The sequence below is a fragment of the Macaca nemestrina genome, chromosome 6, assembly GCF_043159975.1.
Source record: "Macaca nemestrina isolate mMacNem1 chromosome 6, mMacNem.hap1, whole genome shotgun sequence".
NCBI lineage: Eukaryota > Metazoa > Chordata > Mammalia > Primates > Cercopithecidae > Macaca > Macaca nemestrina.
In genome coordinates this window covers 106,810,292-106,882,380 of record NC_092130.1, presented here as the reverse complement: position 1 = coordinate 106,882,380, position 72,089 = coordinate 106,810,292, and the positions used below count along the sequence as shown (strand labels likewise).

Below are 72,089 nucleotides of genomic sequence, written 5' to 3'. Positions count from 1 at the left end.
AATGTATATACTTGCACTAAGATTTTCTCTTCCTCATTGGCCTTTTATTTTGGAGGGTTTCCTCAATAACATCTTATCTCAAAATAACCTCCCTCCCTAGAATCTTCTCTAAAAAAAAAAGCAGCCCTGGTGTTCGATGTCATTTTAAAAATCACATTATACCCTTAGGATCTTGTCATCACATTTTTTACTGGAATTGAGACATGTTCATCTTCATTATCCATTTCTCACCAGAACATAGAATAACATACAGTTCTCTGAATTAAGTAGAAAATTATTATATGTGATGTAAGCAAGTGCCTTTTTCAAAAACGATGCTTATCGGTGTAAATCAAATTATATAATTCCCCTGCTTAAAACCCTCCAATTAAAAACATTACCAAGAAGTTTTCCAGATTCTTACTAAGTCTATAAGGGCTACATGGACCCACATGATCTGACTTCTGCCCAGCTCTGGCTTCCTTCCTCCCTTTCAGCCCTGCCCTCTGCATCTTCAATCATGCCATCTTTGCAGTTTTTTAAATACACCAAGCTTATCCTTGCTAACCCTATGCTTGGAAAGAGCTACATGGTTAGCTCCTTCTGTATGTTTACATCTCAGTTCCAATCTCCTCTTTACCAGTGAGGTCTTCCATGCTACCCAGTTGAAATAGTGCCCACCTCTCCTGCCAGCACCACTTGCTCTCTATCACAACACCCTGCTTTAAGAAAAATCCCATTTATCATTATCTGAATTCAACTTATGCATTTATTTTTATCTACTTTCCCCTTGGTTTCCATGGATAGACATTATAATCCAGAAGATACAAATAATGTATGGTTTTCGTAAGAGCAGGAATTTTGTCTCTCTCGTTCACATTCCCAGAGCCTAGAACATACATAGTAGACACGTAGGAAATATAAATGAATGGTTGACTCAGTCGAGGCCCAAAGTCCTTCCTGCATCATGGCCCACTATCTTTTCACAGAGACAGATGCAAATGATGCAGCCTCACCAAGCCACAGACTTGCTTTAGTAAAAAGCAACCCCCACCCATACACTTCCAAGAGAACCACTGTGTTACAAAATACTCCTAATGTCCCACAGTCCCAGAAACACTTGGAGACCTGAGATGATAAAAGGCTTAAAGGTACAAAAATCTTCTTCCTTCCATGTCCTGGACAGCGTCATTGCTTTGGGTTTGGAAACTATTCTTGGGAATCTCATTTGGGGTCAAGATTCAGAATGTTCATGGACTTCATGAATATGCTGTGCTTTGGGCTGTACCTGTGGATGACACCAAGAAGTAGAACTGAGATGCAATCCTTCTCTGAAAGGAAGTTACTCACATTTTTTGGGAAACAAGATAAATTGAGGTAAACAATCAGCAGGAAGGTGTCATTACTAACATCTAAAACACTTTTTTCACATGACTTACATTCTGCCTGAAAGCATCATCAGCCTCAACTTGAGAATATTGAGAAGAAAAGCCACACAGAACAAGGTTCAAATCCCAGTTTCTCAACTGGAATGTTCTTCAAGACTCTCTGGCTCCAGAGCCCTTTCTTCTGCATCACAAAAGCCTCATACGAGTTGCTTGAATAGCAGCCATAAAGGGTTCAAGAGAGGGACCCAGGCAATCACACCACTGATCCCTTAACTCTTGACCCAGTCCCAACATATGCTCTATGCAGGTCGTGTTTCAAAGACTCCGTTTCTCTCACTTTATGTCATCGTCTTATCTGATAGGCTTTTGGGCTAAGCCTGGCATCTCGAGGTTTGAAAGATTCAATGAAGACTCCACTGTTTGCAGTAGCATGTTCTTCATTTTAAGAACTGTGACTTTGACCCCCTGCTCTAATTTATATTACTCCTAGTTTAATTTCAAAATTAGGTACATGTTACCGTATCATTGTACTTGTGTTTGCTATGAGCTAACAAAGTCATTGTGAAATAAAGTATAAAGAAATACAATTACATGACACAATATACGCTTATTGTGGTACATGACAAAAATTGCCACAAATTTTTCATGCCTCCCTATATCCATGTCCTTTGCCGTGTGACGTCTCAGCTCCTTCCAGTAAGAGGTGAATCTCTTGATCACCTTTTGAATCTAGGCTAACTTTATGACTCACTTTGGCCAATAAAATACAGCAGAAATGATAATGTGCCAGTTCTGAGTCTAGGCTCCCGTTCTTGCATGTCTTTCTTTCTTTTGGACCCTTGAAATCCCCAGGTGAATAAGCCCAGATTGGCTTGGAGGTTGAGAGACATGTGGGCCATTGGTCCCACTGTCCCAGGCAACAGCCAGCCATATCCCAGAAGCCGAGATACCTAGTTGATCTGCCACTGACTTGTGATTCCTGAGGTAGCCCAGCTAAAACAAGAAGAACCACTATGCTGATTGCAGCCTAAATAAGCTGAATAAATGGCTGTTTTCTCAAACAACTAAGTAAGGGCTTCCCGATACATCTATATTCACGAAAGCTATTTCATATATGCAACACTGTAGTAAGTGACTTACTTATATAATCTCAGCCTTCAAGTTTAATACCATCTTCATTTTATACCTGACCCTTACAGTGGTTTAGTGACTTACATTTTCTCTTCTCCTATATAAAGTAAACATATCTATTGTACTGTCACTATAGGAAATGTTAGTTAGAGCTCCTTAGCCGTGAGATTTATATTTTTGTTGTTATACTAACATATAAACCCCTTCCCATTTGGCCTCCAACTAAGCAGACTAAAAAATGTAAAGCTTGAAAACAATTTTTACAAAATCTTCTTCATATTTTTTGCTTAAAAGGCAACCTTAGAACACTGAAAGGAAGAAAGAAGCTCAAGTTACACAGAAGAGCCAGCTTATCAGGGGAGGTTTGCCCATATCCTGACAGACTTTGATAAAGTGCTGAGGAAACCATGTGCCCTCTGAAAAATCCAACCTGGCCCCGTTTGCCTTAACATCCCCAAAGGTTGCTCTGTAGATCACTCGTCAGAGAGCCTTTGATAATACAAATTACTCGCTTGCAAATTTAAGGGATAGCGTGTCTTGAGAATGTCTTTGAAGGTACACAAATGAATGCTCTGTTTTTCTCACTACAAAACTCAGACAGAACCAAGTCATGGGCCAAATTCTGTTTACTCTACTTGTCTTTGTCAACGAAGCATCCTTCCCCAGGGGACTGATATAAATCAGCCTTCCTAGTGTCAGTGTGTTACAACTTCCTGCAAGGGTGGGAAAAAGGAGTATCCTCTCATGTTGGCTCTGCAATTCACAACCTGTAAGACTCAAGATCTCCAGCAAAAAAGACAGTTCAGGCAGTCCAGCGGTTGGCTGAAGGTTGTATTACTTCAGGATGTTAATAAGGTGAGACAGAAGAGAAAGTTGCTCAACAAGCACATCTGTGTTCCAGAAGGAGAAATGTAAAGTCATGAATTAAAATATGTAATTACAACATTTCTACTTGATATCCAAAGAAAATAAAATGCATTTAATTTTTCTCTCACCTTGACTCCAGTTTTTGTTCTGCTTCTTGTTACTCCCAAGTATTTTATACAGTTTATCAACACCTTCTGTCCCCAAGGGGGGTGTGTGCCTGTGTGTGTGTATGAGTTTAAGTGCACACTTACAGAGGTAATGGGCTTTGGGGACAATAAAGGCAGGAATGGGTGTAGCCAAAGAACGAGAGGAGAATGGACCCATTAAAGTCAAGGAAAATGAAAAGCTGTTTGACAGTAAAATATATTCATAAATGGATAACAAATTAAATTTGTGAGCCTTAGGAAAGATTCAAAATTATAATAGGCCACATTAAATTTGATTATTGGAAACTTTCAAAAGAACCCTTCTTATATGCCCCAGTTCCTACAATGACAGTTCCAATTCAATTTATTAAATGATCACTCTATAGGATTGGCCCTCAGCCCAACTGACACCTGCTTCATCTCTGCTTTCTGGTGTTGAATATGAATTAATGTTCTTCATTTATTGTACCTTGTTTATTAAACTAACCTTCTGACATTTCACCAGTGCTCATTAGGGTAAAAGTCTGTCTCCTACTCAGAAAGGGTAGCTTTGTGTTAGATGAGACTCAGGCTGGTTGGGTTCAGCTGTGGGGCTCCTTAACAATTGTGGGAGGGAAGCAGTGGGTCTGAAAGTTCTGGTGGGAGACAATACTGAAATGTGGGCAAAGGAGACACTAAAAATTACCCTTCTGGTCTGTTTTGCAAACTATTTGTATGGTCTCTTTTAAAAGGAAAAATTTTACATTTTAGGATTTTCAGTGTTTTATCATTTTACTTAATTATAAAAATTCTTATAGGTACTGAACACATGTACACACCTGTAGTACAACTCTAAATCCCAAAGAAATAAGCTATACTAACTATAAATTCAAATTAGCAAAAGTAATCTAATAAGGATGGCTTTGTTTTCCTGAAACAGAGTCATCTAGATTGATTTAATAAGACAAATACATTTGCATGCTTTATGTCTCATTTTTTGGACTTGATTCTTTTGCTTTTGATAAGGTATTATTTAAGACATTATTGTAATTTTTCTTTAAAAAATTAACTCATTTTAAACCAATTAGGTTCATGGGCCATTTAAAACTGTGTTTCAAAATGCAATACTAGCAGGAAAAAACCCATTGAATTCCATTGAATAAGAAGTTTTCTACTGTCTTTTTATAACTACCTGTACTGTCCCCTTATGAACTGCTCCATGTGCTTGAGTGCAAAGATGGGTGCGAACTAACATGTTTGCTAGCCACAGGGTCTTGACGCTGACCACTATGACTGAGTCTTTTTGAACAAGGCATGACTAGGCTGCCAATTGCTGAGGGTATTCAATTTCTTCACTATTCAGTTTCCTCATTTAAATTGTGAATTCTGCTTCTACTCATCATGCTATGATGCCTTTTGGTCTTCAGTAGTGCTAAAGGGATAGAAACACAAATGCAAATTCAGACATAGAAACTGAGTAGCGGAGCTCAATTGCAAGGTAATTGTTTTATGTCCAGAATTGCTTGTAGTAATGTATAAAGTTACAAAGCCAAAACTGCCACAGAAATTCTGCATGTCAGAGAACACATCCATGTTTGCACAACATCTTCCTAGTTTATTGTTTTGCCTGGGACTATTTGACCTTGTTAATAGATTCGTCTAAGCACAGTTAATAAAATAACTTTTTGGCACTCAGAAATGCACTGTAGAGGGCTCTTATAATGGGACTATGGGACTGTGGAGAGATAAGCCTTATAAAAGCATCTGAGCATCAAAGGTAAAAAGATTTTCTTTTTGCTAAGGTGTGCTCCTAATTGAATTTTACTTTTCTGCTTTAGCTAACAAAGTTTTTTTTTTTTTTTAATGTAATGACTTAAAAATATATCATTACTTTTAACTTAACATATGTGCAAACCAACATTCATAGTTTCAAGTTTATGTGTTTCTGGTCAAGCCAGAGGCTGCTCCCTTGCAGCATTTTAATACCTCTGGTGGAAAAAAAAAATATATATATATATCTTTTCTTGTTTGATACAGAAAAGAGAAAAGAACAAGATTAAATAAAAATGTTTTATGCCCCTTTAAAAAAGTTAACCTGAAAACTCAAAAGTTTATTTTGATTTCTGTTGGATAGAGACTATCACCCAAGGGATAGTTTTGCCAACAAGGGCACCAGAAATTTCTATTAAGTACCTTATTTCATGAGGTACTTCATTTAATTCCTGAAGACAGATTTCCAGTCTGTACAAGTACCAACACACATGTATTCATACTTTCCGCACAGCTTGCTGAAACTTAGGTGTCAAAGTCTCCCCCAATAGATTACTCTTCTGTGAGGGAATATGCGGACTTGCTAGTCCATGGGCCATTGTTTCCTAGCACTAAGCTGAAATGATTCTGCCAACCGGGACCCCAAGGATATCAGAGATTTCATCATCTGTTGCCTGGCTGAGCTGCTCAAGGTCATTGACTAACTTAATGGCTCAGAAGATTATTGCAATCCTGAAGGAAACATTCCAGGACAAGTCATTCCTATTTATAGAAATAGTTTAAAAATGTTCCCAATAGAATGGCAATCATTAAAAAGTCAGGAAACAACAGGTGCTAGAGAGGATGTGGAGAAATAGGAACACTTTTACATTGTTGGTGGGATTGTAAACTAGTTCAACCATTGTGGAAAACAGTATGGCGATTCCTCAAGGATCTAGAACTAGATGTACCATATGACCCAGCCATCCCATTACTGGGTATATACCCAAAGGATTATAAATCATGCTGCTATAAAGACACACGCACACGTATGTTTATTGCAGCACTATTCACAATAGCAAAGACTTGAAATCAACCCAAATGTCCATCAGTGACAGACTGGATTAAGAAAATGTGGCACATATACACCATGGAATACTATACAGCTGTAAAAAAGGATGAGTTCGTGTCCTTTGTAGGGACATGGATGCAGCTGGAAACCATCATTCTCAGCGAACTATCACAAGGACAGAAAACCAAACACTGCATGTTCTCACTCATAGGTGGGAATTGAACAATGAGATCACTTGGACACAGGAAGGGGAACATCACACACTGGGGCCTATTGTGGGGAGGGGGGAGGGGGGAGGGATGGCATTGGGAGTTATAACTGATGCAAACGACGAGTTGATGGGTGCTGACAAGTTGCCGGGTACAGCACACCAACATGGCACATGTATACACATGTACGAAACCTGCACGTTGTGCACATGTACCCTAGAACTTAAAGTATAATAAAAATAAATAAAAAAATAAAAATAACAAAATAACAAAAAAAAGAAAATATGCTTCAAAACCAAAAAAAAAAAAAAAAAATAAGTTCCCAATAAACTCTTTACTCTGTCTACTTGACTTAAAATGTAATACTATTGCTCAAGTATTTACATATATATAAATTTGTGTGTTTGTATCTGGATAGGTAATGATTTGCACTTTACGAACAAATCTTTGGTTTGCTTCTTAGAAATACATACTCATCATTCTACCAAAAGCCCCCTAAAATTTATTTTTTAAAAAAATTGTGGCAGAGCCAGCTAGTTGTCCTCTACTACTCATTTTCACCTTTTCTGGTAATATAATTTTTAGCAGACACAAGACTGTCCTAAATAAAGAACATGTTGCCATGTTACCCTGCCTCCCTTGCAGCTAAGTGTAGTCATGTTACTAAGTCCTGGTCAATGAGAAGTAAGCAAAAATGTTAGAGCAATTTCTGGGACCCTCATATGAGAGTTGGCTGACACATGCTCTTTGCCTTTTCAATGCTTCACCCTTCCTGCTGCCTGGAAACAGACGCCACCTTGGACTATGATAATGAGACCACACTATACAGGTAACAACATGGTGAACTATTTTCTGAGGATTTCCAGGAGCAGATCCCCCTTACCCACCCGGTGCTGCTTTTTTCCACTCTTTTACACGAGAGAAACCCACTCATTTTTCTTGAGCTATTTTGTTTAAGATTGTTAATTTTGGATTTTTCTGTTCCTTACATACAAACCTAAAATTACAGAATGCAATTTGGTATGAAGCAAATTACTTAACTCCCCTCTTCCCCCACCCACCGCCCTCACTCTGTCACCCAGGCTGGAGTGCAGCGGCACAATCACAGCTCACTGCAGCCTCGTCCTTCTGGGCTCAAGTGATCCTCCCACCTCAGTCTCCTAAGTACAGGCACGTACCACCACATCTGACTATTTTTTTAAAAAATTTTTATAGAGACAGGATCTCACTATGTTGCCATAGCACTGATATGGATGATCACACAAAGATATACTAACATATAAAAAGAGAGATTACATCTATGCATGAACAATAAAGAATTTATAGCGCATGCATATTAAAGCTAGGTAGATCATTAGATAGAGAACAGAGAAAGAAACTGTGTTCCAAATCTGCACAGGATAGGGTGAGGGAAGGTCAAATGTTAAGAGCTGTTTGAACAGCTTGGTGGACTAAAATGAGATAATCCAGACCCATAGTCTCTTGGGAATAAGCTTAGAGGTTGAAAGGAAAGAGCAGACGGAGGGGGCTTTGAGAAAGTATGTGGATCAGGCTGACAGCAGCCCAGCTCACTTTCCACGGAGCTGACTCAGCCTGCCCTGCTCCACCCTAACCTCTGACCTCCTGTGCAGTCGCACAGGGAGGAAAGCCCTGGGCAACTGTACTTCTTGTTCCTTTAATGCCCTTACTGCAAAAATAACCTCCAGCTGCTCCAGTAGTGCTAGAGGCCGTGGGGAAGAACCCGACTCCACTCTCAGAGCCCTTAGAGGGAAAGGCAGCCCACTCAAGCAAGCATCTGATGCCTGAAGATTCCTCTTCTTTCTCTGAGTGTGGCAGCTGCAGCAAGAAAGGAGACCAACATGAGACTTGGTAAACACATAGGAATGGCAGCAGAGGAGGTAGCCATTCCTGGGGGCCCAGGCTTCCCCCGGGAGGGTGTGAAATTGATATGGGCATCGAGCTAAAAAAGTCCCTGGAAAGCCCCCACCTATGGGGAGGTTGGGATGAAGCTGGAGCAGGCTTCTATCTCTCCCAGAGTCAACACCAGGAAGGGACAGCTGGTGTGACCTGGGCATGATAACAGGAAACAAAGCTGAAACTAAAGAAGGAGGAACTGGAGCCTAGAAATGTCAAATAAGTGTAGAGAAGTCACAGGGTCCACTGGAGACTTCGGTGGGATACAGGAAGGGCTAAGCAATTGTCCAGATAATCCAGACGAAATACAGGTGTTTACAATTCTGAGCTATTTCAAGGTCAAAGAAGTTTATAGAAGTTGATTCAAGTCTCTGTCTCATGATTTTCTTAATGGGGCTCGGATATATTCCTCTCTGCAGGAGTGACACGTGTGTGCTCCAGCATGTCTTTTTAATATGGGAGACTCCTCCAGTTTTGGTTCTCTAGTCTCTCATGCTAAGGACATACATTCTGGCAACTCTTTACGTTTCTCCAGCCGATAGTCCCCTACCCACTAATTTGTGCACTGCTTCTGTGGAAGTGGCCAGTGCGTTTCTGCCTGGTAGGCAGAGGAGTACTCAAAAAGCAGAGGGTGATGCAAGGCCACCCAGCAAGGTGTTGGCAGAGTGCCTGATTCGGGGTTCCTGCGTCAGCCTGATAAGCCCTCCGAAGCACCACGCTGTCACTGGAGGGTAGGGCTGGGGTTGTTGAGGTCAGGGATGATGCTGATGCAAATGCTGTTAACCAGACTCAGCCGGTTTTTACACGAATTCATCTAAGTATCTAGAGACTTGATTGTCTTTTCTCTCCTCTCTCCTCCTCTGTTTGGTCAGCTTGTAGCTTTGAGGCACCAGGCCACCTGAGCACATTCTTTTAGATTCTCTCCAACAAAGATATTGAAGAGATCCCTCATCCAATGCTATACAATATCAGATCATTTATCTGTCCACTCCTTATCCCAAACTAAACTCTCTCAAGTTTTCTGAAATAAATAAAATACATTTACCAAACACATGCATCGTAGGTATCATGAGTGCAATGGGACGAAGAAGATGCAATGGCTATCTTCAAGGAGCTCACATTCTATTCGGAGAGAACACACATGTATGCACATCCACACATGCACAAAGTAACTGTTCAAAGACAACAACCAAAGCGACGCAATCAAGGCTTCGTGTGTCATTTTTCCAAGTGGATGGACAGGGATGGCTGTATTATTTAAACAAGGCAGAGAACTTCAGCCTGTGGCGTAGAGGAGGAAAGACAGCAGTAATCAAAAAGGACTGTGATAGGCTAATGTCGAATTGTATCCCCCCAAATTCATGTTGACGTCCTGACCCCCTGTATCTCAGAACATGCCCTTATTGGGAGACGGGGTCTTTACAGAGGTAATCAAGTTAAAATTGAGTTCATTAAAATGGGCCTAATCCAATATGACTGGTTGGGGAAATCTGCAAAGAGACACATCCAGAAAGAAGATGGCCTTCTACAAGCCAAGAAGAAAGGCCTTGGATGGATCCTTCCCTCACAGCCCTCCATAGAAACCAAACTTGCCGACACCTTCATTTCAGACTTCTAGCTTCCAGACTCCTGAGATGATACCTCATCATTCAAGTTACCCAGTCTGTGATAGATCACAGCAGCCTGAGGAAGCTAATATGGCTTGACACCAGGGTTAGCTCTGAGAAAGCAGAGGAGGATGGGGAAAGGCTTAATGTTGGAGAAACAGGACAAACAAAATAAACCCATCCAAATGCCAAGTATATTCTGAGAAAACCAGTTTACCTGAAGCGAAGCGTTTATGTGGGAAAGTGGTCGAGCATAACGTGTCTGTAAGGAGTCCTCAGGTCTGTGCGAGCTAGGCTGTGTTCCAGGCTGAGGAGTTTACGATGCGTTCTAAAGGCAGAGGGGAACTGTGGTGGCACTCAGAAGCATGTCATAAGACACAGGGTGTGTGAAGATGATGGTGAGCAAGAGGATTGAGAGACGAGCATGCAGAAAGGACGCTCAGTCACAAAACTAGTTCTCAAGCTTGGCTGCCAACTAGAGCCACCTGAGGTGACAGGCTGATACCAGCCCCCATGATTATCCAGGCCTTAATCCTGGGAACCTGTGAATGTTTGTTTATGTGGCCAGAGATTTGCTGATGTCGTTTAGGATCTTGAGAGGAGGAGAGTACCCCAGGTTATCCAGGTGGACCCTAAATGTAATCACAAGTGTCCCTCTAGAGGGAGTCAAAAGGAGATGTGACTTACCCCAGAGGAAGAAGGCCGAGTGACAAGGGAAGTAGGGGGAGAAAAGGCAACAAGATGGGGCTATGAACAAGAATGGGGAAAGAAAGCAAACACATTCTCCACTAGAGCTTCCGGAGGACAACACCTTAATTTCAGCCCAGTGAAACCCATTTTGGACTTCTGGTCTACAGAACTACAACCATAGGAAAATAAATTTGTGTTCTTTTAAGCCAGTGAGTTGGTGGTAAACTGCTACAACAGCCATAGAAAGCTAACACACCTGGGGAGACTTACAAACATCTGTGGCCTCGACCCAATCTTGGAGGGGCTGAATCTGTTCTGAGAGTGAAGTCCAGGCTGTAATGTCTCCCAGGTGTGTGGCAAGGTCAAGGACCTTAGGAGGCTGCAGTCCAAGTGTGAGGCCACAGGAGCCCGACCAGTGGGAACTGCCAGAGAGAGGAAGAAAGGAATGCAAAAGGTATCACGAACAACACACTGGGACCAGGAACTACTCGGTTACTTCATTTAGGGAAAAAAGCAAGAGTCAAAAATGAAATGGACTCAGACTCTGTATCTGGAGAGCACCAGACCTTTCATACCGGGGAGGAAGGGCAGGTAAGCTGAGGTGGAGGTGGGCCTGATTTTAATTGTCTGTCTGGGATTGTCCAGCAGGCAGTTGTAGAAACATGAGGTGAGAGCTGCAGAGAGAGAAAGCAGGCCTGAAGGTAACATTGGAGCATCATCAGCAGAGATGGAAGTTGAAGCTTGACCATGAGTGAGATTTCCAAGGGAGTTTTAAAATGAGAAAATGAGAGTGAGGAAGAACAGAACCAGGCTTCGCATACCATTGTAAAGAATGAGATGAGTAAGCAGACGGAAGCAATAATCAGAGAGGCAGAGAAGTACGACAGAAAAGCTCGGTGGATGTGTGGAGAGGGAGACGACAAAGCCACATGCTACAGAGAAGGTCAAGAGAAGGATGACTAAGAAATGATGGCAGATTAGAGGCCATCGGTGACCTTTGAGAAAGCAGTTTCCCTGTTGTAAAGAGGTGGGGACGGATATCAGATGACTGGTCTATAGGAGAGAGTGGGTGGCGAGAATGTGGAAGCAACAGTAGAGGCTACCTTTTGGGTCCCCGGGAATGAAAGCAAACTGAGGAATGAAGTGACAGCCTAGCAAACTAGACACAGAGCTTAGCGGCATGGGCTTTACAGTCAGACAGACCTGAGCTACCCCCAACTCCTCCACTGTGGTACCTTGAACAACTCTTTAACCTTGCATAGACTCAGTTACCTTGTTCATAAGATGGCACAATAATTAATGCCTACACCAAAGTGTTGTGAGAGTTAGATGAAATACAATAGGTAAATTGCCTATTTTTACTGCCTGGCACATAGTAAGTTCCCCAAACTGATATAGAAATGAATGGATAGATAGAGGCAGGGATGTATAAGAGCTCCGGAATCCCAGTTTCCTATAAAATGGGTTGCCAGGTAAAATACAGTATTCAGTCAAATTTTAACTTCAAAACAGAAATAATTTTTAGGATAAGTGTGTTCCAAATATTGCATGGACCAAACATATTAAAAAATTCTCTGTTACTTGTATCCATTTTCTAATGCTACTGTAGCAAATTATCACAAACTTAGTGGCTTTAACACAACACAGTTATTGCCTTACAGTTCTGTGGTCCAGAAGTCTACTATGCATCTCACTGCATAAAATCAAGGTGTCAACAGGGCAGGCCCCCATTCTTTCCTGGAGGTCCTAGCAGACAATGTGTATTCTTGCCTTTTCCCACTTCTGGGGCCACCCACACTCTTCGGTTCATGCCCTCTTCCTCATCATCAAAGCCAGCAATGTTACATCTCTCTGCTCCTTCTTCCTCAGTCAGATCTCTCTGTGATTGCAGTTGGCAAAGATTGTCCACTTTTAAGACCTTATTTGATTAGATTGGGCCTACCTGGATTATCCAGGCAATTCTCCCCATTTCAAGGTTCATATATTTAATCACATCTGAAAGTCTCTTTTGCCAAGTAACATAATACAGTCACAGGTTCCAAGGATTAGAACGTAAACATCTTTTGTGGAATATTATTCTGCCTACAATATTGTTTATACAAAATTCAAATTTAGCTAGGTAACCAGTTGTCTCTTTGCTAAATCTGGTAACCCTACCTATAAAACTTTGATTATGTGAAAGGAAAAATACTAATTTTCCCTTTCGACAGAGTCTCAACTATACCTTTTATTAATTATTTCCATTCTATGATTCCTCCATATGCATCTTCCTCTATGCTGTGTTATGTGTGTTTGTGTTTCAAATTTTTTTTTTTTAAATAAAATTTGAACCTTGAACTCCCAGGCTCATGTGATCCCCCCACCTCAGCATCTCAAGCCTCAACTATACCTTTTATTAATTCTTATTTCCATTCTCTGATTCCTCCATATGCATCTCCCTTTATGCTGTATTATGTGTATTTGTGTTTCAAATTTCATTTTAAAAAAATAAAATTTGAACCTTGAACGCCCAGGCTCATGTGATCCCCCCACCTCAGCCTCTCAAGCAGCTGGCACTACAGGCATGCACCACTGTGCCTCATTAATTCTTTCTTTTTTTTTGTAGAAATGGGGTTTAGCTATGTTGCCCAGGCTGGTCTCAAATTCCTGGCCTCAAGCAATCCTCCCACTTCAATCTCCCAAAGCACTGGGATTACAAGCATGAGTCACCACACCTGGCCTAACGTTGCACATTTTATGGAGGTCTGTAGCTGTTTGTAAAATGCATATGTGTGTGTAAAGAGAAATTCTGTATCTTGACTTTCGTTAAGTCTAAACGAGATTTAGACATATAATCAGAATTAGGAAGGGAAAACAGAAACCACTCTAGGTATTTCAGGCAGGAAAAGAATTTAATACAAGGAACTGGATGCATACAAAACTCCTGTAAGGACTATGAAAGGTCAAGGGTGAAAGGTCAGGGAAAGAAGTTCAGCGAAAGCCACAAACTTTCAAATTTGCTGCTAGCTTTCAGAGACAGAAGGTCTCAGGGACTACAGGAAACTGCCAGTGATGGTATCATCTGCTTCTAACACTGATGTTGATGATTCACAGGGAGATGTCAGGGAGCCAATACAAAATCTGGTATTTGCTGAAACCCACACGTTTGCTCTCTTCTGCAGAGTAGCATTATGTGGCTTCTACCTCTCTTGTACCTTCTTAATCTCATGTCAATATATGACCTGGAAATCTGTTGGCAAGGATGCTGGAAAATGTGGTTTCCAGGCATCCAGCCCCCAACAATAAAAGGGAAGAAGGTAACAGAGAAGCTGGCAGATACAGCTAAAGAAAGAAATAACTCCAAAGGCTGGAAGGGAGAAAACTTTTGCCAAAGGAAAAGGTAAAAAAATTACCCATGCATAGATTCTTGATTATTGTAAAATATCTCCCACTCTAAGTCTTCTGTACCATATGCAACTTCTCTTTTAAGGTGACACTTTCAGCCGGGCAATCCCAGCACTTTGGGAGGCTGAGGCAGGAGGATAACTTCAGTTCAAGAGTTCAAGATGAGCCTGGGAAATCTGGTGAACCCCCATCTCTATAAAAAATACAAAACTTAACAGGACATGGTAGTGAGTGCCTGCAGTCCCAGCTACTTGGGACACTGAGGCGGGATGATTGCTTGAACCCAGGAGGTTGAGACTGTGGTGAGCTGAGATTCCACCACTGTACTCCAGCCTGGGTGACACAGTGAGATCCTGTCTCAAAAATAAATTTTTTAACATAATACTTTGTTAATTTGTTGTGGCTGCCTCATTGTTTTCTGGGCTTAGCCTAGCCATAAGATTTCATTGACTATATACTCTTGACCATCAGAATTTTGTTTTTCACATTTAAGGTACCATCATGTAAAGACAGAAATCTTGATAAATATGTTTGTCTCCCGGGCTAATTACCAAACTGTAAGAATATGACCGTTTTATTATCTATTGTTGTGAAACAAACCACACTTTAAAACTTAGTGGCTTAAATCAATAATTTACTATTTCTCATAATCAGTGGCATAGCAATTCAGGCAGGGTTCAGCTGGCTCTTCTGTTCCAGTGATAATGGCTGGGTCCCTCACTCAGCTATATTCAGGGGGTAGCTAGCTGGGCTACAAGATCTAAGGAGGATTCCCACACCCATGTGGTGCCTTGGTGCTCCTCCATGTGGCTTCTGTCCATCCGTGTGGCTAACTTAGGCTCTGCACAATACAATCTCAGACAGTCAGGCTTCTTACACTGTGTTTATACACACACACACATTATACACATGTGCTACTGACAATCTGTTAAATGGTAGTAAAGCCCAATATCTTTTATTTTTTAATGAGCATAAACAGAAAGAGAAGATCTTATATTGCTTTTACTACACTCCACTGTGGCGATCATTAATCTACTTTTCCATTCAGTCTCATCATTCCTTTCTTAGTTTTCTTGTTAACTCCCTACGCTGATCCCTTCTACCTCCCACAAGGTGACACAGGGATCTTATTCCATCTTTGTATCCTCTTCCTGTTGGCTGGATTTTTCAAATATATCATAGAACTTGGCTTTGTTCCACACTTCACAGTAGGTATCTAGGAAATATGTATATCATGTACTTAGACCTGAGCATTGTGAGAGCTTGCAGCTTGTAGTTGGGTAAAGTGGATTTGTTCTTTTATTTTGTTTTGTTTTTGTTTGTTTGTTTCGAGACAGGATCTCACTCTGTCACCCAGGCTAGAGCACAGGGGCACAATCAAAGCCCACTGTAACCTTGTTATACTCAACATCCCAGGCCCTCCTATGGCCTCAGCCTCCTGAGTAGCTGGGACCACAGGCGTGCACCACCACACCCAGCTAACTTTTTAATTTTTTGTCTAGAGAGGGTCTTGCTATGTTGCCCAGGCTGGTCTCAAACTCCCAGGCTCAAGCAATCTGCTCACCTTGGCCTCCCAAAGTGCTAAGAGTACAGGCAAGAGCCACTGCACCTAGCCTGTTCTTTTCTAAATGCTGTCAGCTACACATTCAGATCCCTGACACTTGTATAGATGTACACAGATACTCACACATCCTCATTCCTCTAAAAAAATCATTTGGGAATTAAACAATGTTAAGAATCATTTGTGTTCTCACATCAAGTGGAAGTTTGAGGATAATTTTAAACTTTTAGGAGGCGAGTATGTCGTTTTCATCTTTGTGTCTCCACATCTTTGTGTTCTACCACAAGGACTGGCAAATAGTAGGTGCTTAATAAGTGTTTGTTATACTGAAGGCTGGCCATTTCCATTTAACTAACCCAGCACATATTGCCCCCCCTCTTTTTTTTTAGTTTGCAAGCTGAAATGTACAATTTGTTTTGCAAATACTTATTAAGAAATTCAGAGACACACAGTAGATGCTTTTTTTTTTTTTTGAGACAGAGTCTCACTGTGATGCCCAGGCTGGAGTACAGTGGCACAATCTCGGCTCACTGCAACCTCTGCCTCCCAGGTTCAAGGGATTCTCCTGCCTCAGCCTCCTGAGCAGCTGGGATTACAAGCGCCTGCCACCACACTCAGCTGACTTTTGTATTTTTAGTAGAGATGAGGTTTTACCATATTGGCCAGGCTAGTCTCGAACTCCTGACCTCAAGTGATCTGCCTGCCTCCCAAAGTGCTGGGATTACAGGCATGAGCCACCACACGTGGCCTAGTAGATGCTTTTTTATTTATATTTATTTATTTGTTTATTTTGAGACAGTCTTGCTCTGTTGCCCAGGCTGCAGTGCAGTGGCACAATCTCGGCTCACTGCAAGCTCCGCCTCCCGGGTTCATGCCATTCCCCTGCCTCAGCCTCCCGAGTAGCTGGGACTACAGGTGCCCGCCACTACAGCCCTGCTAATTTTTTGTATTTTTAGTAGAGACGGGGTTTCACCATGTTAGCCAGGATGGTCTCGATCTCCTGACGTCGTGATCCGCCAGTCTTGGCCTCCCAAAGTGCTGGGATTACAGGCATGAGCGACTGCGCCCAGCCGATGCTTTTCATACTATACAAATAAAACTCAAATTGTCACAGAAAATATTGGATAGAAAATGAGGCAGAAAAAAATACTGACCATTGCACTTAAATGTGCTGTATCCTTTTAGTTATGAATACAAATTAATTTTCTTCTAGTCTTTAAAAAATTGTGCGTGGGCGTGTGGAAACAGAAGGGAAGGACTTGAGGCACAAGCCAGGATGGAGGGATTCTAAGTAACCCATTGTGATCCCCTACACATGTGTTGGCCAGGATGCTCTCCAAACAGGCCTCAGTAGAAAAGAAGGAGCCCAGCTTCCTTTCTAATCAGACCTGGAGCTCCTGTGTGCAAGCCCCAAGGTCCAGGCTGCCTGCAGGCTCCTGATAGCTTAGGCAGAAGCAAGGGAAAAGCTGATAGTGAGGCAGAAACCCTGGGAACCGCTAGGCAGCCTAGGGCCTCCCTTCTGGGCAGTTCTTGTGCCAGATGTGATGCACACCTCAGGGGCCTGAGCCAGGGCCAGGGAGGGCCTCTCCCTTTTTCCATCATGTCTAATTGAACCCAGTCCCTGCCTGGAGCCTCTCAGCTTCAAACGGGGGACTGAACAGTTTGCCGACGTGACAGTCCTGTGGCACTTTCTCAGCAGTATTTTGAAAGAAGCACTGGAGGCAGCGCCTCACGCTGAGAAGCATGAAACAGGCGCAGGGGTGTGTGTGGGTGTGGGCTTGGAAGGGAACCTGGGCTCTGACTGGATGCCATTTGTTTCTTTTATTTCAGGCTGCTGTTCTTGTTGTTTTTATGAAGACATTTTTCTCTCACAAATGCAAAAACTCGAGCTGTGTGGGCCATCAATTTCTGCTCCTTCATACAGACAAATCCGGGCTGCCTGGTGGCTCGGCCTTCCTCTCCTGGGAGGCAGCCCCGACTCACCTCACGGGGTGCCCATGGGCCGGCCGGCAGGGAAGGGAGGCCTGTCGGTGGCAGCTTCTGGGGGTGCTGCCAGAAGGCACTGGGTGCTTACCCTTATTGATATTGGAGAGAAAAAAAATCAGAATATTGCTAAGTAGTTTCAAGCCTGTCTAGCAGTCACAGAAGAGACATTCCTGTTAGATTTTCTGAGCTGAAATCTGTGTTCCCTAAGTCAGGCCCTCCTTCCAAGTCTCAGCCCCTCCACTGCGAAATGAAAAGGCACAGCTAGGGGTCTCTCATGCCCCGGTTGCTCCCACTTTCGATCATCCCATGACCTCCTCTGGACTGGGAATGGCGGAGGTCATTAGAAGCCTGGAAAATCCAAAAGAATGGAAACCTCCAATATGTTCTTTTCGACTTAGAGAATGTATATCTAAATACTGAAGCCCCACACCATCAAGAACTGACCCAGAAGCTTCTCCTGTGTCTCCATCCTGCCCCCTGAAATCCTGAAAATGTCTCTGCTCACCTTTCTAAAGGAATACACATCACTGTTTCTGCATTGGCTGTGCTCCCATCCCACCCCCGACTTCTCTTTCTCATTTGTCTATCTAATCTGTCCTGTCTCTGACTGGGAGAGTGATGCTTGGTTTAAAAGACATCTCTGCAGGAAAGCTCGAGAGGAAACAGAGAGGCTAATCCATCAACCATGTTTCAAAATAACCAAGGTGATACACATAATAACATCATGCCAGCTGGCATTTTGTGGCTCTTACAGCTCCGTGTAGGTAAGACAGGTATTCATATCCCCACTGTACAGATGCAGATACTGACTCCACGAGATAATTGAGTTGCCCACATTTTCAAGACCAGTTAAAGGTAGAATGCGAACTGAAAACCAGATCTTCCGAGTCTTAGTGCCCCGTTCGCAGAGCTGTTTAAAATATGGATCATCTTTCTGGAGGAAACAGCTTTACCTTCTCTGCTCACTAGTTCTTGGATTGAGAGGGTGGAGGAGTGAAAGAAGCGGGGAGAACTCATCCCAGAGTTAAAACTTTTTTCAGAACCATTTGACTCTTGCTCTGCAATGCTTAAAAGCTGCTTCTGCTTCTAGGATTTACCCAGAAACCCGTCATCACAAAACCAGTAGCTCCTTTTGTCGTATGTCCCTACTCGAAAGCATACAAGCAGGGGTGATCATCCAATTACAGGATCAGCTTTCCATTGTCCAAGATAATAAAGCAACAGCATTCATGGGTTATGACTTGGATGGGCACCCGCTAGAGTGGCATCCTCTTGTTGGCCATCTTCCCTGCTCTGATCACATCCTTTAGTACCTGTGGAAATGTTGCAGCTCTTGCTACTGACTAATGGGAATATTTCATCTTGAACATGAACAGAGAGAAACTAAGAACTTGAATATTACAACTGGAGTATGAGTTTGGAAAATATTTAGATGTTCTCATTTATTCTAATTCAATACTTTAAGAAATGGCATGGCTTCAGTTCTGATTCTGCACAATTTACTGGTGGATTTATGGGGAGGAACCCATATGGATTTGTTTCAAAATTTAGCTTAAACTATTGCTGACTGGTTTTATTTGGGGTTCATGTCAAGGTTTTTCTTCACGGTTTTGTTTTGTTGAGGTCCTGGGAAGGTCCATGAATATTTGGAGCATGAAGTAGATCTGTTGAAAACAAAAACAAACCTCAAGAATGCTACTATTTTTTGAAAAATATTAAACAATAGGCTTCTGATGTTCATTATTTAAACAAGATGAACTGAAAGAATGTCAGTCCATTTTGGATTGAAAAATTCCGGGTTCTTCTTTTTTAAAGTTGGAAAAGCATCTCCTTTATAATGGATTTTTAAACCCAAAGCATACCATTTCATCCTCCAAAAATGTAACTGACACCTGAGGTTGGGAGTTCAAGACCAGCCTGACCAACATAGAGAAACCCCGTCTCTACCGAAAATACAAAATTAACCAGGCCTGGTGGTAAGCACCTGTAATCCTAGCTACTCAGGAGACTGAGGCAGGAGAATTGCTTGAACCCAGGAGGTGGAGGTTGCAGTGAGCCAAGATCACACTACTGCACTCCAGCCTGGGCAGCAAGAGCGAAATCCCTTTTCAAAAAACAAACCAAAACAAAATGTAACTAATGTGAACTTGGAACTATTGTGGCAGAAACAGTTTCCGGTTGTGCATTTTGGAGGCACTGGTGGGGGAGGTTTTTAGAGAGGTCACGTTGAAAAGTCCAAAATATCCAAGAGTGCTCAGCAGAGCTTTTCCTGTAACTTGGAGGTACATAAAGCTGAAAGGCAGAACATAAAGAAGAGGTGCCAATGGGAATTCTATTTTAGGGGCATCTCTACCCTTCACCAAATGGGTAATTTTTAGTACACTTACCAGGTTATATTACTTTGCCAAAAGCAGCACGGTGATTTTGAGTATCTTTTTTTTTTTTTTTTTTTCCCACTTGGTTAACTACTTCTAACCTAATGTTTCTAAACTGCAAGAATTCAACCAAATGCTTTAGACTATGAATACCTCTTTACCTTTCTTCATCACACACACACATGCTCATTCCCTAATGGCAACCTTCTCATTCCTTTTAGCCTTCCTTCACCCCAGTAAAGCTGGTCATTTGGATATTATCTTTAACTGAATTGTTTCATTTTGTTAAAAATTATTTAATGCAATCACAGAAGATGTCAATTTATTAGAGATCTATTAAAGCAGCAGCTTTTAAATCAGATGGATTTCAAAGGCTCTCTATGCTTCAGTTTCCTCATCTAAAAAATGCACAACGTAATAAGACCTTCCTTAAAGGAGGCTAAGAGAATTACAACCAGAAGATGCCAGTGAAACCCTTAGTAAGTGTCCAATAAGCAAACGATCTGATTGTCCTAAGTTCAAACAGGCATCTTTCACTGTTTGGACCAGGCTTTGCTGGGGTGGTAGCGGGAGGTGGGGACACTGAGATGTGTGTCCCTGGAGAACTCTGAGAAGGAGTAGGGCAAGAGCTCAGTAGCTCACTCTCAGGGAAGCTTCCAGTCTCCTTCAGCTTGTCATGACTGCAGAACCATGTTTTCACTTTCAGGTCAAGAAACAATGTCTTCAGTCTCCCTTTCTCCTGTGTCTACGCCTTAGCTTCACATTGGCCCAGAGAGTCCTCCTTCAAGTCAATTCAAATAGTTACATTCAAGTAGCAGACAAAAGCAAGCTTTCTCTTCGTTTGTTAAAATTTTTAAATTGTTTCCTTGTGATAAAATACACACAACATAACTGTTACCATCTTAAGTATGAAGAGTACCATTAACAATGTGAGTGTTAAGTATACTCACATTGTTGTACAAGCAATATAATCTGCAAAACTCTTGCATCTTAAAAAACTGAAACTCTGTACCCATTAAACAACTCCTCATTTCCCCCTGCCATATCAGACTCTGACTGTTCTTGATATCTCACGTAAGTGGAATCATACAGTGTTTGTCTTTTTGTGACTGGCCTACTTTACTTAGTATGGTGTCCTCAAGGTTCATCTATGTCGAAGCATATGTCAGAATGTCCTTCCTTGTTAAGTCTGGATAGTATTCCATTGCATGTGTACTTCACATTTTATCTACTCGTCTATCAATGGACACTGGGGTCGCTTCCATTTTTTTGATTACTGTGGATAATGCTCTATCAAAGTGGTGTACAGATATCAGTTGGAGTCCCTGCTTTCTACTGTTTAGGGTATATATTATACCTATAAGTGAAAATGCTGGGTCATATGGTAATTCTCTTCAATTTTTTGAGGAATGCCATAAGTTTTTCCACGGTGGCTGCACCGTTTTACATTCCCACCGACAGTGTTCTCTTCACTTTTATGAGGTGGCCACTCTTTCGGAAGGAGAGGAACTCTGGGTAAGACATGTGTCTAGAAATAGAATAGGATCAATCAGCCTTGATTCACGGAAGTATCCTGTTCCAGCAGCACCTTGCCAGGTGAAGTGAGTCACAAGCTCCCTTTCCGTTTCATTGTCACTGGGGGAAGGAAGTGATAGAGGTGGCTTCCAGCCATGCTGGGATCCCACGTGTGTTTGCTGCTTGAGGAGGGACTTCCCATCTCTCCCTTGCTCTCTTTTCACATACCTACTCTAGGGCGCCTCTGACATAAGCCCACCTGCAACTTCTTCCAGGATCTGCTTCCACTTTGCCCCAGGAGCTACTTTTCCCTTTATCGTTTTCTTTCATAGGATCTGAAAATGGTCTTGCAAAAGGTTGTTTCTTTGTTATTCTCATGTTCTCATGTCCATGTCAAATAGGGAAAATGAGGAAGTTAATTGCTGTCTCTCTCAGGAACTCAGACCAACATAAAAATAAGACTCCTGAACTTAGAGCCTGTTTTGTCCACAAGATTATCCAACCTGCAACAAGCACCAGAGCTTGCCTGAGATCCTGAGATCCTAGCCAGCTGGGCATACACCAAGATCTAGCATGGAAGAAGTGAAGTCTGCGTCAGGATTTCAGAGAAGAAGGATCAATGAACTAACCTTAGCTCCTCCCTTTCAAATATCCACCCAGAAAAACAAAAATCTGTTCTCACCCTAGGCCACAAAGCTTGATGCTTAGGAGGCAGGCAGCTTGGGGGTGTGTTTCGCCACCTGCTGGTTGCATGACTGTGAGCTCGGGACTTCGCCTCTTTGTGCCTCAGTTTCCTTATCTGTAAAAGGAAGACAAGAATTGTATACCTTTTAGCATTCATAGCAGTTTTATCACCTCACAATAAATTCACACTAAAGGCTATTAATCATCCTAGCATGAAAAAAGAGAAGGATCTTCAAAATTCAAATTTGGTTCAGTATTTAGGTTCCTGTAAACAAGTCCAACACATTCTCCTCTGCATCTTTGTTCAAGCTGCTTGCCTCTGCTGGTTCTCTCTCATGGTCCTCCTCCCGATCTTCTGCATCTTTCTTCTCTTTCTTTTTGTGGGTTTAACTCTCCAGGCCCGTAAGGATCTGTCCTGCCACATCTCTTATTTGAGACACTCATTTTTGCTCTTCTTTTTACTGTGTCATTCTCAGAGCTCCAGAACGATTTATTTTGCATTACCCATAAAGGCAGGCACATTGCTAGGCACTCTTTGTGCTTGATGCTTTTTGAAGAATGCAGAATGCCTGGCTTAAAGAAACCTACTTTCTTAGAAAAGTTCCAGCTTAGAGGAAACCACCCCGTGATCACCCGCATGGAATCTCGGGCTGAGCAATGTGGTTTGCAGATCGCGGAGCAGGAGCCTGTGAAATCTGGGAAGCAGGCGTGTGCTGTGTGCAGAGGCATTCCAATAATAGTTTCAGATGCAGAGGACGGGTGAGCTGCTGTGACTCATGTCCCCAGAGCAAGCACGTCTCCAGGCAGAGGGGACGTGGGCGGGGACACTCACCCTTGGCCGAGGGGAATTACCTGGGGAGGCCAGGAAACAGGCCCTGGAGCGCAGACAGGAGCCTGGCGTGCACAAGGGCAGCCACGCTGACTCACACAGGAAGGCAAGAGGGCGATGACCAAATTTGAAAGAAGCAAGTCACCTATGTCAGGGAAGCCCTTAGAGAAACAGGAAGCATGATCAGCTGGTTTCAAGCTCAGAAAAGGAAAATTCAGTGTGTCCCCATGCCTTTGTTCTCACAGAAGTTTATCAAGATGAGAGTCTGCTGAGCCCAGCGCTGTGGTTCTGAGAAGCAAGAGTCAGCTGCCTTCTCCGATGGGGCCTCCACAGCTTCAGAGTTCGTGCAGTTGTCTGTCTGCAAGAACTGCTGGAGGGGAAGAATCCTGGGTTGGAGGGCGCAGCACTGTGAGTCTCCTCCCCACCCTCACGTGTAATTACCATAGCAGACATGTATGGACAGAGCCTCCACCTTCAGTTTTGTGGGTTGTGACCAGCCAAAGGATGGCCAGGTGAGGGAGGAACTGTGCTCCCCAAGACAGGAGCCCAGGCACCAGCCTGAGCCAGCCCAGAGGAAGGGACATCTTTTTGTAATGTGTCTACCCAAATGAGCATACCTTTTCCCAATTACCACAAAGACACCCTGCATGCTAGCTGTGGCCCTGTCTACAGAGCACTTATTACATGCTAGAGTCTGTTAAGAATTTGGCACGCATTGTCTCGTTTAATTCTTACAACGATCCTAAGAGACGGGTTTTTTTTTTTTTTTTTTTTTTTTTTGTGAGACAGTCTTGCTCTGTCACCAGGTTGGAGTGCAGTGGCACCATCTCGGCTCACTGCAACCTCAGCCTCCTGGATTTGAGCGATTCTCCTGCCTCAGCCTCCAGAGTAGCTGGGAACTTCAGTTGTGCACCAACACACCCAGCTAATTTTTGTATTTTTAGTAGAGATGGGGTTTCACCACGTTGGCCAGGATGGTCTCAATCTCTTGACCTCGTGATTCGCCTGCCTCAGCCTCCCAAAGTGCTGGGATTAGGGTTCTTTTAGTACCCCTGTTTTACAGATGAGGAACTGTAAGCACAGAGAGGGAATCTGCCTAATGCCACACAGCTATTTGTATCAGATTTGAAATTTGCACAAGGGCATGCTGCCTCCTAGAATGATTTTGTTTAGAACTAGATAATGATGATGATCATGATTATTTCAGTCTTAGGTAGTTGAAGCTCCCCTGTGTTCTCAGGGATGTCTCAGTCAGCCTAATATGCCTCTGGGGTAAACAGAGAATGGTGGAGTGTTGGCAAGTTCTTGGAGAGGTTGGCTCCACCTGTCCAGGGCCAGGCTGCCCCAGGGCCATGTGCCCTGGCTAAGTAGCCAGCCTCTCGTCTATGCTAGAGCTTGGTGTATGCCCAGCTGGCTAGGATCTCTGGATCTCAGGATCTCAGGCAAGTTCTGGTGCTTTTTGCAGATTGGATGATCTTGTGGATGAAACATAGGCTCTGAGTTCCGGAGTCCTATTTTCACGTTGGTCTGAGCTCCTGAGAAACACAGCAGTGAACTTCCTCATTGCAGCACAGGGCACTTCCTCCGGCAGCACAGGGCAGGGATCCACCTAAATGAACACAGGCTTGCCAGCACCCTATTTCCCCAATGCCCTGAGTGTGGTTAGACTTCTGGCTATGCAGGAGATTTCTGTATAGTTCTCCAGGTAATGACAGACAGGATAACCTGCCACTCAAATGGAGTTGCCACTTCAAGAGAAACAGCAACCTTTATTCCAGAAATTCTGAAACATCAGTCCCCTTAAAATCATATTCTCAGCCCAGGATTGGCATGCTAACAAGTTCCCAGGAAGTTTGATACCCATAGTTCTCTGGATTATTCTCCCTGAAACATCACTTTGGGCCCTTCATGCTGTGAGATGTAGGTCGCCATCCCAGCTAAATGAAATCAGCAGAGCTGACACTGAAAGTCCCTTTGTCCAATGAAAGCTAACAACTCTAGTATCGTGGCTGACCATCACATCATTTAAGGATCATTTTATTTTTAAGAAATAACTGGAGAGTTCACTTGCAGTACCCTCAGGTGAAGGCTCTGGGGGGTGGGGCCACCTGTGACGACATGAATTGCCCTAAGGAAAATCATAGGAAGAAAATATATAGGTTTGAGTGACCTGGGCCATATTTTTGGGGCCCAGTGGTTCTGCAAAGCTAAAGATTTTCATATAGAAACGCAAACATTTGGAAAATGAGAGTAGATAAGGATCTGTGTTTCAGAAGGGCAGCTCACACCTCCAAGTTCAGGGATGAAAGGTTCTTCAGGCCAGAGGGTGCTGTACTTTCTCTAATTTCCCACCCAGACTCCCTCCTTCCTACAAATATAGCAGGCATGACCTGGGTTTTGATCTGAAAAGCATCACACATGCTTGTGGCCCAGAAATGTCTCTCTAATCTTCCCACACTTCATGCTTCTTTGGCTTTCCTTTGGCTCTGGAAGAATTCGGAACTGTGAGACAGCCCACCCAAAGGGCTAACTCCCTGAGAGGGAACCCCTTAATCTATTAGCCCTCTGACATTTTGGGAGGGATTTCTTATCAACCCTGGCAGTTAGCTGAGATAATCAAGGCAGGTAAGGAGGCGGTGCCTGGATAATGGGATGGGAGAGGGTTAATGAGATCTGATAGGACATTGGGAGGGGGCGATGTGGATGCTGTTTCACATGCCAGAGGCCAGGTCTGCTGGTCTGCTTACTTCCTTTACCCTTCTGATTAGAGCTGGAACGGTCCCTGCCCTCCCCACCAAAACCAGGAGTGCCCTCCCCACAACTTGCCCCATTGCTTAGATTCAACACTCTCTAAGAATCCAAACAGCTGACTACATCACATGTTCTGGCTTCTTTCTGTTTTAAAGGAATGAGGGCAAGTGTGTGCGTGTGTGTGTGTGTGTGTGTGTGTGTGTGTGTGTAGAAAGCATGTTGGGCTCTATAGCTGCAGATTTCCTTCCCTTGGGCTCTCTCAGCTTCTACCAGTTTGAACAATCTCAGGAACTGCACACAGAAGAGACAGCTGGCTATAAACGTCCTCCCCATGGGGAGACAGCTCCCAGGTAGAGCTGAAGCCGCAGCTGTCAGCCTCAGAAAGGAGCTGCGTCCCTGCAAGATGTAAATCCCAGACCTTGACCATCTCGCAGCAACCTGAATTTCATTTATTGGGTTAGCTGTGTAACAATGGGCAAAAAGTAAGGAGAACTGGCCTTCCTCTGCTTTCCTCCTAGCTATGAGCAGATACACAGGCTCCCAAACTTGTTGGAAATGAAGGTAGACAGTGAAGTTGGGCAAGGGACAGCCTCTGTGTGCCTCAGTTCTGTCAAATGTAATACAAACCACTTGACCATAGAAGTTCCTGCTGGTTCTAAAGCTGTAAAATTCTGTAAGATGTTACCACTGTTAGTCTGGCACATATTTAGAGGTATGCATATGTAGAGAGACATTATATAGGTGTTTAACTTACATGAATTCAACTATACAAGTTCTGTCTCTTTTGCATACTTAAAAATAAAAATGCTGTAAAATTATATTTTATGTACACACACATGTTATATATTTATACAAACATAATACTGGGCAGGGTTATATGCCCAAAACCTTGTATAACTATACTTTATCAGTGACTTAGGTTTTTTCTCATTTATCTTTGATTGCACTTAACTTTAGAACCTAACCCCACAGAAGGTGAGATTCCACTGTAATTATTACAGTGTTGCTAAGGAGGCAGTGGAGTATAGGGAGAAAGGTGTGGGTTTAGAAGACAGATTGAGCTGGATTTAAGTCCTGGATTTGAATCTCGGCTTTGTTCTGTATTAATTGTGTGATCTTGGATAAGTTACTTCAGCTCTTCCAAGCCCAGTTTATCATCAAATAGGAAGAATAATGCCCATCTCACAGGATTATTGTGAAGGTTAAATGAGATCATGTATGTGACACTTATTACAGTGCCTGGGACAGTGTATCACTCAGCATATGACATTTATTACACATGATTCAGCCCACATACATTTACGTATCTAATGCTATTTTATAAAGCAAAATCAAACACGTCAGTAGCCATTTATGCAGAGCAAAAAACTCTGATGACCTACAGATCACACTTTCCCACGATGTGCTCCAGATTTGACAGATGAGTCTGTGGCCATATAAATTTGAAATATTTTACATGTTACATACTTCTCCTCGAGACTCATGATATATTAATATGTTAAAGAGTCTAAGAAGTACTACAGCAGAAACACTTGCTTAACTTGGTTTGTCTCACCCCTCTAACACTTATTAAGAGCCCTAGGATCAGGTCCCTAGAGTCCAAAATACACTTTGGGAAGTGTTTCCAAGTGACCTAGGTCACTGTGGGCACAGGTTACTCTAGCTTCTAGAAACCCCCGGCTAGGCAGGTGGGGTCATGTGTGGCTGTTGGGTATCTCCACAAAGAAGGTCAGTGTTTCTGAGTTTCACTGGCATCACAATCACCTGGGGAGCTTTACAAAAATGTAGAATTTTTTGGTTCCACCTCAAAGCTGCTGAATCAGACAAGAAGGTCAGAAGCGTGCATTTTAAATAGGTATTACTAGCATCATACTAAATGTTAAGATGCACTGAGTAGGTGCCTGGAGTTAAATTCAAGCAAGTGGTAGGAAGAAGATCTCACATACTTCTCCCTCTCAATCTCCAAGTTTCTAGAGCTAATTTAACATGTGATTCAATGGACTGAAAGGATTCTTTCCCTGCTTCCTCACATGAACAGCACCAACGGGCAGGTTGGAGGGCTGCCATCAGCAGAGTTTAATGTAAGTTCCTTTAATCAGATTGCTTTCTTCTTTCTAGCTTGCTGAGACCCTGGCCCTCAGTAAAGCGGCTTCTTGATCTCTAAAGGAGCTGTTTCTGCCAAAGGAGGGTGTCACTTGGGAAAACCACACTGTGTGACCTGACTCCCAACCACAGACGCTTCTACATAGAAGTATTCAGATAATGGGTGGCATTGAAGGAGAAAGCCATGGAAAGCCACATGCAGCCTCCGGGCTGGAGGTATGAAAAGGGACAGAATGTTTTCTAACTATGGGAGAGGGGTGTATTAGAAGTTGATTCTATGCTTACGAACCTTTCTGTTAGTAAGACTCTCCTTGAAAACCAGTAAGCTTAAGTCCTTGTTCTAACCTTTTGGAATGTAAATGGATCTTTCCAGGGGCGAGATAAGCCCAGTCTCCAGTTTTACAGAGATGTCTTCAAGGTCATGGGTCCCATAACCCAAATGCAAAATGTACCACTGGAGCTAACCTGAGAGCCTGTCCCAAGATGTAATTGTTTGTTTCTTAAGGATGTGGGAGATGTATTATTATTTCTTCTGCTTTGCTGCATACATTGTGTAAGATTTCATCCTGACCTTGTAGCCTCTTGCCAGCTACCATATGTGTGTGCTGTGTTGTGTGAATTCATAAATCAGTGTTGTTGTTGTTGTTGTTGTTGTTGTTGTTGTTCCACAGTGATGTAGAGGTTTCTGTTGTTTGGCTAGACTTTGAATTCCCTAATAGTAGGAATGGTAGGTTGGACTTCCATTGTACTATTCTAAGCAGTAATGTGAGGTTCTAAAAATTATGAAGACAGGGTAAATTCTACCTTTGCTACAGCCAATGGAAGCTATCTGGGGGGAACTGGGGAGGAAGGAAGAAGGAGCTTATGAGCCTGGAGCACACTGAGCAAGAGCATTGAGTCATGGTGGGGAGTTGGGGATATGAAGACCCTCCCAATGTAATTGCCCAGTGATTTCTTCCTGCCCACTGCACACACAGAATCAATTCATTGAGACTGCAGTATTGCAGTAAAAAAAGTGTTTAATTGATGTGCGGCTGGTCACATGGGAGACTGGAGTTACCACTCAAATCAGTCTCCCCAAAGGCTCAGAGGTTACAGATTTTCAAGGATAGTTTGGTGGTCAAGGGACTAGGGAATGGGTATTGCTGATTGGTTGAGGATACAATGATAGGGATGTGGAAAATGGTCCTCCTGTGCTAAATCCATCTCTGGGTAGGGGGCCATTTGACTGGTTGAGTGATGCATTATGATTCTGGGTGAGGTCAGTCTGAAAAACATCTCAAAAGACCAATCTTAAGTTCTACAAAAGTGATGTTGTCTACAGGGGCAATTGGGGAAGTCACAAATCTTGTGACTGCTGGTCACATGACTCCTAAGCAGTAAGAGATTATAGAAATTATACCTACATTTTAGCAGAATTCAGCCCCTTACATAATTCTAATCTTGTGGCCTTTCATTAGTCTTACAAAGACAGTTTCAGCCCCTGAATAAGGTGGAGATCAGTTTTAGGGAGGGACTATTATTATTCTTGCTTCAAACCTAATTTATAAACTAAATTCCTCCCATGGTTAGCTTGGCCTATGCTCATTCCTGGGCATTTTTATGTTTAACAAATTTGGAAAAGTTACTGGAGATTCACAGGAATTTGATTCCCCTCCAGGGATGATCTGCTTTGTAAAATGCAGAGGGAATGGGACAGTGGGAGAGGGTGGGGCTCTCAGACCACTCCCTTGCCGTTCACTTCTGGCCTCTTCAAATGCTCATCAAGCAAAATTTCTGGTTGAACCATATGGCTTTGATTGAAAAAAAGGAGGTTGGTATGTGGGAAAAGAGCAAAATTTTTTTACAATGGCATTGTTACAATCTTGATCAAATATACCACGTAACCTTCCCTTCCAAGGGTAATTGGTCAAACTCTTCTGTGTTTGACCGCCACTTCACTCCCCTACCACACATGCTAGCTGTTGTGTTTCTCCATTTGGCGTGACACAGGACAACTGGTCAGCTTTCTGTATAAAGGAAAGACAATATTTTCTTTTTAGCTAACATTTCCCTTTAAAGAACGAAAGAAAAAAACAACTGGGGTCCCAAGTTCCCATGGCTTCTATCCACTTTCCATTAGGCGCCCCATGCACCTGCTAACCAGAACTCAAGCAGCACTTCTGGATCACCATCGTGTTCCAGCTGCCCCCCACCTGGATAGTTCTGTCTTGAATTTCTTCCTGTTCCTTGACTATCTTTGACATAGTGACCATTTTACCTCTTTCTGGCCAGAAGTGGCTGTTCCTCAGTGGGGATGAATCACTTTGTACCCATAACAATGCTGGCAATCCCCAAACAGCAGACACTTTCCACTTGTTCAAAGTCCCTGAACAGCCTTTGAAGGAAACTTAACAAACAGTTACCCCTGGGTTAACACCTGGTGTGAGGCTGCATAGCTTGAAATATAACTTTACAAACCACTTCAAAGTTGCTGTAGATACAGGATTGGAACAGAAAGACTATTTCCCTCTAACCACTACAGCATATTTCCTTCTAGTCAAGCAGTAAGCCCCAACGTAACAGCAGAATTCCAGAGTCTTCCTGATTTAGCACACTGCCATTTTGTCATGGCTCATTTTGATCCCTCTCATTAGTCAGCCCAGTGTTACCATATCTAATAAATCAGGTATAGACTAGTTGCCTCCCAAAAGAAAGAATTTGCCTTCATTTTCTGTACCACACACAAGCAAGCAGTAATTTATACACTGCCTGGAAACCAGTAGCACAAACACTGATAAGTAAATGTTCAGCTGAAGCCAAGCTCCCCCTACTACTTGTGAAAGGAACTTGGATGCCCACTCTCAAGTGTCAATCATCTTGAATCATGCTGCTGTTGAATTTAGCTTTTTTTTTTTTTTTTTCCCAGAGTAGCATCTCCCATTAAGCCAAATGATGCCTTTGGGCACATTTTTCCTTTAAAATATTTTACTGTATTTGAATGGAAAATAACTGAAATATGAAAAAAATGTAAGTCTATTTGGGTGGTTGGTTATATAGCCAGGGTTAAGTGTTTATATTTTAAGTTACTATTTTTAATCAAAAGTTTCCCAATAATTACAGCCTAAAGGAAACCACAGTAAAAATATTAACCAGAATTTTACTCAATGTAATGGATAATTACCAAAGAATAAATAAATCATATTTAGGAATAGGAAAGAAAGAAGAATGACCTTGTTAAAAGTTGTCAGCTTCACAGAGGTGAACCTCGTCTCCCAGCTCTCCTCCTCCACCCTCCTCGACTCTCCTTCCCACCTCAGCCAGGAGTTCAGTGACCTTCTGCACTTCCCCTCTGTTTCTATCGAAACTTGCCCATGGGAAAGATCCAAAACTCTTTCCATTATGACATAAATGATTGATAACTTACATGTTCCATGTTTTCAGATTATTCATTTATTTTAACAGACTGGAGAATGCTTACAACTAAAGAAAGAAGCTCTAACAGATGTCTCAGCAGTCAGACAATGGGTAAGGGATAGTTTTTGTCAGTAAGGGTGGTGGTACCGGGGCATTGTCTTCCAAACCTAAGTGAGATTGTAATAGAAGTTTTGAAGCTATTAATGAAATATGTCAATAAACATGAGATAAAATTACATGGTTTCACAGGTATATTGTTCTTAAAAAAAATATTGTGTTCTAGGAATTTCAGTGGCTTCACTAAATGGAGTCAGTCTGACATGTAAGATTTGGGCATTTGGGAAAAGGAGCAAGAATGAACATTGAGGAGACACACACACATGAACACTTTAAAAGAGTGTACTATAGTCTTACAGTAAGTGGGTAGGAGAGGAATGGGGCAGAGAAAGCATCTGAGGTTCTTGGAAGACCTTGAAGGACCTGGGAACTATAGGACTATCAGACCCAAGGCCATTGCTCTGGGGTGCTCCAGACATCTGGGGAGGAAGAAACCTGGAGAAAGGCTGTAATATTAGGTAACTGGCAGGACATAGTGACCTTTTGTGAAGATAATTCCAAAAGCTATTATTCTCATGTTAGAGACCAAATATCTCAAGGTTCTGAAGAATCAGCCCCTGCCTTCCTCTCATCTCTCTCTACCACCTCCCATCCCCACACTAGCACTTTGCACTCCAGCCAAAGGTCTTTGTACTCGAATCACCCAATTTGAGACACTCTTACATTTCCCTAACCTTCTCTAGTTAACTCCTGCTAATCCTTCAGGTTTCAGTATGACAGTTACATGCTCGGAGAAGCCACTCTGTCTCCTTGGACAAAAAAGACTTCGTTGCTCTCACAGATCCTGTACTTTGCCTTAAAAACTACTGGTTTATTTGGGAGGCCAAGGCAGGCGGATCACAAGGTCAGGAGATTGAGACCATTCTGACTAACATGGTGAAACCCTGTCTCTACTAAAAATACAAAAAATTAGCCAGGTGTGGTGGCATGGGCCTGTAGTCTCAGCTACTCACGAGGCTGAGGCAGGAGAATCGCTTGAACCCGGGAGGCGGAGGTTGAAGTGAGCCGAGATCATGACACTGCACTTCCAGCCTGAGCAACAGAGTGAGACTCTGTCTCAAAACAAACAAACAAAACCTACTGGTTCTGCTTTGTAATTATGTGTTGATATGACAGTTGATATATGTCTGTCTCCCTCACTGCTCTGCACACACTGCAAAGATGGGACCATATCTTGTTGGTTTACCTTTGTGTTCCCAGTGTGAAGCACAACGTGTGACATATAATATGTGCTCAGTAAATGTTAATTAATTATTTGAATGAATGAATGGTACTTCTCATCAAGGCAGCTCAGGAGAATCAACAAGCTGTTTAGCCTTGAGCAAGTGGCTTAATCTCTCTAAACTTCAGTTTCCCTATCTCTAACACAGCATTAGTGATAGCACCTATTTCCAAGGTTGTTTTGAAAATTAAATGAAATAATGCATGTAAATCACTGAGTACAAATCTAGTATGTAAAACACAATAAATGTTTATTATTATTACTGTTACTACCTGTATCTTTGCACCAGCTTTCTCATCTATAAACTGATTGTTTTAAAGTTTCCTTCAGCTTTAAACAGGCTATGACTCCTACCTAATCCTAAAAGAAAAGTCCTTTGTTCTCTGGATTTGTCAATCTGGCAACTCTAACCATCAATATATTAACATTTTTTTCCAGTTGAAAAAATTCTGCAGGAACGAGCAATGATTCATCAACTTGTAATAACATGCATGAATTTAAGACATGGCCATAATTATTTTATGAACTTGCATTTGATGTACCAGTCTTCACCGTTCTCATAAGATTCCGGGAAGTGGAAAGAGGGTGATTTGGAATGATAAAGCTCCTTTTCATCTACATACCTAAAGAGGGGTGCTTTTCTTTTCCTTTTGATGATCTTACAATAGGGTATCCTTGAAAAAGAAAACGAAAAGTAAGATATTTGCATTATACAGCCAAAATATTCAAGAGACCTGTGTTCCTCTTGGCATTTTCTAACTCTATTCTGTACCTTTCTGGATTTCAACCCACATGAAAGAAGCAATATTTATTACCTAGTAACTGGATAAACTATGTGTGATATTTAACTTCAAGTGCAAAATATTATCTTCTATGATCTTACAGTGTACTGGAGAGCTTTATGTCCATTTTGTGCTAGAGAAAGCTGAGGCTTCATGGAAGAAGATAATGACCTGAAGCCCATGTAGCTGTCCAGAGCTGAAATCAATGCCAAGCAAGCTCAAAGGTTTGGGCCTCATGATTAGACACCCCACTTCGCTTTGCTTACCTGCCAAATCCTGTAAGTGTGAGCTACACTTCATGTTTGTTTCCCATAAATACTTCCTTATTGATAATGTCAATAAAGTAAATTTCATCACCCACTTGGAATGGCTCCGTCCTTGTCCCGGCAGTGTTTTGCCTTCCAGAAGAACAGAACAATGCACCATAGTTTCCAAGTGCCTTTCATTTGCCACTGGAACTTTGCTATTTGGATCATAATTCCGCCTTCTCAGAGCTTAACAAATAAAATATCTTGGTGCAAGCAATTATCTCTGTAATGGAGGGAATTGCAACGATAAGCACCTTTTACACAAATTCCTGTGAGTTTTCAGTGCTTTATTTTAGGTTGACTCATACTGTCTAAAAATGTTTCAATGACATCTGAAGCCAGAGGACAAAAAAGTATCAAGAAAAAAATTTATTAAACCCAACAACCAATGTTTGTATAAAGTAAAAAGTTTATATATAGTTTACCAAGCATCAGTACTATAGAATTACCGGACTTTCAGCAAGCCAGTAAGGTAGCTATGGCAGGTCTCATTATTCCCATTTTACAGATGAAGAAAGTGAGGTCCATTCCTATGTTTTACTCAAAATCCTATGCTAGAGTTACAACCCCTCAAAGTTCTTGAGTACCTTATTTATTACTGTTATTGTTACTCTTACTATTTGAAACCAGAGGGGCATTCACCTACATTTTCATTTGCATGAGCAATCAAAGAAAATCAGAATTGGAATCACCTGCCAACATTTACTTAAAATAAATTTACTTATTATTTTCCAGACATACTTTGGACAAGTTATTTTAAACACAATTGTGCATCAGAAAAAATCCACAGGAACAATGAACACTCCATACGCTTCTGAACCTGAATAGGGAACAGACCTTATTATGGTGTCAGAATGAAACAATGCCTGGGAAGCCTCCATTACCGTTCCACAAACAAAACTAAGGAAATGCGAGAAGAAAGAAGAAAAGTACATTTATGTGCTGCAGGTCTAGTGCTCTAGCAGGAAATTCCGAGTGAGAGCTCTCACCAGTGCCCTAGCCCTTGACCCTGAGGTCGTGGGGCTTTTGCATGACTATTTCCAGCCAGGTGTTGGTTGGCCACATCCACAGACTCCAGAGGCTCAAAGGACTTGGGCCTCACTTGCCTCTCTCATGGGCCCCAAAACCTGGCTGCTCTGTCTGCAGGGTAGCCTCCCTTCTTGCTTTCACAAGCCTGTGGATGGCTGGTTGAAAGCAGGAAGAGCTGCCACTCTCCCTTCACACTTTACATCACCTCTACGCAAGTCATTCACTGATTCGTGCCTTAGGTGTTTAAATGAAGTGTTTGTTGCCTATTGAATGAGAATGGGCAGCTCGAAGAAACACAGATGTGCTTGACACACACTCCAAGTGTTCCCAAACTTTATTACCTAAGAACCACTAGGGATGCTCATTTGCAGTGCAGATTTCTGGATCTTATCTCTGGAGATCTATCTGGTAGGTTTGGAATGGGGCTCCAGCCCAGAACTTTAGTCAAACAGCCCAGGTGATTTTATGTGGGAAATCCAGGCTCATACTTTGAAAAATACCATAGAAATTGTGAAATAATTAAAATAATGAATGAATGGTAGTATTATGAATGTCAATAGTTATTTCCCAAATTTCTCTTACCAAAAGAATCACTGGGACTACTGTCAAAAATACCGATTCCTAGGCCTACCCTAGACAGACCTAGTAATCATAACCTCCAGAGAAGGTACCTGGGAATCTAAGTTATTAAACAACTACCCCCAGATGAGTCTTCTGATCAGACCCATTTGGAGAATACCACTATAGGCTGTGGTCTCTGCAGTTCTCACAGTATTCACTTCTTGTTCTTTGAAGCAGTAACTTGGTATGACCATATTCATGCAGGTACCCAAAGCTCCTATTATCTCAGTAAAACTGCTCCTTTCTGTACAGTACCATTTTAGAAATAATTGGACATCTCAGTCAGACCCCAAATGATAGTTCCAATACATAGCCTGTAACTATGGATCCAAATGAGTTTTAATAAAATCAGGTTTCAAAATATTCAATAATTGATATAGCATGAGCACCAACCAATGTGGATAAACAGTATGTTGTAAACAACCTGTATTTACCTTCTACTATTAGCCCCTAGTATATTTTAAATGACAGTTTTTCAATTGTGTCAGCCTCCTAGAGCTTGGGAATACTGATTTATTTTCAAGATCCCCTTCTACTTTATCTCTCCCATCATCCCTATTATAAGAGCTTGAGATTGGTAAATATCTTCAAAGTAATGCTTTGTAATTGTGCCTGGGTTTGGTTAATATATTTTCCCCTGTTTAATTTGTTGCATACTCCATGCCCTGACATCTTATTCCTTACCAGACCAGAAGTTTTCAAATGTGCAAGCCTATTGTGCCTGGGGAAAAATGTTGAACTTTTGCCTTTGTAATAAGATATGCTCCAATTACCAACTTTAGCAATTTAATATAGTTGAATAATAACTGAATGGGACACTTTGTCACTCAGTCATTATTCAAGCTCCTACTAGGGGTGGAATGAGCAGTTGCTGGAGGTCAGTCTATTCCTGAGGGAGCTCAGCCTCACAAATCAACACTCTGAGAATTTTTTTAAAAGCGACCTTATAAAAAAAAATTCTAGGAAGTACAAATTGAACTATAGATTTGTAAAATGCTATAAGAGCTTGGGTTCCATTTTTAAGAATAGCACAGTGTTTAATGTTAAGATAATTTTATACATGGAATGCATGGTGGAGAGATAAAGCAATCACCCGGATAATTCAATCTAAGAAGCACTTTGTGAGTGGAGATGATACAGATAGATGAGGTCATTTTCACCTGGGCCAGAGATATTATACATTTCCCCTCACCCTACATTGCACGTAACCTCACATTCAGAAGGTATTCCAGTATCCATGACAAGCTTTAAGCACCTATATCTTGCTTTGATGTGCACAAGACATTTCTGCTGAGAATTGCAAGGTCTCTTGTGTATAGCCAAAGATTGAAGAAGCCAAGGGTGTTTGTTTGTTTTTGCCTCAGGTTTGCTTGTGGTTTTTTTTCAGATGTACTGTAGGGCAATATTTTTCCACATTGGGACTAAGACTTACTTGCCCAGTAAAAGACTATTACATGCAGACTTTTAATTTATGTACTTAGTACATATAATGTGTCCTGAAGTCTCAGGAAAGTTAATCAAGAAAAAGTCCAGGGGGCTTGGCAGCCTTCAGGAACTAGAATGTAGTCATTCAGGAAGGCTGCCTCTCCTTCTAGAATGACACTTTGTTGGGACATGGCTGAGCCACAGAGTCTGGGGCCAGTGATGGCCACCTCAGAATCAGAAGAAAAAGCAGCTCTAAGGAAAGATATGGCACTCTTCCAGGACATCCAAGCCCTGACTCCTGCAATCCAACAACCTCGTTTTACTCTCTGTGTGGACATTACTACCAAAGAGGTCATAGAAGATTCCTGACTTCATATCTCTCCAGCAAAGGGAGGATCTCACCTGCTACCTAGACCAGAAACGTCCTTCCTAGGGATGCCTAGAGGACTCACAAGAGTTTCAGAATAAGTTCTGGAAAGAGTTCTGGAAGATGTGGGGGTCCTGAAAGACATGTACCCCTTCAACAGGAGGCTGAAGATCTCATGGTAGTGCCTCCCCATCATTCACCTGCTCTCCTCCCACTAGCCCACTATATGCCATCCCTAGGGTTCTGTAAGTCACAAACCAGGTTGAGGGGCCAACTACAGGTCAAGAGAAGCTCCAGATCAGGGGCTAATAAATTGATTTAGGGACCTCAGAGGGGTTTTACAATTGTTGATATACTCTAGGACAGTGATTCTTCCTCCTCTTCCTCCTCCTCTTCTTCTTCCTCTTCCTCTTCCTCTTTCCTTCTCACATGGATACAGATGTAAATTGAAGAACACTTTCCCTAAATCACTAATTTTCTCATATTGACATTCTGATTAGATATCGCATGGCAGGGACCTTTCTCCAAGCCCTGTGAATGAACAGAAATCTAGATTTTCCTCAGAGTTCAGCTCAGGAGACAGCACTGTTTACCCAGACTCAGTGGCCCTGATCCAAAGAATACTCAGCTTTTGTTCCAATGGAACCAGTATCCCTCTTTTCTTGCCCTGGCCCACCGCATACCAGGTCGTAGAGAAAACAGGTAGATTGATTTCCCCATAGTGGAGCTGCTGAGAGAAACTGTAAGCCATGCTTCAGTGAATGGAAGCCTCCATCAGTACCACATCTCCCTTGGGAAGCATCTGGAATGATCTTAGTTATTGTCTTTAGCTATATCCAAGCTGTGGCCTCACCTGACTCCTCAACTTCTCTCCTTCTGAGCCTAGCCTGGTGGCCATACTCACCTCTACAATCAGCACCAACCCAAGTTCCCCCTTCTGACCCATCCATCCTGCCTTTCATAGGGCCGCTCTCAGCCTTCGCTTCTGATTTCATATACCCAACCAAGACATTGTCGAGCCCACCATAGCTGATTATTCAGGCTCAACATATATCCACTGGCTCAATCCAGGCCTATGCCCATCAGGAAGGCCTAACCCCATCCTAGACCCTTGTGCTGGCGCAGAGCCTCCAGAGTCTGTTGCACAATTTGGGCACCACAGGGAACACATGACTGGCATCCACAAAGACAAAGATGGAAAATATGAGCCATCCATTTGGCAACAATGTTGGCATCTTCCTCATTTCGTGCTGCCAAGCTCTGACCAGAAAGATCTTGGCCTGTTTACTGCCCGATGCAGTCAGTCCAGACTCAGGGTGGCTCAGGTCATGGTGGTAGAGCCAGCTATAATGAGATTTAGACATGCAAGAAAAAGACAGAGAAAGGGATCCAGACTCCGTATCAGATACAAGCTAAAGGGAACACTAGAAAACCTTCATGAAATCAAAGAGGTAAGGCTTTTAAAATCTAGAAATTGGCCAGAAATAAACATTACATTCTACTTTTCTTTTTTATTTGGCTTTCATAGGAGAAACTGTTTTCTGTCAACATAAAGTGTGTACAATCTTTTTTCCAGAATAAGGGAAGCAGGAAAAATAGGTGAAGAATATCAAGTAACTGGAGGATGGTGTGTGTTATAATGGGGGAACAGCTGTGTCATTTGCTGCCTATAAAGTATTATTAATAATTTTGTGGCCCAAATAATTTCAAAAGCACTTTAAAGAGAAGCCAGAAAGAAAAGAACTAGTGCATACATTGATCTCATCTTATGCTCCTCCTAAATCTTTCAAGTTAAATGTTATTTCTCCCACCTTGACAACTGAGGCAGCCTCAGAAAGGCTAAAGGATTGCTCAAGATTACAAAACTAAAAAGTGACTGAGTTAGGAGAGGATTCCAGTCCACCAGACACCAAAGTTCACAACTGTCAAGGATTGTCATTAATTTAGGCAACTGTCTTCTCCCTAAAGTGTATACTAAAAGAGGTTTACCAGCATTCCAAGACGATGTCATCAGGGAGACAGCATGGTCAAGTTACCATTGAAGGAGTCCTTCCAGTCCATTTCCCAAAACTAGGAGTTGAAAGGTGAGTTTTGTAATTGGTTCGCTTTGAATAGATTATTTATTTTAAGCTGCCTGGTCTGATGATGCAATAAGCAGGGGAACAAGCTTGGTTTGAAGATAGATTTCTGATCTTCTGGGAAGTGTTTCCACTTTAATAAGCTTTGATTCCCCAAGGAAATTCCTAAAGGCATTCAGTCACAACCTACTGGGTTGCCAGGTCTCTGTAAATACACACATGCGCATGTGCACACACACATACAGGAATGGATAATTTTGTAGTCACGACAGTGAATGCTGCTGACAGTAAGCAGAGAGGAAACTATTTGGGGAAAATTTTTCTTCTTGCAATTTGAATCCAGTGGTTGGGGGTTCACAAATTAAGAGACAATGGACAGATTAAGAGGAGAAAAGATGGCTGGGCACAGTGGCTTACAGCTGTAATCCCAGTACTTTGGGAGGCTGAGGCAGGTGGATCACCTGAGGTCAGGAGATCGAGACCAGCCTGGCCAACATGGTGAAACCCCATCTCTACAAAAAATTAAAAAAAAAAAAATTAGCTGGGAGTGGTGGCACACACCTGTAATCCCAGCCTCTTGGGAGGCTGAGGCAGGAGAATAGCTTGAACCCAGGAGGCGGAGGTTGCAGTGAGCAAAGATTGCACCATTGCACTACAGCCTGGGTGACAAGAGTGAAACTCTGCCTCAAAAAAAAAAAAAAAAAAAAAAAGAGGGGAGAAGACATGATTTATTTATACTTACAGGCAGGAATACTCAGTAATAAGTAACTCACTCATTAACCAGAGGAAAAAGGTTATATGCCAAACTTAACCAAGAAGGAGGGAGAGTGGTTAGGGAAAGTATGGAAGATTCTATTGGACTTTTTTTTTATGCTAGTGGAAATGGGCCGTCTATTTCCATGGCAGTTGTATTTTCTGAAGACTCTAACTTTATCAGATAAGATAATTTCAGATAAGATTTCTTTCTGAATCTTCTTTAAATCCAACATTTTCATTTAAAAATTATCTTTATATCATGTCTAGGGGTCCAAGTGGGTCCCCACATGTCCTTCATCTGAAACTATTCTGGACATTTCACCAAAAAAGAGAAACAAAGCAAGTTTTATTGCTGTAGAGAGTGATTTATGTTAGAAATTGTGAGGAAAGAGATCAGCAAAGGGACAGAAAAACAAAGATTAAAGGTTGGAACCGAGTAGAACCAATTTCTGAGTATAGAAGGCAGCCAGTCCCGTCAAGAAGGTTTCTAGATGTTGAGTCTGAAGCCTCTTTAGTAAAGATGGTAGTGGGAATGTCATAATAATGGTTATTTGCTGGATCAGGGCATGGAAGATGCACATGTTCTGGTAAACTTTCTGGGTATCCCACATTGTTGTGGTGGTGATCAATCTTTTGAGGTCTATCAAGTTGTCCAGCTTCAGCACCCAGAGCTTCAAGAAATGGCCAGTGCTAGTTCTTAGTGACAACAAGTCAGGAGAGTGGGGGAAAAATGAAAGTGTTAATTACTGACAAAATGTGCAAGATGATAGAATCTAGTTTAGAAGAGACGAAAAATAGCTCAAAGACAATGAACAGAACTAGAATCTGCTAACTCACAAGGGGTGTTATAATTTTCCATTGAAACATAAAATTTCTCTCCACAATCACCTCCATTTTTAGAAAAGATAAAGTAAGATTCCTCTTATTTACAAAATAAGCCTAGCCTCATTAAATATGTCCTGATCATTTAATAAATGAAGCAAGAACGGTAACTGGCCACACAGGCCTTTAGAAGTTTGCTTTGTTGGAACTTTTATAAGGAATCTCAGATTGAACTTTTAAAAGCCTTTCTTGGCTAGGAGGCCAAGCCAAGAACTTGCCATCAGAACTTTATCTGCGGTACCTATAGATTTGGGTGAAATCCTCTCCTGTTGAGGTATCCAAAGCATTCTAAAGCTCCTGGGCCTGCCAGGAAGTGATCTTCATTACTCATTTGTGAGGCTGAGGACACTGTAAGCCAAGTACAAGGCCAGTTTTGCTAAGAGAGCTTTGTGAACACTGGCTCCATAAAGTCAACCTTACTTCCTTAAAACTGCCTGGTCATGTCTGTTTATATGCACATCATTCTCAAATATGACATTTCAGTTAAAGCCTTGGTGATATAACTAATTTCCTCAATTATGTCCTGTTACAAGGAGAATAGGTACTTATGGAACTTATGCAAAAAACTGTATTGCCATAAAAGTAAGAATATTCAATATGAGTTTCTGAATTCTATAGGGATTAGGTAGGGAGAAAAATATAAATCTTTCATTCTTGTTTATAAGATATAATCTACTAAATCGTTGTTCATTATAAATAGGTTAAGAGAAAAGAGAAAGGAATTCCTTATATTCAGAAAATGGAATATTAAAGAACCAGCAATGTTCCAAACAAAAATAAAACCCATAAAAATTATAATCAATCTTCATCAGTTCATTCAGTCCCAGGTAATTTATTTTTGTTCTGCTCAATCTTGGGTTAGCAGTTTTATGAGCCCATCAGCCTCTCCACTAGAATTCTGGAAATTCTTACTCAGTTCAGTGGTATGATCTCAAAGTCATTTATGCAGAGCCATCAGAATCCTTCACCTTGGATAACCAGTCATTTCCATGGGTCTCTGAAATGTTCCTTTTTCTTAAAATGATGCATTCTACCTTACAGTTGATTGTAAGAGCTTTCAAGAAAGCATCAGAATAAAACAATAACTCCCTGTGAATGAAAAAAGACTTAAAATGGCAATGGCTAAAAATTTGATGAGAGTTTGTTATAAAAATAATGCAATTGACAAGGATATGTGGTTGTTCTGATGACATAAAACATTTAAGATAATAATGGGAATTATGACTACTAACATTATGTTAGGACATATTGACAATGAGGGTTTTAACTCATATACTTTCTGAAGTACTTACATTCATAGCATTTACCCATACAAATATAACATAGGGAAGGTTAAGTATATCTTCTCATTTGATAATGCTTTCCTTTTCTAATGTCCTGACTTCTTTAAAGTATCAGCAAGCATCTTGAGATAAATAGGAGAGGCTTTGGGATTGAAAAGAAATACAGGTGGGCTTTGGGTTATCCTTAGAGTCCTATTACTGTCTTTGTAAAGACTTAATTAGTAAGGTGAGCGCAGTATTTTTAATTCTTCAAAGAATTAGGGGACAGTGTGTTAGTATATTTTGTGTTGCTATAACAGAATATCCGAGACTGTAACTGCCCAGTGGGTTCTTCCTACCTGCTGCTGAGATAGAGATGATTTATCAAGACAGCGGAATTGCAAAGGAAAAAGGGTTTAATGCACACAGAGCTAACTAAATGGGAAACCCAAGTTTTATTACCCCAATCAATCTCCCTGCAAATTCAGAGACTAGAGTTTTTTAAGGATTATTTGAAGGGTAAGGGGCTAGGGAGTGGGGAGTGCTGATTGGTTGGGTCAGAGATGAAATCACAGGGGGATCCAAGTGGGTTCTTCTTGCTGTCTTCTGTTTCTGGATGGGATCGCAAAACTGGTTGAACCAGATCACCAGTCTGGGTGGCACCAGCTGGTCCATCAGAATGCAGGGTCTGAAAGATATCTGGAACACTAATCTTAGGTTTTACAATAGTTCTCTTATCCATAAGAGCAACTGGGGAGGTTAGGAATCTTGGCTGCATCCTATCCTGAACCATAATTTTGAATCTTGTGGCAAATTTGTTAGTTTTAAGAAGGTGGTCTGGTCCCCAGACAAGAAGATTTGCTTCAGGAAAGAGCTGTTATCATCTATGTTTCAAAGTTAACCTATAAACTAAATTCCTCCTATAGTTAGCTTGGTCTATGCCCAGGAATGAACAAGGGCAATTTGGAGGTTAAAGGCAAGATGGAATCAGTTAGGTCTGATCTCTTTCACTGTCACAATTTTCTCACTGTTATAATTTTGCAAAGGTGGTCAGAAATGTATTGTCACACATTTCTGGAGGCTGAGAAGTCCAACATCATGCTGCTGGCATCTGACAAGGACCTTCTTGCTGCATTATCCCATGGTGGAAGGTGGAAAAGCAAGAGAGAGGACAAGAGGGGGTCATACTCATGCTTTTATACAGGAACCAATACCACCCATGATGGCTTAATCATCTCTTAAGGGTCCTAACTCTTAATACTGTTACAATGGCAATTACATTTCAACATGAGTTTTGGAAGGAACAAACATTCATACCATAGCAAATAGCCTCAATAATAGCATAAAGGAATTGGCCTGCCTATCCAACTACAGTATTTTTAATTTGTTTCTTTATATTAGAGATAAGATTTCCAACTAAGGTGGAAATCAAAAGATTTTCAATGATCCAGGACTCTGGATTTAGAGCTATGTGTCTTTGGAATGTTTTTTATAAGTCATTCAACAAAGACTTTAGAATGTATTCCTTTCCTCTGAGTACATTGCTCCACTTTAGCCCAATTAACTTTCAGAGTGGGAGGGAAGACCGAAGGGAAAACATCTTTAATAGCTCCTCTCAGGCCCTGAATATCAGCTTCCAACTGGGCCATTTGCAGGAGGAAGGTGATGGTGCAGGGGAGGGGGAGAGTTTATGGTGAGTGTGAGTTTCAAGTTTTGTTCTAGATCTGATTTCTGTTCTTTAGTTTTGTTAAGGGAGTCTTTCAGGCTAGCTGTGACACTTTTTTTTTTTAATGTCCTTTCATTCTGATACTCCCATATTGGTAACAGGATATTTGTTTAGAATGAGAGCTTTCTGAAAATCCTCTCAAACTTAAAAGTTGTTCCAAATCAAAGGATCTGCTGTCTGGCCATTGATGATTTACTATCTCCAAAGGTATACGTTTTCCAAAATGTGACTCATAATGAATAAACCTATTTTATGGCTTAATCGTGGGCACAGGAAACACTCCCATACGGGGTACAGAAGATGCAGCTCCCATGCTCCAAAATCATCTCCAAAGACAGCCAAAGAGAGTGTAGAAGATGCAGCTCCCATGATCCAAAATCATCTCCAAAGACAGCCAAAGAGAAAGAAAGCAAAGACCATCATTGCTATAGGCAGTAAGAATGATACTTGTGAAAACTCCTGTCTCCAATTGCCTATAAAAAATGATATGACTTTGATCATGAACCTGTGAATCCATGACTCTGGGCAGGAATACTGAGATGGGACTTCTGTCCACTAGCAAGACAACAGGAAAAAGAAAATAAGGGCTTTTATGGGCCGAGACCCTTTATTTACACTTAGACAAACACCCTTAGCATTGGCAACAGTCAGCACAATGCCAGCTGAAAATGGGATGCCCAGGATACCCAAATTTCTCTCCAGCCAACTACAAATGCTTGAGTCCCAACCTGAAATTGGCTGTTTCTGAGCAAAGACCAGACAATCCGCACCCCACAGCATGTGGAAAGCCAGAGAGTGAGCACTCTGACTGAATCCAAGCCAAACTATCAGGACACAAAATGAGACAGAAAGGACACAGTAGCTATCCCTGGGAAGGAAAAGATCCATTTTAAAAGGTATTCAGACCAAGTCACAATACAGTAAGAATAAGTTCTGAGTGTTTTCTCCCGCAAATCTAAATCTCGGAAAGAAAAGACAAAAAGATGCTCTTACCACCCTCACCTTACGGCATTCTGAGCAGAGATCTGGGAACCTGGCTGCTAAGAAATTTATCTTTGTCGGCATAGTCAGAGATCCTGAAATCTTAGCTGTAGTTTCTGGAGGAGCAGAGAGTCACAGCCATCCCATCTTTGTCACCAAAACTGTGGGGAGAAAACTTTTCCTTATCCAATTTAGTTCCAGTGGTTGAAGACCCATGAATTAACTGACAATAGACAGATTAGCAGGAGAAAAGACAGGCGATTTACACATATACAGGAGTTCTCAGAGATAATAACTCACTCAATAGCCTGAGATTAAAGGGTTCATATACAAAATTGAACAAGGGGAAAGGGGTTAGGGCTTTAATGAGAAGGCATGGAAAGTTCTGTTGAGGTCTTTGATGCTAATACCAATGGACACTCTGTCTCCCTGGCAGCTAAATTCCAGGAAACTCCCTCAGATGGGGGTTAACGGCAGCAGTATTTTCTGGAGGCCCTGTCTTAGTCAGGTAAGTGCAGTTGAGATAAGACTTCTTTCCATATCTTCTTTAGCTCGAATGTTCTCACTTTAAAAATCTTTATACCAACTCCGGGGATCTGAATGAATCTCCACATGACTCAAGACATGTAGCATCCCAAGAACTTTTAAAAAGGAAAACTTCCTGGTTCCTTTCTAGGGCAAAGTTTGAGATAGACAATATTTCTATGACATGCTTGAGAGCTTCGGGAAGGCTCAGTGAAGTTCCTGGTGACAGAGACATCACTGCATAATACAAATGCCCTGTGGGGTTACGGGTAAGGTCTCTGACCAGGATGACATCATCCTGGGCCTCCTTCCAGCACTGTAAGCTGTGACTTCTGTGCCCAGAGTCAGAACTGCTGTTTAACTTCGTTAGGTTCTCAAGATACAAAGCCTGCTACTTACCTTCAGAAAATCATTGCACAATATTTCAAGAGTGAAGTCATATCAGGTTTCTTTTTTCTGTTTACTTTTGCCTTTCACTCATCACAAACAGGATAAAAGGTAGACCACTTATATTTTTGGGTCACAAATTGATCTTATAACTGCAAACACTGACTTCCAGGGAAATTCTGTTACCAGTGGAAATATCTAGATGAAAAGGTGGAATTCAAAGTGCTAATTTCAAGAGGTAGTATCTTTTATAAGTAATATGAATTAGTGCTGTTTGTCTGTAAGGAAAACATGCTTCTTGTTCAGTAAAGTCATCTTCACAACTTCAGGAACGCTGCCATTATTAAGATAGTTAAGAGTACCTTCTAGAAAAATTGCGGACCCAGGTTCATCATTTCAAACAGCTGATACACAATACAAAATGTAGAAACTAAAGATAACTTGGCTGGGTGCAGTGGCTCACATCTGCAATCCCAGCTACTTGGGAGGCTGAGGTGGGAAGATCACCTGACAGCCAGGAGGTCAAAGCTGCAGTGAGCCATGATTGCACCACGCATTCCAGCATGGGCAACAGAGCAAGACCCTGTCTTAAAAAAAATAACTGAGCCACCAAGTGATCTTCTCTTAGGAGATGGAAAACCCCATAATAAGAAGGGTAGGTAAATGTCTGCAGTCTAGCCTCTGGGAATGAAATTTCTTAAGGATGGGCTTCATGGATTTGGGGCTCATGAACCTGCAAGAACACTGGCAATCAAGAGAGTAAAAACATAACCAGAAGCGTTCAGAATTTGGGAAGCTTCTTCATAGCACTAACTGAGATATTGCTAATTAGTGGCTCTCCAAAATACTATTAAAATAATCTGTTGATTCTGGATGGTCTTTATTGGGGGAGAAGGCTGTTCTGTGCATTATAGGATGTTTAGTAGCATTCCTGACTTCTACCTTCCAGATGCCAGGAGCAGCCCCAGTCGTGACAACAAGAAATGTTACCAGACATGGCCAAATATCCCCTGGGAGGCAAAATCATCCCCTTCAGTTGAGAACTGAAGGCTTGAAGGTAATGGAGAACACTGTTTACAAAGAATCCCAGTAGAGTCTCGGGGTGCAGGTAGGGGATGTAGCAAAGTTGGGAATATTTTTGAGATTGTGAAGTCTGGATTTTTTCCAATGTGTATCTTTTAGCGTGGGAGCCAGGGAGGTCTGGCTAGGGTCAGGTGAGGACCATAATCTAATCACTTAGAATTGGCAAGCAATACAAGGTGAAGATTTTGAGAGCAAAGACTCAGAAAAGCTCAAATTTTAAAACTTTCCTTTGATGCTTTCTATTGATGAGTTGATGCGTCTTTGGGGAAATTCCTGGAATGAACAATACAGTTATTTGTAACTGTTATCTTCCTGAGGAAGAGTCTTCTGGAACAGTAAAGTTATGCTGATGAAGATCCTGGAATAGTGAAGCCATGTTAACATAGACTGTGTGGATATAAATAAGTTTTAGATCTCAGTGAATTCCTTAATTCCTTGATTTTTTTTTTGCCCCTGCCCTTTTGCCCATTATTACCACATTCAGAAAAGCCAATAAAATACAAAAAAAAAAAAAAAAGACTAAAGAGGCAGCAGGAAGGAGGAGGGTCTCAGATGTGCCACCAGGCTCCATCCTGACTTCACCACACTGACTCCTGCATGGCCTGGGCAAGCAACATACTTTCTCCAAACCTCAGCCTCTCCATCAATATATGGAAGTTGATAATAGTGACTCCTTCATCAAGTTGTGGTAGAGTTTGAATGAAATAATACATGACCAGTGCCCTAGACATACTATGCACTCAGTGGGTGTAAATCAACTGTGTAAAACTAGGAAAAAATGCCATCACAATGGTGCTTCTGTGCTCAGACCCACATACCTTTTGGGACCACCTCATCCTTTCTGAAAACTATAAGCAAATACTGGGTTTAAAAGGAAGCAGAAGTGTTCTCTGTGCACCCTAGAAATATTGTGTGTACGGAGAGGTGGCTAACTCTCCTAAATCCTTCACCCATATTCTTAACTGAGCATGCTCTTGGATCACCACTAAAATGCATCGGGGAATTTAGGCTGTAATTTAGTAATGTCACTGCTTATAAAAGTAGAGGAACAATGAGAACACCATGGCACTAGCTTGGAGTAGGTTAAAAACTACTTTTCTGAAGCTTATCTACCAGAAAGTTTATCTAAGCTATTTTTCATGGGATGTTTTAAAGACAATACCTTCCTTTAATAGCCATGACCTTGAATTCATTATGGTGGAATTCTACTGCTTACTCTCACCTAATTCTGAAAACCGGCCATATTCTTCAAGTGGGAGACTCACTTATACAGTGCCAGGTGCTGATCTAGGCACTTCATATGAACTTTCTGCTTTAATCCTCAGTCTGTGAGGCAAATACTGTGATGAGAAATCTGATACTCAGAGTCAAGTAATGTAGTGAGGAGACCCAGCTGACACACGAGTGGAGTCAGAATTTAAGCCTTGTCTAGTGGACTCCAAAGTTGACGGTTCTACTCCATCATGTTACCACCTACATGTCTATTTCTCAAAACAACAACAAACAGAAAAACCCAAAGATAACGCATCAAACATCCTAGTCATGGTTTTACAGAGCTTGGGTCCATGTGTAGTATTTGAACAGATAAACTGGTTTCTAGTATGTTGGCAAGGAAGGGGCAATCTTGCAAGGTGGATAGATCTAATCTGATCGTAAGGTGACTGAAACAACCAGACACCAGCCTCAGGGAGCCACATTGCCAGTCCAGTTGATTGCCTAATTTTAACCAGTGAATGAAGTAGATCCAATCCATTAGTTGACACTTAACTGCTATTGATGGGACTGCGAGGAAGAAAAACAAGTCCGTCGCCTCTCTTATATACCATCCTGTCCCCCAGTGCAACTTGAGTGCTGTGTAAATTTGGCAAAGGGATGTTTAGACAGCAAAAGTTATCAACAAAATGGTTATGGGCCAAGGGAATTTCACTGAATAATCCTGTGGCTGGGAGTGACACTGGAATTAATCGTCTCCTAGTGTCTTGAAGAGTAGGTTTCCTAGGATGGCCTCCTTTTTTATGGTGATGGTAATCTTTTTATTATTTTTAGTGGTGGGTGATTCATTAAAAGAACAACTAAACGCAATTCAACTTCTAGGCCTTTGTAAGGCTTTTGGATTTTGTTTTTGTTTTTTAACATAAACCAGAGGTTTTTTTTTCCTTCTCAGCTCTGTGAAAATGCCAACCGTGTGATTTTTGAGCAAGTCCCCTAATCTCACTGGGGTTCAGTTTCTTCTCTGTAAGAGAGGGATCCACTACATGATCCCTAAGGTCCCTTCTTGCTTTTTAGTCAAACTGATTCAGACGTTATTAACTGACTAGTGCCCTCTACAGGCAACTTCCTCCACCGGGTAAGAATCCAGGAAGAGGATATTAGCAAAATTCTCTTGATGTATTTAGTGTTGTGACTTAGTGTGCAACACAATATCTCGTTATGTAATGAACCATGCTGTGAAGCAAATAAAAATGTTAGACTTTATCTAGACCTAATTTTACAGTTAAAGAATATGAGGACCACCATGCCTGGGAACTTTTCCAATTCCTTTGGGATAAGGCTGGGGCTTGGTTACAAATCCTTGATCTTCAGCTTAATAGTGTCCAGTAGTGACCTTTCTAGCCTTTTACGGTTTTCTTCAAAACTCTCTTGCCTTCACTTCACAGATAACATTGGAACTCAGCATTCTGTAAATTTTCTACATACTTACTAGCCTTAACAGTTGATGAACTGCTGATTTTTCCACTAGAGTGGGAAATGACTGCGTAGAAGTTGCCTGGTAATTATGTGAGCACCTCCTGTAAGGGCTGCTTTCTTGCAACCTTTCCTGCTACTGATGGGAAGGTCCTTTACTGACATTGCCAGTGGAAAATGTATGCATGCTCAATATCTGATTGATTCACTTTTAGTTCAAGGACTGCGAAAATTTTTAATCCTTCATGCGGAGACCTACTCAGAAGTTGGGACACACTCTTCATTTCTAAGGTGGAGGACACAGAAAAAATGTCCTGGACAGCTTTCAATGAAAATCTGGGTCTGCTTAAGCCTACTTTAAAATTTTCTAAAATAAATTCATGTTTTAATTTTTATTATTACAAAAGCAGCATTTGTGCCTTGTCGAAAGTTATAAATTGAGATAAAGAAAAATAAGAAAATGATGCACCATATTCCTACCACCCATAGATTACCACTGTTAACACCTGTGTGTATATCCTTAAAGCTTTTTCTATGCATGTATAAATATACATATACATATTTTTACCAAAATGAGATCATGTTGTACATGCTGTTTGTAACCTGCTTTTTTTAGTTAATGATCTCCATCTTTCCTTGCCAATAAATTTTCATCTTATCTAAAACCCAGTCTGTATTCAAATTCCTCCTGCTCGTCCCCAAAAATGTCCTTTCCAGTTGGTTTGTCCAAACCAAACTCAAACCTAGGGCCCTGCATTGCATCTAGTATTATGTCCCTTAAAGCTCTTTAAGCTAGCATGGCTTCTTTTCTCCTTTTATTATTTTTTTCATGAAACTCCTTGTTGAAGAAAACAGGGAAGCTTTCTTTTGGTTTTTTTTTTTTTTCTCTTTCAGATCTTGTTCTTTACATAAACCAGATTTATTTTTTAAATTGCCCAACTTTTTGCTGTATCTTCACCTGCAAGAGATACTGCCTTAATGGTATAACAGATGGTCAACTGCTGAAATGTAAAGCTTTTCATCTAAAATGAAATCTGTAAACCTGCTCAAAAGCCTGGAAAACATCTCTATTTTTCTTTAAGTTTCCCCTCTGCCTGTCCCTCCAGTCCAGAACAAAGGAAAATCAGTCAATTATGTCAGGCCCCATGATCAGCTATAGTGGTGAACAAAACAGCCATGGTCCCTGTCCTCAGGGAGTTTATAGTCTAGGGAGGGAATCTGACCTTCAGTAAATCATTAAATGCTTAATTAGGTGATGACAACGACAAATGCTGAAAAGGCAAAGAATAGAGTATAAGGGGTCCAGGTGTGAGAGGTGTCTCAGGAAAGAAAGGGGCCTTGTTTGATATATTATGGCAGCCTTTTCCAGAGAAATGGCATTGAAATTGGAATTGGTTAAGAAGAGAGGAAGAAGACTGTTTCAAGCAGTGGGACCAGCATTTGCCAAGGTGCTGAGGTTTAGGAGTAGTTTCTAGCATGGCTGGGATAAAGGGGATTAGGGGAAAAATGGAATGAGATAAAGCTGGGAAGGAAGGCATGGGGCAGCTCATTCAGAACTTACAGGCCATGTGAACAATTTTGGACTTGATTATGTGGGCAAGGAGGAACAATGAAGAACTTTGAGATTTGTATTTTACTAAGATCAGGCTGACTATTGTGTAAAGAGTATGTATTAGTTCATTTTCACACTGCTGATAAAGACATAACAGAGACTGGGTAATTTCCAAAAGAAAGAGTTTTAATTCGACTCACAGTTCCATGTGGGTGGGGAAGCCTTACAATCGTGGTGGAAGGCAAAGAGGAGCAAGTCATGGCTCACATGGATGGCAGCAGGCAAAGAGACAGAGTTTGTGCAGTGGAACCCCTCTGTTTAAAACCATCAGATCTCATGAGACTTATTCATCATCACGAGAACAGCAGGGGACAAACCTGCCCCCATGATTCAATTACCTCCCACCGGGTCCCTCCCACAACATATGGGAATTCAAGATGAGATCTGGAAGGGGTCACAGCCAAACCATATCAGAGGACATGAAAGGGATGGGACTGGGTACGAATTACCAGTTAGAAGGCCACTGTGGTTGCGCAGGTAAGAGATGATAGCTTGGCCTAAAGTAATGGCTGGAATGGATTGAAGAGGAATGATTTCAGAGATATTTAGTGAATCGGCAAGTGGAACCAAAAAGACTTGGGGACTGATTGGACAAGGAGAAATTAGGGAGAGGTAAAGGAAGGAGAGGAGCTAAGGATGATATATCTGTCAGCACTGTCTCTGTACCTGTGGCAACCCCATTCAAACTGGCTGAAGCCTAAATGAAAATTTATTGATTCAAGGGAAGGAAAAGTCCTGGGGGTAGATCAGATACTTCATATGTGGCTGGATCCAGGAGTTCAGATGATGTCTTCAAGAGTAGCTCTCTCTCCAATTCTTTATCTGGTGTGATGGCTTCACTCTCTCTGGAAAGCTCTCCTTCTGGTGGCAAAATAGCTGCCGGCAGCTCTAGGTTCACATCCTCAGAGGTTAGCAACTCCAGAAGAAGGCAACTTCTCAATATTTTTAGAAAACTTCCTAGAATTGAGCCTTATTTGCTAGTCCTGGGTAACATGTTTACCCATGGAGCTTAAAGGGTAGGATTAATCTCACCTGGAGGAAATACACTGTGAGCAGGAAAGGAAATTTGAAGAGCTATTCCCAGTACAAAGGTGAATGGGTGCTAAGTAGGAAAGAATGACAGTACTAATAAGGAGTCCAGGTAACTCCGAGGATGTTTATAGGGGATGCGGGGGTAGGGTCTATTCATCGAAGGAAGAGTAGAGTGTTGAGGGGAAAGATCACAAATTCAGGTGTGCACGTGTTTGTTTTGAGGCCTATTATCACATGGGGATGTCAAGTGGGCAGATGGGTCCATGAGTCTGATACTCAGTAGGAAATTCTTGGCAGTAGTTTGAGTTCCTGGAGTTATCAGTGCACAGGATATGGACAGGATCATCTGAGGAGGGTGTCAGATGAGAAAAGGAAATTTAATATTTGGGTAGAGGAAGAGGCTGCAGAGCTGAGCATAAAAGAAGGTCCGGTCAGCTAGTTAGAAGGAAACCTAGTGGGAATAGTGCCATCAAAGTCAAGCCTCTGTCCCAACAGTGAGTATGGAATGATTGACTATATGCCATGCCTCTGAGAGAGAAAAATCAGATGCAGAAGCATTCTCAAATGTAGCAACATTGAGATTGTTGGTGACCTTAGTCAGTGGAACAGGTGTCCTTACAGCATTGGGGAAGGAAGCCAGGTTTGGTAGGCGGTGGAAGGGTGAGTCAGAGTTGAAAATATGGTAAAGATTAGAAATTTATGATGAAGAAATGGAGATTGACAAAAGAATGGCAAGGGCAGGCAAGGGGGGTCTAGGAGGGGTTTTTGTTTTATGTTTTAAAAGAGACACGAACTTATTGAGAGGAAAGTTGGAAACACACAAGCTAAAAGACAGAAGAAGATGGGATCCACAGCACGGGTGGATGGAAAGATGTTGAAATTGAGAGGGACCATGTCCTCCACTGTAACTGGAAGCGAAAGCATGAACACAAAAGCAGGAAAGTCTGTATAGATCTCATGGCCAGAAATTGACGTTGTTTCCATGTAATGGTTTCTATTATCTCTGTGAAGTAGGAAGTTACATTGTCTCCTTAAAGCCAGCAAGAAATCCAAGATTTGAAGAGAACAGAGAGACTTGAAACAGAGTGTAGAAAAGCAAACCAGAGGTAGAGCAGGATTTCAGAGCAGTTCCTGTGGCCCAGCAGGGGAGGAATTGGCCTCATCAGATCGGTTGGTGATTTCCTGCAGCAGTGCCCAGCAGCCTGAGGGCTGAAGCTGAGAAGATGAACAGTGAGTCCTCCAGATATGATGAAAGAGCACAGGAAAAAGGAGCTGATGGTAGAGTCAAACCCCACCACAACATTATATGTGAGATCCAAAAACTGAATTGCATGAAATGGAGAGCCTTGTTATAACTAGGTTAGTGAAATGAGGATAGGGGTTGGGTGGAAGATGGGGGCCAACTACCAAGTACAGGCTGCTAACTTCACACTGCCACAGGATGTACCATCATGGGGGTTTTACTAAATTTGCAAGGGAAAGATTGAAAGGATGAATCATAGAGTTCATGTTAGGAAGGAAGGGAGTGAGGAAAGGTAGGTGCTAAGGACAGGAAGAAGGAGGAGTTGACAAGAGAAGGTTCCAAAGAGGTGGGGAACAGGCATGGAAAACATAGAGGGCTGGCCAACAGTGACGCAGAATCAGGCTTGGGAAGAAGGGTAGCCGTGGGCCATGGAAGCACACTGACTTAGGTGTTCAAAGATCTAGGTTCTAGTCCCAGCTCCACCACTTATCACCCATGTGGCCCTGACTCTTCAGATTCCTCATTTTAAAACCAGGAATAATGGCATCTTTCCTGTTCACCTCACTGAGCTGTCATCACCAATTATCTGAAGTGCTTTAAAAGTGTGAGCTCTATTAGAAAACAGACCAAACAGTCTCTTGTTTCCTTTGTGACAGAGAGGGGGTGTATGGAAAGGGAGGTGGTTACCACGGACCCACCACCGAAGAGTACTGGCCTCGCATGCGTGCTGTGCTTAGGTTAGGGAAGGAAAAACAGACTTTGCATCCTCTGCCTTTAGCTGCTGCTGTTTACCAACAAGCTATTGCTCAGCAGTGCTGTGGTTCTATTTTAATTTTTAATTGTTTGTTTGTATTCCATAACAATCAGACCTTCCCGATCATTCAAACACATCAAAACATCAGATCAGAGACACACAGCCTGAGGCCCTGATGCTTGTGGTGATACTCTGCAGGAGGCTACCCTATGTCTCCCCAGCATTGGTCCTGTGTTTTTAACCCTTTATTCCTTTTCTCTCCTCCTTATTCTTCTTTTCCTATTAATCCCCCACTCTGGAAAAAAAAAAATCCTTTGCTGTGTCCATCCATGTTTCAGTAAATGGCACCACTACCTACCAAGTTGTTCAAGTCAAAACGTGAGAGTCTTTCATGATTCTGATCTTTCCCTCATATCCAATTCATTGTTACATCTGGCTGACAACTTCCAAGAGAAAGTCACTTTTTACCACCTTTATGGCCATCACCACAGTCCAGCAACCAGCATCTCTCTGTTTTTGTTTGTTTGTTTGTTTTTAAGGGACAGCGTCTCTTGCCCAGGCTGGAACACAGTGTCATGATCACAGCTCACTGGATTCTCGAACTCCTGGGCTCAAACAGTCCTCCCACCTCAGTCTCCCAAGTAGCTGGGACTACAAGCGCACACCACCACATTTGGTTAATTAAAAAAAATTTTTTTTTGTAGATACTGGGTTTTGCTATATTGTTCAGGTTGGTCTCGAACTCCTGGCCTCAAGCAATTGCCCCACCTTGTCCTCTCAAACTGTTGGGATTCCAGGCGTGAGCCACCGCACCCAGCCAGCATCTATTGCATGGACAACTGTGATACCTCTTATCTGGTCTTCCTGTTTTGGTGTTTACCTGCCTACAATCCATTCTTCCCACAATCCATTCTCTAAAGTCGTCTTTTAAAAACACAAGTCAGATGCCACTGAAAATGAAATCTGTCCCTCCCCCACCAACTACTTCAGTCAAGCCACCTGGGTCCTTTTTTGGGTCCTCGATCTTGCCAAGCTTGTTTTAGCCTTGGGCCCTTTGCCACAGCTGTCCTCTTGCTTTGGAATGTTCTCCCTGATCCCAGTTCTTTCTTGTTATTCAAATCTTAGATTTAATGCTACCTCCCCAGAGAGTCTTTCCCTGGCCACTCAGCCAAAAGTAGGATGGATTATTTCATCTGTCTCCCAGAAACATACACGTCTTTTATCCTGTCCTGTCTTGTCTACCTCTCTTTCCCTGTTACCTTCTTTAAAAGGTTCTCTTTAACCCATTTCTTAAGTTAGCCTGTGATGTATATTAGACGTCAGTTAGAATTCTCTAAGCACCACCCGTGAGGCTAAATTCATGGAGCCACCATATTGGTTTGGGGGTCACACATACTCCTCCCTTCCTACCTCTGTTCCTCTCTTCCTTCCTTTTGCCCTCCTTCTCTCCCTTTTTTCTTCATTCCTTCCCCCCTTTCCTCCCTCTTGTTGACATAATTAATTTGTAGGCTCCGATGAGCAGTTAGACCTGTGTTTCTAAACATCAAGACAGTTATGGTCTAAGGATGGGAGGTCCAAATTTGAAATCCAAAGACTCAGGAGACTCAAGGGAAATTCTGTTTCCCTCCTATTTATTTGTTTCTGAGCCCCAGTTTTCATATACTTGAAAAAACTACTATTTTACAGGTTTTTGTTGAGTGAGACAGTAGATGTATCAGTTATTTACTGCCACAATATGTAACAAACCACCCCAAAGCTTAGTGGCTTAAGCTCGCCATTTGGTGTTTCTCATTCCTCTGTGGGTCAGCTGGGAAGTTTTGCTGATCTGGACTAGGCTCAGTCATGGATCTGCAATCAGCTGCCCACTCACCTGGGGGCTAGCTGGCTTAAGATGGCCTTCAGCTGAAACCACTCATCTCTGTTCCATATGGTCTCATCTCTCCCAGCAAGCTAGTCTGGGTTTGTGTTTCTGGTGGTGGCAAGGTTCCGAGAGAGCAATCAGACACCTTTAAGCACATTTCAAGTTTCTGCTTGCATCAAGTTTGCTATTATCCCATTGTCTAAACAAGTCTCATGGCTAAGCCCACTGCCAAAGGGCATGAATACAGGGATATATGCAAAATCCTTGTCCAATAACACAAACCACCAAAATGGAATTGAATAATAGTGATATGGTGCTTCCTCCTCTGGGAAGTCTTCCTTGATCTTCCTCAGCAGCCTTGAGTACTCTTTCTGAGATGCTTTTGTCATAGAAGTTATTCATAATTCCTAACATTTCCTAGACTCTATGTGCTGGGGCGCTCCAGATACAGCAAGCAGTGAATGTACAAAGTCTATTACATTTTAATGGTGGGGAACAGACAGTGAATAAGTAAAGATTAAAATATACACAATTCCACATACTGATGTTGCTCTAAAAATACTGCTTTATATTTCTTTATGAGTGTGTTTTCCCCACTACACCAGGATTGATCTCCTTTTGGGCAGAGACTAAGTATTCATCTTTACACCTCAAGTCTCTAGCATGGTGCCTGGCTCCATAAGTGTTCAGTAAATAATAAACCTACCAGTGGGCAGGAGAGCTCTGCAGAAGGCTTGGCAGTGAGGGGTGTAGAGCCATGGACGCTGCCCTGGCAGTAGCTATTTGTTTTCAAGAGCTCATTCCTGTCTAGTCTTATGTCTTCCCATGGGAAGGGACTTCCCTTTCTCCCTGACATGCCTCTCTCTCAATAAGTCTCTGTAGGGATGCCCCCTGACTCCAATGTCTATCACAATGGTGATTCTGACCAATGGCTTGGTCAGCATTTACCCAGAACTGCTTCTCTCCTATAACCCGGGTGCGATGTCTCATGCCTGTAATCCCAGCACTTTGGGAGTCCAAGGTGGGCGGGTCAAGATGTCAGGAGTTCGAGACCATCCAGGCCAACATGGTGAAACCCTGTCTCTATGAAAATACAAAACGTTAGCCAGACATGGTGGCACGTGCCTGCAGTCCTAGCTACTCGGGAGGCTGGGGCAGGGGAATCACTTGAACCCGGGAGGAGGAAATCGCAGTGAGCCAAGACGGCCACACTGCACTCCAGCCTGGTGACAGAGCTAGACTTTGCCTCAAATAAATAAATAAATAGAAGAAACTTTTGCTCTCCTCTTCTCAGGCACTTGTATGTCTCATCACAGGTCATTGTGGGAAAGTCAGAGAGGACAAGGGATAGGTAGGCCTAGGTGTTTTCCTCACTTCCATTTGGGATTGTGATGGTGGAAATTAATCATTTTGAGTAGAAAGGCTCCATGTTATCCCACCTCTCTCAATGTGAATGAGAGAAAGACTAAAATGTATGAGTTTTGCCATTAAGCATTAGAGTTCCTTCATCACCTGGCTTGATTCTAGACTCTCTATTTACATGTTATTCAAGGCAAGGCATGGTGGCTCATGCCTGTAATCCCAGCAATTTGGGAGGCCAAGGCGGGAGGACTGCTTGAGTCCAGGAGTTTGAGACCAGCCTGGGCAATATGTGAAACCCTGTGTCTATAAATAAAGTACAAAAATTATCTGGGCATGGTGGTGTGCACCTGTAGTCCCAGCTACTTGGGAGGCTGAGGTGGGAATCACTTGAGCCTGGGAGGTTGAGGCTGCGGTGAGCCAAGATCACACCACTGCACTGCAGCCTGGGCAACGGGAGTGAGACCATGTCTTAATAATAAGTAAATAAATATATTAAAAATTGTGATTCAAGGCCTCTTTCCATAGACTAGTAAGCCTACGTGAAGACATTAACTGGTTTAAAAAGTACAGATGTGGCTGCTTGGTGGGTTTTTGACTGTTTAGCTGCTGAACCTCCTCCTCCACTGGGGGCAATCCCACAGCATGAGTCTCGGTAGAAGACAGAACTGCCTCCCACCCTAGAAACTGAGAAAGCCAGAGTCTAACTTTCCTTCTCCTCACTGGCTGAGTGTGTGTAAGCAGCCTAGCCAATCAGATGCTCCCACCTGGGGCAGTGGAGCATTCTTCTCCCAGTGATCAAAGGGGCAGGGGGTCACAGCACCGGCAGGAAGCAATATCTAACACCCAGCACCCAGGGGGCCTATCTGTTATGGGTTGAATTTTGTCCCTTACCCCCTAAATTCATATGCTGAGTACCTAACCCCAAGTGTCTAAGAATGTGAGCAGATTTGGAGATAGGGCCTTTGCAGAGGTAATCGGGTTACAGTGAGGTTATTGGGGTGAGCCCTGATCCTACAGGACTGATTATAAAAAAGGGAAACTTAGACACGGAGACATCCACAGAGGGAAGACACTGTGAAGAGATGTACAGGGAGGATGCCAAGTGAACATGAAGACGCCACCTCCAAGCCAAGGAGAGCAGCCTGGATCAGATCCCTCACAGCCCTCAGAAGGAACCAACCCTGTGGACACTTTGATCGTGGACTTCCAGCCCCCAGAGCTGTGAGAATGTGTCTCTTATCTAAGCCACGCAGTCTGTGGCACTTTGTGACAGCAGCTCAAGCGAACTAAGACACCATCCTTACCAAAAAATTCTCATGGTATGATTTGAGCTCTGATCCTGCGTGATTCTCCATTTTCAGGCATTTGTGAAGCTATTAAGTATCTTTTCAAGAAATTATGTTTTAGTAAAACCTGACCAAAGTTTGTTGTTTCTCATTAGGAAAACCAACAACTACAAATACCATGTTCTGAAGCATTCTTCCTCTATAGGGACCTCTGAGATCTTTTTTCTTCCTCTTTCACTGAAACAGCACAGGCTTCTGAGCTCCCAGGTTCAGCCAAGGTTTTGTAGGATTGGGATATCTGCACTTCTTCTGTGGTTAGTGGGCTTTTAACTAATTTAGTCCTGCTTCTCCCTTCAAACTTGGCAATAAAAATGCAGTTGTCTTATACGACTCACCTCAGAGTGGATTGATTGTTGACTGTCTTCATTTAAATCATCCAGGATCAGTTATCATTCAAGTTGTACCACAGAGGGTGAATGTGCCTCCTGCAACGTGGTACACTCTGCAAATATCAACAGATTATCCCTGGCCCCAGCCTCTCAGGTTTCCCAACATTAAATGGAACACCGATTTTATTCCTGTGCCAGAATGTGTTTTCTGAGCAATCTACTTTGCTATCTTTACTTTGGGTTTGGCCACATTAACACCATGACTTGAACTCCCCGTTGCTGACACATTTCGATACAATGTCCAGATTAATATTGTTCAACTTCCGGTAAATATTTGACACTGAGGATGTGAAACTGCTCGGTGGCTGGGGTTGTCTTGTGTCATCATTGGGTTGCACAGGCTCAAAACACTGGTGAATTGAAGTTTTATTTTGTTGACTGCTGGGATATCTCACAATTCAAGATATTTTTTAAAGAGAAAAAAGAAACTACAATAGGAGTGGAAATTATTAAGCCCAGTTTCTCTATTTCAAGTTCAAAGGAAAGAAGGAGGAAAGAGGAAAAGACAGAGTGTGGTGCTAGCTTTTCCCCCCACTTTTATTTTCCAAAAAAAAAAAAAATGTAGTAGAGAATTAACCTTCTCCTAACAAGGAAAGAACCACGTGCTAGGCATGATGTTGACTGCTTCACGAATACTATCCCATTTAATTCTTGCAACTGTCCTCCAACAAAGTTACTAGCGTTATCATTCCCGTTTTACAGATGAGCAAACGTGTTCCCACACTGTTAGTTGACCAAGTCAGCATCCTATATTATTCCAAAGCTTGCTCTTTCTACTGCACAGGGTAAAGGGGGACATGTTTTCAGCATCACCCAAGAAACCCTAGAAGTAACAGTAACAGTATTCCTTTTGTTCAGAGTAGCTGGAGATTCAACAGGAAAGGAAAATTGAGTGACTTCTGAGAGAAGCCAACAATGCTGGATCACGTGATCACTCTCTAGACCCTCCCTCTTCTCTCAACTCATCCCTGACAACACAGGTAGAGAGCCATCTTCTGGAGTCCTTTCCTTCCTGTTCAAGCTCCAGGCTTTGATTTGTTTTGTCCATTTTGAGCGTCCAAGCACTTTGCTTCTTTTCCACTCTTCTTTTATCTAGCTGCCTATTTTAGAGTTTATGGTTTAGGAATATTTGGTATCTATTCTATAGCCATTGGTAGCTGTGACCTCCTGTTTTTTCTGGGGGAAAAGACTGCGTGGATGAGTGATCTTGAGCAAGTCACTTAACCCCTTGAAGCCCTGGTGATTTTATCTGTAGAGATGAAGGTCCTGGATGTGGCTGACAGCAGAGGCCACCTAGATTCCCTGTTCCACACCAATGAAGATACGTCACATATCTTGCTTGTGACATGAATAATGATCTACTATTATAAATATATGCCTTCAAGAGAGCCATCTTATAGTGGGAATTCTGAATGGCATTTGTGGTTGGTAAACAGCACCAATTTTGGGAGGTGAGGGAGATCAGACATCACTGCAGGCTCACTATGTACTTGCTACTGGCTACATTCACTCAAATACTATATTTAAAAATTAGTCTCTTGAATCTTATTACATAGGAAGAAAGTTTTGCTTGTAGCACCTTCAACACCAGGACATGAAGTACACTTCGACCTGAAAGTGCAAGCCTGGGTAATTTTATAAGTGGAGTTTGACCTAATCGTTCATTTTTAAATCAAATCCTTCCATTTTAGAGGTTCCAAAAGCATCATGAGATATTCTCTAGGAAATATTCTTGAAATATTTGAACTGACTGTTGAATAAATGAAGCAAGAAGCTATATTAGGCCTCTCTCATACGACTCTCCAGAACACAGGAATAGCCTTCCCAATGGGGCATTTATCTGGATTGTAGATTTGAGCCTATGAACTTGAGAGAGGTCTCTGTTAGGGGTGAGAGGGAGCTGCATCTTTAAGGATGCTGTAAGTTACCACTGTGGTGTGAACTGAAGACTTGTATGTCCCTTCTTTCCATGGAAAAGAAAAGACGCAACCAACTGATGGACAAATATTTCTGTAGGTAGCAAGGGGAAAAACCTACTCTTATGGTTGAAACTTCCTTTTATTACACCCTAAGCAGAATTTTTAGCTTCCAACAATACTAGGTTACCTAGTGAGAAAATGTTATTGTCTTTTTAAGAAAGATTGTGGTCATGGCAGTAGTAGTGCTAATAACAACCATAGCAACAATTATAACACTTTACATTAACTAGGTATTTACATGTTCCAGAAATCTTTAAGTGCTTTATGTATATTAACTTACATAATTCTCACAATAACCATGAGTTAGATGTTATCATTATTTAATTAACAAATGAGAAAACTGAGACACAGAGAAATAAAGTGTCTTCCCCAAGGTCACACGATTGGTGGAGTTGGGATTTGAACCCAGGAAGTACAGTTATGTAGCTCTTTGTGTAGTATTACTTACTACGCAAAGGTCCAATGGTACCCATCTCCTCTGGAGTCTCCCCAGCTCCACCTCTGATCTGTGACTGAGAGTGATTCCTGCCAGGCTCACTGAAGTCACTCCTAGTGGATCCTCTCCTTGGACATAGTTCTATTCCAAGAACCACTCTCAGCAGCTGCTTTATTGAGGTAGTTTCAGCCATTAGAAGTGGCTTCCATCATCACCTCTTGGCTGTTGCCAGTGAATGGTGGCTCTGGTCATCCCCTCCCGCCAACATCAGTTTTAGTGCTCTCTTAGTTTCTGCCACTCCTATAACAATATCCATGTATCTCAGTCCTCAGTGCCATTGCTGGAGAGTAGCTTAACAAAGCTACAATGCCTTAGTGCAGGATCTTAAAGATAGCATGGAGGAAAAACCTCTACCCATCCCCTTACATCCCCTTTGTTCTTTGAGAACAAAGGGCTTACAGGACCTAATACTGATATATACCTGTGTGTATATGACTTTTGAATTTACAAAGTTCATTTAAAATGTATTAGCCCGTCTAGTTCTCAAACTAACCCTGCAAGTGAAACTACTATAATCCCCAGCTTACAGACGAGAAAATTGAGGCTCATAAAGCTTAAGTGGCTTTCCTAAGATTTTATACTAAAGTAAGAATCAGGAGTAAAGCTAATCTTAGAGTGTTCATTTTACCACATGATTACCAAGGCTATTATCAGTCTTTTAACTGACTCTATAGGCAAAACTGTGTTTCCTTGTTTTAGTTTATACTGCTTTGAGTATCTATGAGGCTCTTTTCCAGTTCTTTCTTACCTGTTGCCTATACCTGTCTTTCATTTTTTTTTTTTTTTTTTTTTGGTGGGAAGAATGGTTATCTTTTCTGAGTTGACTAATAAGAACTCTTGCCATAATAGTGATATTATCTATTATACATTTTGCAAATTTATTTTCCACTGAGTCCTGTGTCCTTTTTTTTTTGGAGACACAGTCTCACACTGTTTCCTGGGCTGGAGTACAGTGGCACAATCCCAGCTCACTGCAACCTCTGCCTCCCGGGTTCAAGCAATTCTCCTGCCTCAGCCTCCTGAGTAGCTGGGATAACAGGTGTCCCCCACCATGCCCAGCTAATTTTTTGTATTTTTAGTAGAGACAAGGTTTCACCATGTTGGCCAGGCTGGTGTCGAATTCCTGACCTCTTGATTCACCCACCTCAACCTCCCAAAGCGCTGGGATTACAGGCGTGAGCCACCACGCCCAGCTGTCTTTAAATTTTTGTTGTTTTAGGATGTACAGAAATGTAAAATTTTTATGTTATCAAATCAACCAATCTATTTCTTCATAGTTTCTGCCTTAGAAAAGCCTTCTCAATCTAAAATTACATACATTTTTTAACCTGGTTTACAGTTTTATATTTCTTTAGTCTACCTAGAATGTATTGAAGTGTATAATATGAGCTAAGGTTCAACCTGCAGTTTTTCCAATGTGTAAACAGTTATCCCAACACTATTACTAAATAATGCATTTCTCCCCACCAATTTGTTCTTCATTATGTTTTAAGTACTATAGATATTTGGGTTTGACTCTAGGCTTTCTATTCACCTCCTTTGATATGTGAATACTGATGCTAGTTTGGTTTCTCCCTTCTCTACCCCATGACCATCCCAGGTGCTAAAGGCAGAATCCACATCCATCTCAGCATCACTCTGCTGTGAGCACCCAGGGTCTTGGCAACAGCATCTAATGCTTTGTCAGTTGTGCCCTCTAGGTAGAAGAGACATGGATTCTGGGTCCCAAATCAGGATGAATGAGCTTAAAAAAAAGCATACTTCCTTCAGTTATGAATGTGTGTGTGTGTGTGTGTGTGTGTATGCATGTGTGTGTCTCAGGGCTATGTATCCTATGGCCCATGGCTCTCCAAACCAGAGGGCCATTTTCTACCTGTAACTTGTATTACCAAATAGAATGTCTAGAATCTGGGGCTGACTTTGTGACTGTTTCCATTCAGAAAACTCCTTCTTATTCAAGAAAAGTTTTGCTCCACTTAACATGGGATTTTGTGCAGAACATTTTACAACCTTCATTTTCTTTTAAGGTGTGTAGGTCATAAGGAAAGGTGGAAATACATGAACATTTAAGACCTAAGCAATTGGATGTGTAGAAGTTAAACACTGGTCTGGGAAGTCACAGAACAAACTTCCTGTTCTTTTCAATCTCTATGACATACCTATCTCTGTGCTTCTGACAAAGCCATTTATGGTTTGTTCAAGCCACTTAAAATGAGAAAATTTTACAACTGAAATGGACCCTCGAGATCTTCTAGTCCTACCTCCTCATTTTTACAGATGTAGAAACTAAGCCCAGAAAGCTTACATGGCCTGCTCCACAGGTCAGAGCCAAGGTTAAGAGAGGGTGTCTCAATGTACTACCCTCTGCTCCACCTCCTCAATTAACAGGAAAAAGTTAATTAAATCAAACAATTCAACCTGTAGTAATTGTATTGAAATCCAAAACTCAAATCAGGACGTATGCTAAAAGTAGACTAGTCTTTCAAATGAATTGATTTAAATACATCTTCGATTGAAAAAAAAATCTATACTGTAAATAGTTATGAGCAAACAGTCTCCCCACTGTTTCTTTTTCTGTCTTTGTTACACCTTTCTCCACTCTCTCCCTCACTCCTTTCTTCCTCCCTGCCTTCCCCCACCTCTAGAGCCTCTCCTGCCAGAAATAAAACTTGTGGCACAGGCTTCTCATTGGAGCCCCCACAGTCCCTTTGACTGTAATGAATGTGCCTCTCCTGTGTAGGTTGCAATCATTTTGCAGCCTCTGCTACCAAGCTGTGGTTCTGAGTTCCAGAATTCAGGCAGGAATAGGCAAAGTGGGTTAAAGCAAAGTAGGCCGTGGACAGGACATGCTCACGGGCACAGGGAGTCCAAGTCTGCAACCCAACTAACCAGGACTTCAAACGAACTGGATTCAAAGTCTTCCTCTCCAACCCCCACCACCCTCCTACACATTCTAGTCACCCTTGAAAGGAAAGACAATGATGACTGCAATTATACAGGCAGAAAAGTGGACCGATGCGGCTTCTGGCACAGAGAATGAGAGGAATTAAAATCTTGGGTTCACGCATACTCTCATATTGGTCTTTGCGTGGTCTCCTTTTATTTTGCTGGTTAGTTCTTTAATCAATTATTAGTAACAAGGTAATAAGAACCCAGAACTGGCCATTCAAAACAAAACCTCAGAACTTGATGCTAATCTACATGTAACCCACCCCATACCTGCAGTCACCATCATCCTTTTAAAAATCTTTTTATGGGCTGGGCACAGTGGATCATGCCTGTAATCCCAGCACTTTGGGAAGCTGAGATGGGCGGATCACGAGGTCAAGAGATCGAGACCATCCTGGCCAACATGGTGAAACCCCATCTCTACTAAAAGTACAAAAATCAGCTGGGTGTGATGGCATGCGCCTATAGTTCCAGTTACTTGAGAGGCTGAGGCAGGAGAATCGCTGGAACCCAGGTGGCGGAGGTTGCAGTGAGCCGAGGTCATGCCACTCCACTCCAACCTGGCAATAAAGCAAGACTCTGTCTCAAAAAATACAATAAAATAAAATAAATAAAAAGCTTTTTATATGCTGTAATGGCATCTATGCATTAATGAAAGTATTTCTTAATTTTTAACTGTTTTTAATATTATGCAAATGTTATTCCATCATGTCTGAGATTTTCTTCAAAATAACAAGGGAGGGGAAAAGTGGGTAAGAGGTATGTATGGATGAAACAAGATCGGCCAAGAAGGAAGCTGGATGCAGGATGCCTGAGGGAGGTGACAGTATTCTCTTTCGTATGTGTTTTAAATTGTCCATATAAAAGTTTTTAAAGGGTGTCATGCTGTATGTAATACCTCAGGAGGTTTTTAACTGAATATTATATTGCTAAGATTCCTGCCTATTCTGTGTTTTGATTTCGTATACAACAGTCCCTATTGCAAATAGATCACTGTTTATTTTTTACTATAAGGATTGAAGCAAAGGAGATTTTTGGTTAACCTAAAAACTTAATGTAGCAATATTTTCCCTTTTCACACGACTGCAGTTTCCTCAATTTTTTTCATGCTCCTCTCCAATTCCGCCTGCTCCTGAATATATCCATCCCCTCCACCACCCCACGCCAGGATTCCAGGAGGCAGATGTAACTCCAGTTGAACTTTGGCCCGAGAACTTTGGCATTTCAACTTTTTCCCATTGGATTTGGCTCTCAGTCACCACTTGGCTTCCCTGAGGTGTAGCCCTCCCACTGGGAGGCCTTCCTCCCTTCCCTCCCTATGTGGCCTCTGGCCTGGCCACAGTGGACTCAGCAGAGCTCTAAGGGAGGGCTGCGAGGGGTGCCTCCTTTGTGCTTTTGAGTCTCTGCAGTTGCACTCTACCTCTTTGGCCCTTCTGCAGCAGGACAGATGCACTCTTCCAGGGACCATCTCTGAGGGCTTTCTTCCAAGTGCATGGGCCTTAGCTGGAGCTACACTTGCAGTCTTTCATACAAAGTCTGCTTTAGAGTCAAACCCAGAGACAAGAGTGTGTCTCTGTTTTGCCTTGCTTAATGACGTTCTCATCCTTTTGATTTTTCATCCTTGTGACATAGAATGCCACGTTCAAAGTACTTCTAAGCTGCACAGAGATTGACTTGCTTGAAGCCTTAGCAAAAGCCCTCTTTCCAGGGCTTGTTGCATGTGACTTAAAACGCTAATCATTTCTTTCATTCATCAAATATGTATTTGTTGCCTATGATATGCCAGGCACTGTGCTAGGCTCTGTGTGTACAATGGTAAATAGGATGCAATCTTCTGCTTTCAAAGGGCTCCCCATTCAGTTAGGAACACAGAAAACGACGTGAACAAATACAACAGAGGCACTTGCAGTCTGGGTTACGTTATAACTTCCTAATATTTTGCCTTTGCTGCCCCTTCTTCCATAAAAATATTAAAAACTGCATTCCATGTTCATACAAAGTGCCTAAAGACAAATGTATTAATATTATGTATTAAAACACTTTATTCAATCTACAAGTTAATTTTTTTTCTTCCAGTTTTAAAGGAAATTAAAACATGCTCACGGGCCTCTAAAAGTATTGTGGGCCCTAGATTCTCTGCCTACTTTGCCTGATAGAGAAGTTAGCCCTGCTTGCCATATATATTTTCTTCCCTATTTTAGGATAACTCAGTCCCCCTGTTTTATTTCTTTCACTCGTTTCTGAGAATGAGGACTCCTCTGTGATGACAATTCTGTGTTTGGTTTCCATCCACCGAAACTGTGCATATTGATAAAGAGTAACAATGAAATCACATTTAAATGAACGTATTTTAATTTATCATACAGCAGCTTCAAATATGTCCGTCAAACAATAAGGATGGTTAAAGTGCACCGAGTCCTAACTGTGTGAGCAGCACTGTTCCACAGATATTAACTCATTTAAGACAACAACCCTATGAGGTGATATCATCACCATTATCTCCATTTTACAGATGAAGAAACTGAAGTATTCAGAGATTTTTTTTTTAAATTTATTTATTATTATTATACTTTAAGTTGTAGGGTACATGTGCATAACGTGCAGGTTTGTTACATATGTATACTTGTGCCCTGTTGGTGTGCTGCACCCATCAACTCATCATTTACATCAGGTATAACTCCCAATGCAATCCCTCCCCCCTCCCCCCTCCCCATGATAGGCCCCGGTGTGTGATGTTCCCCTTCCTGAGTCCAAGTGATCTCATTGTTCAGTTCCCACCTATGAGTGAGAACATGCGCTGTTTGGTTTTCTGTTCTTGTGATAGTTTGCTAAGAATGATGGTTTCCAGCTGCATCCATGTCCCTACAAAGGACACAAACTCATCCTTTTTGATGGCTGCATAGTATTCCATGGTGTATATGTGCCACATTTTCTTAATCCAATCTGTCACTGATGGACATTTGGGTTGATTCCAAGTCTTTGCTATTGTGAATAGTGCTGCAATAAACATACGTGTGCATGTGTCTTTATAGCAGCATAATTTATAATCCTTTGGGTATATACCCAGTAATGGGATGGCTGGGTCATATGGTACATCTAGTTCTAGATCCTTGAGGAATCGCCATACTGTTTTCCATAATGGTTGAACTAGTTTACAATCCCACCAACAGTGTAAAAGTGTTCCTATTTCTCCACATCCTCTCCAGCACCTGTTGTTTCCTGACTTTTTAATGATCGCCATTCTAACTGGTGTGAGATGGTATCTCATTGTGGTTTTGATTTGCATTTCTCTGATGGCCAGTGATGATGAGCATTTTTTCATGTGTCTGTTGGCTGTATGAATGTCTTCTTTTCAGAAATGTCTGTTCATATCCTTTGCCCACTTTTTGATGGGGTTGTTTGTTTTTTTCTTGTAAATGTGTTTGAGTTCTTTGTAGGTTCTGGATATTAGCCCTTTGTCAGATGAGTAGATTGCAAAAGTTTTCTCCCATTCTGTAGGTTGCCTGTTCACTCTGATGGTAGTTTCTTTTGCTGTGCAGAAGCTCTTTAGTTTAATGAGATCCCATTTGTCAATTTTGGCTTTTGCTGCCGTTGCTTTTGGTGTTTTAGACATGAAGTCTTTGCCCATGCCTATGTCCTGAATGGTACTACCTAGGTTTTCCTCTAGGATTTTTATGGTATTAGGTCTAACATTTAAGTCTCTAATCCATCTTGAATTAATTTTCATATAAGGAGTAAGGAAAGGATCCAGTTTCAGCTTTCTACTTATGGCTAGCCAATTTTCCCAGCACCATTTATTAAATAGGGAATCCTTTCCCCATTTCTTGTTTCTCTCAGGTTTGTCAAAGATCAGATGGCTGTAGATGTGTGGTATTATTTCTGAGGACTCTGTTCTGTTCCATTGGTCTATATCTCTGTTTTGGTACCAGTACCATGCTGTTTTGGTTACTGTAGCCTTGTAGTATAGTTTGAAGTCAGGTAGCGTGATGCCTCCAGCTTTGTTCTTTTGACTTAGGATTGTCTTGGAGATGTGGGCTCTTTTTTGGTTCCATATGAACTTTAAAGCAGTTTTTTCCAATTCTGTGAAGAAACTCATTGGTAGCTTGATGCGGATGGCATTGAATCTATAAATTACCTTGGGCAGTATGGCCATTTTCACGATATTGATTCTTCCTATCCATGAGCATGGTATGTTCTTCCATTTGTTTGTGTCCTCTTTTATTTCACTGAGCAGTGGTTTATAGTTCTCCTTGAGATTAAATAACTTGTTCAGGGCCACACACCTAGTAAGAGACACAGCCAGAATTTGAACCTAAAATGTTAGTCTCCAGAGCCCTCCTTGCTGTGTTACATGACCTAGGACACAATTGTATGAAACCTTACCCAGGCTGTTTTCTACCCAGCTGTGAATTTCTCGCTCTTTACAGAGCTGCAGCTGCCAGGGACCCACGGTCCACAGGCTGGGAACCTGTACTTAGGGTAAAGGTTCTAACCCTTCTCATGGCATTAAGCTGTCATGGGACTCTGTTAGTACCTGAAATGTTTCTATTTCAGGGAGCCTATTCTGGGTGCCCTAGAGCTCCCTCTGGTAGCTGTACGTGGGCCAACTGAACAAGAAGCTTGTCTCTTGCACCTCAGTTCTCTCTACCCACAGAATGATCTAGGAGCTCTGGACTGCCCTAGACCCTTGCATTGTCCATAGACTGGAAGACTGGAATTACAGCGACTACCTCCCTGGGTTGCTTCCTCACCAACAATGTAGATTCACAGAAAAGGAATTTAGGTTAAAAAGATGATGTCTTAAATTCTAGGTCCACAATGCCAGAACGATCCTTGTTTGCCAAGTAGAAATTTATGTAATCACAAGACTGAAGACACTTTTTATTTCCAAAATGTTTTTGCAACCAACGTAATAATTCCCCCTAAGTAAGTGCCAAAATACTTTTCCCTGAGTCCTCTTAAGTGCTTTGAGTTGCTAGAAAAATATGTTTTTGAAATTTTACAGTTAACTCTGGAGCTGAAGCTGTGCAACATAAGAAAGAAAGAGATGAAGGGAACATTTAAAGAGTGATAGACATCATGGGCGAAGGGGAGATAATGGTCTGACTCGTATATACAGTTATCTGGTCCACAAATATCATTCGCTCAACAAGACTTTCAATACAGAATCAAAAGCAGTGGGAGAAAACTACGATGGTTTTTCTATATTGGAGAGACAAAACTTCAGAGCTTGTTATATTTTTTTTCATTCATATGGTTTGGAGCCAACACACATGCTGTGCCTAAATAATAACATATACAATTAATGGAGGGAAATACATGAGAGCTGGCCCAGAATAGTCCTTTAGACTGTGACATTTGGCCAATGGGCTGACAGATTAAAAAGATCATGTGGCGGTCTAATACAACATTGCCTCCTTTCTTAAAAATAACCAAAAAATGATGTTTTTAAAAATAAGCTTAAATACCATGGGAGTCTATCCCTAAGTCCCCAGACTCTGTATGAAGAAGTGTCTAATCACTGAGCTGGAGTTTCTGGAATGGGATTCCAGGCAGAAGCAAATGCTTCCATCAGGGCCTGTGGACAGGTGACAGATGGTGGATTTTCGCCTTTCAGCACATAACTGTAACCTCATGCACTGTCTGAGTTTATTTTCAACCCCTACACAAGGGCTTATTGTTTATAATAAGCTGTCCTCTAAACCCATTTCCAGGAAAAGATTCCCCATGTGTGTCATCCTGCATCACTTCCCAGGCTAAACAGTGACCATGAAGACTCCAGGCCAAATGTCAAGAGCCAACCCAGGGGAGGGGGCAGTGAATGTTCCAGTCTTTGTTATAATTTATATTAGTGCCCAGTCAGTCTCAGGTGCATCTTAGGAACACATTACTTAGAATTTGCAGCCTCACTTCTACTTTCTCACCCGGAATGAAAACCAACACACATTTCACCAAGCCATTTCTACTTGTTATAAAAAGAGGGAAGAAAAGAAAATTTTGTCTCACAAGTCAGGTTTCTATCTCAAGGTGGGAAAACTTGGTAATTTATACTCAGAAAGTAAACAAGCTACACCCATCCCCAGCCTACGAGGTATATAAACATTAAACGGGTAATTCTAATTTTATTCTCAGAACTGTGTTTGTGTTCTGAGTCAACTCTTGCCTTCTCTTTATTTTGAAGCTAGAGAATGTAGGCCTCTGATTTTATCTAAGACCCTGTAATTCCACTGGGCTTTTCAGAAGGACTGGGGTCAACACAGGGACACGAATCTGAATGAGCACAAACTCTAGCTATACAGCCCCACCTAAAATGTGAGGCAAAGAACAGCTCTGAGATCCATGAACATCAATTTACTTCAGGGAGAAGCTGGATAAAACTTTGAGTTTGGTCTCAAAATAGCCTGAACAATTTTAGTTTTCTGACAGCATTTGGTGGCAAGCCTGTTAGAGAACAGCATCTTGAAATTTCCCATTTGTGTGCTGTAGATAGCATATCATCTGGGCACACCCAGAGCTTCAGAAGCATTAATCACCGAGGTACACCTGCCGTGGAACACAGGTCTCAGGAGAGAAAGGGAGAGAGTTTTCTACGGACCCCCATCCCTTGTGTTGCCTACATTTTTGCCTACTTGATTAAATAACAACTCACCTAATTGCTAACCCAGGGAGCCACTGGGGTGCAGTGGTTAAAAGCATGGACACTTGAGTGAGGTCTTGATTCAAATCTCAGCTCTGCCCTGTACTGGCTGTATGATCAGAGACAAGTTTCTTCTCTGAGCCTTAGCTGTCTAAGGAAACGCAGCCTGGTGGGACCTAGCACAGTACCTGCACATTTAGGGACTCAAGTCTCTTTCTCTCCCACCCTTTTCTTTCCCTGAGTATTAATAAGAAGGATAAGTACGAAAGTACTCAGCATCTATGTAGTCAGAGTAGCTCACTAGATATAAATGTGGCAGATATGCTTGTGATGGGACAGGAAGAGGTCAAGAGTATAGAGCTTCATCCTCACTTGGCTTAATATAGGCTCAGAGGTCCAATATAAATGGACTGGTTGTAGTACAAATTTGTCACATTTGGTATAACTTGAAATATATGGCCCAAAGCAGGAAAAAACTTTCTCCTTATATAGAGGTGTTTATGGTAATAGAATCGGCCATTTTATAATCTGATCCATATTAGCATGTTTTACTTGATAATCTCAAAGAAATTCTTAGCATCAACACTGACCTTTTATAATATTGCCAGTGGCTAAAGAAGACAACAAAACATTTGCTCACCAGTCATGCACCTCAGCTTCCAGCATCAGCTGTGTGAGTGAATCAAAAGGGCAGTTGCAGAGCCTGAATGTAGACTCCCATCTCTTACTCTAGCATTCCCACCAGCAGGCCTTATGTCATCCTTGCTGGGCAGTTGGGTGGATGGGGTATAGGGGAGCGTGTGAATTCAGGTGACCTGCTTGATTTGTTCATAGAATTTGGCCTGGCTAGAGCTTTAATTTTAAGGAACACCTTCCTT

General features: G+C 41.9%; 2 long non-coding RNA genes across 2 annotated transcripts; both read left to right on the top strand.

Moving 5' to 3' along the window:
• Window positions 1-23,123: 23,123 nt before the first annotated feature.
• On the top strand, window positions 23,124-34,320 carry LOC139363857 (uncharacterized). The gene is made up of 4 exons (XR_011624944.1): window positions 23,124-23,473; window positions 27,935-28,135; window positions 31,364-31,426; window positions 33,540-34,320. It is a non-coding gene; the product is annotated as an uncharacterized lncRNA (long non-coding RNA).
• A 4,180-nt stretch (window positions 34,321-38,500) lies between these two features.
• On the top strand, window positions 38,501-50,185 carry LOC105475204 (uncharacterized). Its single transcript, XR_011624948.1, has 5 exons — window positions 38,501-38,637; window positions 39,155-39,270; window positions 45,308-45,379; window positions 46,733-46,840; window positions 49,524-50,185. It is a non-coding gene; the product is annotated as an uncharacterized lncRNA (long non-coding RNA).
• The last annotated feature ends 21,904 nt before the right edge of the window (window positions 50,186-72,089 follow it).